The sequence below is a fragment of the Triturus cristatus genome, chromosome 7 (genome assembly GCF_964204655.1).
Source record: "Triturus cristatus chromosome 7, aTriCri1.1, whole genome shotgun sequence".
Lineage (NCBI taxonomy): Eukaryota > Metazoa > Chordata > Amphibia > Caudata > Salamandridae > Triturus > Triturus cristatus.
In genome coordinates this window covers 1,400,600,459-1,400,672,547 of record NC_140590.1, presented here as the reverse complement: position 1 = coordinate 1,400,672,547, position 72,089 = coordinate 1,400,600,459, and positions in this window count along the sequence as shown.

The following is a 72,089-nucleotide window of genomic DNA, read 5'->3' as shown; positions in this document are numbered from 1 at the left end:
TGCAATAGTCATTTACAGTCAAAAAATTAACTATTAAAAAATTACTATTTTTGACCATCTGGAGAAAGTTCGACAGGTCACGGGACATCGTTTTTCATCAGAAAATTTTTTTTATGGACTATAGAAAAATTGATTCAAAATGTCATTTGGATTGTGCCTCATGTTGAATAACTACTTGTTAAAGCCTCAATGTGACCAAAATTGCCATTTTTACAGACTTTTTCTCCTACTCAGAAGCTTCTATTTCGTCCAATTTCAGGCATTAAAGTGACTCTAAACACACTTATTTTTTTTCCAAAAGTGATAATTCACATGCAATAGTCATTTACAGTCAAAAAAGTTAAATATTAAAAAATTACCATTTTTGACCATCTGGAGAAATTTCGACAGGTCACGGGTCATCATTTTTCATCAGAAAATTGATTTTTTGGACTGTAGAAAAATTGATTCAAAATGTCATTTGGATTGTGCCTCATGTTGAATAATCACTTTTTAAAGCCTCAATGTGACAAAATTTACATTTTTACAGACTTTTTCTCCTACTCAGAAGCTTTTATTTTGACCAATTTTAGGCATTAAAATGACTCTAAACACACCTATTTTAGTTCCAAAACTGATAATTCACATGCAATAGTCATTTACAGTCAAAAAAAGAAATATTAAAAAATTACCATTTTTGACCAACTGGAGATAATTCAACAGGTCACGGGTCATCGTTTTTCATCAGAAAATAGATTTTTTGGACTTTAGAAAAATTGATTCAAAATGTCATTTGGATTGTGCCTCATGTTGAATAATCACTTTTTAAAGCCTCAATGTGACCAAAATTGCCATTTTTACAGACTTTTTCTCCTACTCAGAAGCTTCTATTTCGACCAATTTCAGGCATTAAAGTGACTCTAAACACACTTATTTTTGTTCCAAAAGTGATAATTAACATGCAATAGTCATTTACAGTCAAAAAAGTTAAATATTAAAAAATTACCATTTTTGACCATCTGGAGAAATTTCGACAGGTCACGGGTCATCATTTTTCATCAGAAAATTGATTTTTTGGACTGTAGAAAAATTGATTCAAAATATCATTTGGATTGTGCCTCATGTTGAATAATCACTTTTTAAAGCCTCAATGTGACCAAAATTGACATTTTTACAGACTTTTTCTCCTACTCAGAAGCTTTTATTTTGACCAATTTTAGGCATTAAAATGACTCTAAACACACCTATTTTAGTTCCAAAACTGATAATTCACATGCAATAGTCATTTACAGTCAAAAAATTAAATATTAAAAAATTACCATTTTTGATCAACTGGAGAAAATTCAACAGGTCACGGGTCATCGTTTTTCATCAGAAAATAGATTTTTTGGACTTTAGAAAAATTGATTCAAAATGTCATTTGGATTGTGCCTCATGTTGAATAATCACTTTTTAAAGCCTCAATGTGACCAAAATTGAAATTTTTACAGACTTTTTCTCCTACTCAGAGGCTTCTATTTTGACCAATTACAGGCATTAAAATGACTCTGAACACACTTATTTTAGTTCCAAAAGTGATAATTCACATGCAATAGTCATTTACAGTCAAAAAATGAACTATTAAAAAATTACTATTTTTGACCATCTGGAGAAAGTTCGACAGGTCACGGGACATCGTTTTTCATCAGAAAATGTATTTTATGGACTATAGAAAAATTGATTCAAAATGTCATTTGGATTGTGCCTCATGTTGAATAACTACTTGTTAAAGCCTCAATGTGACCAAAATTGCCATTTTTACAGACTTTTTCTCCTACTCAGAAGCTTCTATTTCGACCAATTTCAGGCATTAAAGTGACTCTAAACACACTTATTTTTGTTCCAAAAGTGATAATTCACATGCAATAGTCATTTACAGTCAAAAAAGTTAAATATTAAAAAATTACCATTTTTGACCATCTGGAGAAATTTCGACAGGTCACGGGTCATCATTTTTCATCAGAAAATTGATTTTTTGGACTGTAGAAAAATTGATTCAAAATGTCATTTGGATTGTGCCTCATGTTGAATAATCACTTTTTAAAGCCTCAATGTGACAAAATTTACATTTTTACAGACTTTTTCTCCTACTCAGAAGCTTTTATTTTGACCAATTTTAGGCATTAAAATGACTCTAAACACACCTATTTTAGTTCCAAAACTGATAATTCACATGCAATAGTCATTTACAGTCAAAAAAAGAAATATTAAAAAATTACCATTTTTGACCAACTGGAGATAATTCAACAGGTCACGGGTCATCGTTTTTCATCAGAAAATAGATTTTTTGGACTTTAGAAAAATTGATTCAAAATGTCATTTGGATTGTGCCTCATGTTGAATAATCACTTTTTAAAGCCTCAATGTGACCAAAATTGAAATTTTTACAGACTTTTTCTCCTACTCAGAGGCTTCTATTTTGACCAATTTCAGGCATTAAAATGACTCTAAACACACTTATTTTAGTTCCAAAAGTGATAATTCACATGCAATAGTCATTTACAGTCAAAAAATTAACTATTAAAAAATTACTATTTTTGACCATCTGGAGAAAGTTCGACAGGTCACGGGACATCGTTTTTCATCAGAAAATTTATTTTATGGACTATAGAAAAATTGATTCAAAATGTCATTTGGATTGTGCCTCATGTTGAATAACTACTTGTTAAAGCCTTAATGTGACCAAAATTGCCATTTTTACAGACTTTTTCTCCTACTCAGAAGCTTCTATTTCGACCAATTTCAGGCATTAAAGTGACTCTAAACACACTTATTTTTGTTCCAAAAGTGATAATTCACATGCAATAGTCATTTACAGTCAAAAAAGTTAAATATTAAAAAATTACCATTTTTGACCATCTGGAGAAATTTCGACAGGTCACGGGTCATCATTTTTCATCAGAAAATTGATTTTTTGACTGTAGAAAAATTGATTCAAAATATCATTTGGATTGTGCCTCATGTTGAATAATCACTTTTTAAAGCCTCAATGTGACCAAAATTGACATTTTTACAGACTTTTTCTCCTACTCAGAAGCTTTTATTTTGACCAATTTTAGGCATTAAAATGACTCTAAACACACCTATTTTAGTTCCAAAACTGATAATTCACATGCAATAGTCATTTACAGTCAAAAAATTAAATATTAAAAAATTACCATTTTTGATCAACTGGAGAAAATTCAACAGGTCACGGGTCATCGTTTTTCATCAGAAAATAGATTTTTTGGACTTTAGAAAAATTGATTCAAAATGTCATTTGGATTGTGCCTCATGTTGAATAATCACTTTTTAAAGCCTCAATGTGACCAAAATTGAAATTTTTACAGACTTTTTCTCCTACTCAGAGGCTTCTATTTTGACCAATTACAGGCATTAAAATGACTCTGAACACACTTATTTTAGTTCCAAAAGTGATAATTCACATGCAATAGTCATTTACAGTCAAAAAATTAACTATTAAAAAATTACTATTTTTGACCATCTGGAGAAAGTTCGACAGGTCACGGGACATCGTTTTTCATCAGAAAATTTATTTTATGGACTATAGAAAAATTGATTCAAAATGTCATTTGGATTGTGCCTCATGTTGAATAACTACTTGTTAAAGCCTCAATGTGACCAAAATTGCCATTTTTACAGACTTTTTCTCCTACTCAGAAGCTTCTATTTCGACCAATTTCAGGCATTAAAGTGACTCTAAACACACTTATTTTTTTTCCAAAAGCGATAATTCACATGCAATAGTCATTTACAGTCAAAAAAGTTAAATATTAAAAAATTACCATTTTTGACCATCTGGAGAAATTTCGACAGGTCACGGGTCATCATTTTTCATCAGAAAATTGATTTTTTGGACTGTAGAAAAATTGATTCAAAATGTCATTTGGATTGTGCCTCATGTTGAATAATCACTTTTTAAAGCCTCAATGTGACAAAATTTACATTTTTACAGACTTTTTCTCCTACTCAGAAGCTTTTATTTTGACCAATTTTAGGCATTAAAATGACTCTAAACACACCTATTTTAGTTCCAAAACTGATAATTCACATGCAATAGTCATTTACAGTCAAAAAAAGAAATATTAAAAAATTACCATTTTTGACCAACTGGAGATAATTCAACAGGTCACGGGTCATCGTTTTTCATCAGAAAATAGATTTTTTGGACTTTAGAAAAATTGATTCAAAATGTCATTTGGATTGTGCCTCATGTTGAATAATCACTTTTTAAAGCCTCAATGTGACCAAAATTGCCATTTTTACAGACTTTTTCTCCTACTCAGAAGCTTCTATTTCGACCAATTTCAGGCATTAAAGTGACTCTAAACACACCTATTTTAGTTCCAAAACTGATAATTCACATGCAATAGTCATTTACAGTCAAAAAATTAAATATTAAAAAATTACCATTTTTGATCAACTGGAGAAAATTCAACAGGTCACGGGTCATCGTTTTTCATCAGAAAATAGATTTTTTGGACTTTAGAAAAATTGATTCAAAATGTCATTTGGATTGTGCCTCATGTTGAATAATCACTTTTTAAAGCCTCAATGTGACCAAAATTGAAATTTTTACAGACTTTTTCTCCTACTCAGAGGCTTCTATTTTGACCAATTACAGGCATTAAAATGACTCTGAACACACTTATTTTAGTTCCAAAAGTGATAATTCACATGCAATAGTAATTTACAGTCAAAAAATTAACTATTAAAAAATTACTATTTTTGACCATCTGGAGAAATTTCGACAGGTCACGGGTCATCGTTTTTCATCAGAAAATGTATTTTATGGACTATAGAAAAATTGATTCAAAATGTCATTTGGATTGTGCCTCATGTTGAATAACTACTTGTTAAAGCCTCAATGTGACCAAAATTGCCATTTTTACAGACTTTTTCTCCTACTCAGAAGCTTCTATTTCGACCAATTTCAGGCATTAAAGTGACTCTAAACACACTTATTTTTGTTCCAAAAGTGATAATTCACATGCAATAGTCATTTACAGTCAAAAAAGTTAAATATTAAAAAATTACCATTTTTGACCATCTGGAGAAATTTCGACAGGTCACGGGTCATCATTTTTCATCAGAAAATTGATTTTTTGGACTGTAGAAAAATTGATTCAAAATATCATTTGGATTGTGCCTCATGTTGAATAATCACTTTTTAAAGCCTCAATGTGACCAAAATTGACATTTTTACAGACTTTTTCTCCTACTCAGAAGCTTTTATTTTGACCAATTTTAGGCATTAAAATGACTCTAAACACACCTATTTTAGTTCCAAAACTGATAATTCACATGCAATAGTCATTTACAGTCAAAAAATTAAATATTAAAAAATTACCATTTTTGATCAACTGGAGAAAATTCAACAGGTCACGGGTCATCGTTTTTCATCAGAAAATAGATTTTTTTGACTTTAGAAAAATTGATTCAAAATGTCATTTGGATTGTGCCTCATGTTGAATAATCACTTTTTAAAGCCTCAATGTGACCAAAATTGAAATTTTTACAGACTTTTTCTCCTACTCATAGGCTTCTATTTTGACCAATTACAGGCATTAAAATGACTCTGAACACACTTATTTTAGTTCCAAAAGTGATCATTCACATGCAATAGTCATTTACAGTCAAAAAATTAACTATTAAAAAATTACTATTTTTGACCATCTGGAGAAAGTTCGACAGGTCACGGGACATCGTTTTTCATCAGAAAATTTATTTTATGGACTATAGAAAAATTGATTCAAAATGTCATTTGGATTGTGCCTCATGTTGAATAACTACTTGTTAAAGCCTCAATGTGACCAAAATTGCCATTTTTACAGACTTTTTCTCCTACTCAGAAGCTTCTATTTCGACCAATTTCAGGCATTAAAGTGACTCTAAACACACTTATTTTTTTTCCAAAAGTGATAATTCACATGCAATAGTCATTTACAGTCAAAAAAGTTAAATATTAAAAAATTACCATTTTTGACCATCTGGAGAAATTTCGACAGGTCACGGGTCATCATTTTTCATCAGAAAATTGATTTTTTGGACTGTAGAAAAATTGATTCAAAATGTCATTTGGATTGTGCCTCATGTTGAATAATCACTTTTTAAAGCCTCAATGTGACAAAATTTACATTTTTACAGACTTTTTCTCCTACTCAGAAGCTTTTATTTTGACCAATTTTAGGCATTAAAATGACTCTAAACACACCTATTTTAGTTCCAAAACTGATAATTCACATGCAATAGTCATTTACAGTCAAAAAAAGAAATATTAAAAAATTACCATTTTTGACCAACTGGAGATAATTCAACAGGTCACGGGTCATCGTTTTTCATCAGAAAATAGATTTTTTGGACTTTAGAAAAATTGATTCAAAATGTCATTTGGATTGTGCCTCATGTTGAATAATCACTTTTTAAAGCCTCAATGTGACCAAAATTGCCATTTTTACAGACTTTTTCTCCTACTCAGAAGCTTCTATTTCGACCAATTTCAGGCATTAAAGTGACTCTAAACACACTTATTTTTGTTCCAAAAGTGATAATTCACATGCAATAGTCATTTACAGTCAAAAAAGTTAAATATTAAAAAATTACCATTTTTGACCATCTGGAGAAATTTCGACAGGTCACGGGTCATCATTTTTCATCAGAAAATTGATTTTTTGGACTGTAGAAAAATTGATTCAAAATATCATTTGGATTGTGCCTCATGTTGAATAATCACTTTTTAAAGCCTCAATGTGACCAAAATTGACATTTTTACAGACTTTTTCTCCTACTCAGAAGCTTTTATTTTGACCAATTTTAGGCATTAAAATGACTCTAAACACACCTATTTTAGTTCCAAAACTGATAATTCACATGCAATAGTCATTTACAGTCAAAAAATTAAATATTAAAAAATTACCATTTTTGATCAACTGGAGAAAATTCAACAGGTCACGGGTCATCGTTTTTCATCAGAAAATAGATTTTTTGGACTTTAGAAAAATTGATTCAAAATGTCATTTGGATTGTGCCTCATGTTGAATAATCACTTTTTAAAGCCTCAATGTGACCAAAATTGAAATTTTTACAGACTTTTTCTCCTACTCAGAGGCTTCTATTTTGACCAATTACAGGCATTAAAATGACTCTGAACACACTTATTTTAGTTCCAAAAGTGATAATTCACATGCAATAGTCATTTACAGTCAAAAAATTAACTATTAAAAAATTACTATTTTTGACCATCTGGAGAAAGTTCGACAGGTCACGGGACATCGTTTTTCATCAGAAAATTTATTTTATGGACTATAGAAAAATTGATTCAAAATGTCATTTGGATTGTGCCTCATGTTGAATAACTACTTGTTAAAGCCTCAATGTGACCAAAATTGCCATTTTTACAGACTTTTTCTCCTACTCAGAAGCTCCTATTTCGACCAATTTCAGGCATTAAAGTGACTCTAAACACACTTATTTTTGTTCCAAAAGTGATAATTCACATGCAATAGTCATTTACAGTCAAAAAAGTTAAATATTAAAAAATTACCATTTTTGACCATCTGGAGAAATTTCGACAGGTCACGGGTCATCATTTTTCATCAGAAAATTGATTTTTTGGACTGTAGAAAAATTGATTCAAAATGTCATTTGGATTGTGCCTCATGTTGAATAATCACTTTTTAAAGCCTCAATGTGACAAAATTTACATTTTTACAGACTTTTTCTCCTACTCAGAAGCTTTTATTTTGACCAATTTTAGGCATTAAAATGACTCTAAACACACCTATTTTAGTTCCAAAACTGATAATTCACATGCAATAGTCATTTACAGTCAAAAAAAGAAATATTAAAAAATTACCATTTTTGACCAACTGGAGATAATTCAACAGGTCACGGGTCATCGTTTTTCATCAGAAAATAGATTTTTTGGACTTTAGAAAAATTGATTCAAAATGTCATTTGGATTGTGCCTCATGTTGAATAATCACTTTTTAAAGCCTCAATGTGACCAAAATTGAAATTTTTACAGACTTTTTCTCCTACTCAGAGGCTTCTATTTTGACCAATTTCAGGCATTAAAATGACTCTAAACACACTTATTTTAGTTCCAAAAGTGATAATTCACATGCAATAGTCATTTACAGTCAAAAAATTAACTATTAAAAAATTACTATTTTTGACCATCTGGAGAAAGTTCGACAGGTCACGGGACATCGTTTTTCATCAGAAAATTTATTTTATGGACTATAGAAAAATTGATTCAAAATGTCATTTGGATTGTGCCTCATGTTGAATAACTACTTGTTAAAGCCTTAATGTGACCAAAATTGCCATTTTTACAGACTTTTTCTCCTACTCAGAAGCTTCTATTTCGACCAATTTCAGGCATTAAAGTGACTCTAAACACACTTATTTTTGTTCCAAAAGTGATAATTCACATGCAATAGTCATTTACAGTCAAAAAAGTTAAATATTAAAAAATTACCATTTTTGACCATCTGGAGAAATTTCGACAGGTCACGGGTCATCATTTTTCATCAGAAAATTGATTTTTTGGACTGTAGAAAAATTGATTCAAAATATCATTTGGATTGTGCCTCATGTTGAATAATCACTTTTTAAAGCCTCAATGTGACCAAAATTGACATTTTTACAGACTTTTTCTCCTACTCAGAAGCTTTTATTTTGACCAATTTTAGGCATTAAAATGACTCTAAACACACCTATTTTAGTTCCAAAACTGATAATTCACATGCAATAGTCATTTACAGTCAAAAAATTAAATATTAAAAAATTACCATTTTTGATCAACTGGAGAAAATTCAACAGGTCACGGGTCATCGTTTTTCATCAGAAAATAGATTTTTTGGACTTTAGAAAAATTGATTCAAAATGTCATTTGGATTGTGCCTCATGTTGAATAATCACTTTTTAAAGCCTCAATGTGACCAAAATTTACATTTTTACAGACTTTTTCTCCTACTCAGAGGCTTCTATTTTGACCAATTACAGGCATTAAAATGACTCTGAACACACTTATTTTAGTTCCAAAAGTGATAATTCACATGCAATAGTCATTTACAGTCAAAAAATTAACTATTAAAAAATTACTATTTTTGACCATCTGGAGAAAGTTCGACAGGTCACGGGACATCGTTTTTCATCAGAAAATTTATTTTATGGACTATAGAAAAATTGATTCAAAATGTCATTTGGATTGTGCCTCATGTTGAATAACTACTTGTTAAAGCCTCAATGTGACCAAAATTGCCATTTTTACAGACTTTTTCTCCTACTCAGAAGCTTCTATTTCGACCAATTTCAGGCATTAAAGTGACTCTAAACACACTTATTTTTTTTCCAAAAGTGATAATTCACATGCAATAGTCATTTACAGTCAAAAAAGTTAAATATTAAAAAATTACCATTTTTGACCATCTGGAGAAATTTCGACAGGTCACGGGTCATCATTTTTCATCAGAAAATTGATTTTTTGGACTGTAGAAAAATTGATTCAAAATGTCATTTGGATTGTGCCTCATGTTGAATAATCACTTTTTAAAGCCTCAATGTGACAAAATTTACATTTTTACAGACTTTTTCTCCTACTCAGAGGCATCTATTTTGACCAATTTCAGGCATTAAAATGACTCTAAACACACTTATTTTAGTTCCAAAAGTGATAATTCACATGCAATAGTCATTTACAGTCAAAAAATTAACTATTAAAAAATTACTATTTTTGACCATCTGGAGAAAGTTCGACAGGTCACGGGACATCGTTTTTCATCAGAAAATTTATTTTATGGACTATAGAAAAATTGATTCAAAATGTCATTTGGATTGTGCCTCATGTTGAATAACTACTTGTTAAAGCCTTAATGTGACCAAAATTGCCATTTTTACAGACTTTTTCTCCTACTCAGAAGCTTCTATTTCGACCAATTTCAGGCATTAAAGTGACTCTAAACACACTTATTTTTGTTCCAAAAGTGATAATTCACATGCAATAGTCATTTACAGTCAAAAAAGTTAAATATTAAAAAATTACCATTTTTGACCATCTGGAGAAATTTCGACAGGTCACGGGTCATCATTTTTCATCAGAAAATTGATTTTTTGGACTGTAGAAAAATTGATTCAAAATGTCATTTGGATTGTGCCTCATGTTGAATAATCACTTTTTAAAGCCTCAATGTGACCAAAATTGACATTTTTACAGACTTTTTCTCCTACTCAGAAGCTTTTATTTTGACCAATTTTAGGCATTAAAATGACTCTAAACACACCTATTTTAGTTCCAAAACTGATAATTCACATGCAATAGTCATTTACAGTCAAAAAATTAAATATTAAAAAATTACCATTTTTGACCAACTGGAGAAAATTCAACAGGTCACAAGTCATCGTTTTTCATCAGAAAATAGATTTTTTGGACTTTAGAAAAATTGATTCAAAATGTCATTTGGATTGTGCCTCATGTTGAATAATCACTTTTTAAAGCCTCAATGTGACCAAAATTGAAATTTTTACAGACTTTTTCTCCTACTCAGAGGCTTCTATTTTGACCAATTACAGGCATTAAAATGACTCTGAACACACTTATTTTAGTTCCAAAAGTGATAATTCACATGCAATAGTCATTTACAGTCAAAAAATTAACTATTACAAAATTACTATTTTTGACCATCTGGAGAAAGTTCGACAGGTCACGGGACATCGTTTTTCATCAGAAAATTTATTTTATGGACTATAGAAAAATTGATTCAAAATGTCATTTGGATTGTGCCTCATGTTGAATAACTACTTGTTAAAGCCTCAATGTGACCAAAATTGCCATTTTTACAGACTTTTTCTCCTACTCAGAAGCTTCTATTTCGACCAATTTCAGGCATTAAAGTGACTCTAAACACACTTATTTTTGTTCCAAAAGTGATCATTCATATGCAATAATCATTTACAGTCAAAAAATTAAATATTAAAAAATTACCATTTTTGACCATCTGGAGAAAATTCGACAGGTCAGGGATCATCGTTTTTCATCAGAAAATAGATTTTATGGACTGTAGAAAAATTGATTCAAAATGTCATTTGGATTGTGCCTCATGTTGAATAATCACTTTTTAAAGCCTCAATGTGACAAAATTTACATTTTTACAGACTTTTTCTCCTACTCAGAAGCTTTTATTTTGACCAATTTTAGGCATTAAAATGACTCTAAACACACCTATTTTAGTTCCAAAACTGATAATTCACATGCAATAGTCATTTACAGTCAAAAAAAGAAATATTAAAAAATTACCATTTTTGACCAACTGGAGATAATTCAACAGGTCACGGGTCATCGTTTTTCATCAGAAAATAGATTTTTTGGACTTTAGAAAAATTGATTCAAAATGTCATTTGGATTGTGCCTCATGTTGAATAATCACTTTTTAAAGCCTCAATGTGACCAAAATTGAAATTTTTACAGACTTTTTCTCCTACTCAGAGGCTTCTATTTTGACCAATTTCAGGCATTAAAATGACTCTAAACACACTTATTTTAGTTCCAAAAGTGATAATTCACATGCAATAGTCATTTACAGTCAAAAAATTAACTATTAAAAAATTACTATTTTTGACCATCTGGAGAAAGTTCGACAGGTCACGGGACATCGTTTTTCATCAGAAAATTTATTTTATGGACTATAGAAAAATTGATTCAAAATGTCATTTGGATTGTGCCTCATGTTGAATAACTACTTGTTAAAGCCTTAATGTGACCAAAATTGCCATTTTTACAGACTTTTTCTCCTACTCAGAAGCTTCTATTTCGACCAATTTCAGGCATTAAAGTGACTCTAAACACACTTATTTTTGTTCCAAAAGTGATAATTCACATGCAATAGTCATTTACAGTCAAAAAAGTTAAATATTAAAAAATTACCATTTTTGACCATCTGGAGAAATTTCGACAGGTCACGGGTCATCATTTTTCATCAGAAAATTGATTTTTTGGACTGTAGAAAAATTGATTCAAAATATCATTTGGATTGTGCCTCATGTTGAATAATCACTTTTTAAAGCCTCAATGTGACCAAAATTGACATTTTTACAGACTTTTTCTCCTACTCAGAAGCTTTTATTTTGACCAATTTTAGGCATTAAAATGACTCTAAACACACCTATTTTAGTTCCAAAACTGATAATTCACATGCAATAGTCATTTACAGTCAAAAAATTAAATATTAAAAAATTACCATTTTTGATCAACTGGAGAAAATTCAACAGGTCACGGGTCATCGTTTTTCATCAGAAAATAGATTTTTTGGACTTTAGAAAAATTGATTCAAAATGTCATTTGGATTGTGCCTCATGTTGAATAATCACTTTTTAAAGCCTCAATGTGACCAAAATTTACATTTTTACAGACTTTTTCTCCTACTCAGAGGCTTCTATTTTGACCAATTACAGGCATTAAAATGACTCTGAACACACTTATTTTAGTTCCAAAAGTGATAATTCACATGCAATAGTCATTTACAGTCAAAAAATTAACTATTAAAAAATTACTATTTTTGACCATCTGGAGAAAGTTCGACAGGTCACGGGACATCGTTTTTCATCAGAAAATTTATTTTATGGACTATAGAAAAATTGATTCAAAATGTCATTTGGATTGTGCCTCATGTTGAATAACTACTTGTTAAAGCCTCAATGTGACCAAAATTGCCATTTTTACAGACTTTTTCTCCTACTCAGAAGCTTCTATTTCGACCAATTTCAGGCATTAAAGTGACTCTAAACACACTTATTTTTTTTCCAAAAGTGATAATTCACATGCAATAGTCATTTACAGTCAAAAAAGTTAAATATTAAAAAATTACCATTTTTGACCATCTGGAGAAATTTCGACAGGTCACGGGTCATCATTTTTCATCAGAAAATTGATTTTTTGGACTGTAGAAAAATTGATTCAAAATGTCATTTGGATTGTGCCTCATGTTGAATAATCACTTTTTAAAGCCTCAATGTGACAAAATTTACATTTTTACAGACTTTTTCTCCTACTCAGAGGCATCTATTTTGACCAATTTCAGGCATTAAAATGACTCTAAACACACTTATTTTAGTTCCAAAAGTGATAATTCACATGCAATAGTCATTTACAGTCAAAAAATTAACTATTAAAAAATTACTATTTTTGACCATCTGGAGAAAGTTCGACAGGTCACGGGACATCGTTTTTCATCAGAAAATTTATTTTATGGACTATAGAAAAATTGATTCAAAATGTCATTTGGATTGTGCCTCATGTTGAATAACTACTTGTTAAAGCCTTAATGTGACCAAAATTGCCATTTTTACAGACTTTTTCTCCTACTCAGAAGCTTCTATTTCGACCAATTTCAGGCATTAAAGTGACTCTAAACACACTTATTTTTGTTCCAAAAGTGATAATTCACATGCAATAGTCATTTACAGTCAAAAAAGTTAAATATTAAAAAATTACCATTTTTGACCATCTGGAGAAATTTCGACAGGTCACGGGTCATCATTTTTCATCAGAAAATTGATTTTTTGGACTGTAGAAAAATTGATTCAAAATGTCATTTGGATTGTGCCTCATGTTGAATAATCACTTTTTAAAGCCTCAATGTGACCAAAATTGACATTTTTACAGACTTTTTCTCCTACTCAGAAGCTTTTATTTTGACCAATTTTAGGCATTAAAATGACTCTAAACACACCTATTTTAGTTCCAAAACTGATAATTCACATGCAATAGTCATTTACAGTCAAAAAATTAAATATTAAAAAATTACCATTTTTGACCAACTGGAGAAAATTCAACAGGTCACAAGTCATCGTTTTTCATCAGAAAATAGATTTTTTGGACTTTAGAAAAATTGATTCAAAATGTCATTTGGATTGTGCCTCATGTTGAATAATCACTTTTTAAAGCCTCAATGTGACCAAAATTGAAATTTTTACAGACTTTTTCTCCTACTCAGAGGCTTCTATTTTGACCAATTACAGGCATTAAAATGACTCTGAACACACTTATTTTAGTTCCAAAAGTGATAATTCACATGCAATAGTCATTTACAGTCAAAAAATTAACTATTACAAAATTACTATTTTTGACCATCTGGAGAAAGTTCGACAGGTCACGGGACATCGTTTTTCATCAGAAAATTTATTTTATGGACTATAGAAAAATTGATTCAAAATGTCATTTGGATTGTGCCTCATGTTGAATAACTACTTGTTAAAGCCTCAATGTGACCAAAATTGCCATTTTTACAGACTTTTTCTCCTACTCAGAAGCTTCTATTTCGACCAATTTCAGGCATTAAAGTGACTCTAAACACACTTATTTTTGTTCCAAAAGTGATCATTCATATGCAATAATCATTTACAGTCAAAAAATTAAATATTAAAAAATTACCATTTTTGACCATCTGGAGAAAATTCGACAGGTCAGGGATCATCGTTTTTCATCAGAAAATAGATTTTATGGACTGTAGAAAAATTGATTCAAAATGTCATTTGGATTGTGCCTCATGTTGAATAATCACTTTTTAAAGCCTCAATGTGACCAAAATTGACATTTTTACAGACTTTTTCTCCTACTCAGAAGCTTTTATTTTGACCAATTTTAGGCATTAAAATGACTCTAAACACACCTATTTTAGTTCCAAAACTGATAATTCACATGCAATAGTCATTTACAGTCAAAAAATTAAATATTAAAAAATTACCATTTTTGACCAACTGGAGAAAATTCAACAGGTCACGGGTCATCGTTTTTCATCAGAAAATAGATTTTTTGGACTTTAGAAAAATTGATTCAAAATGTCATTTGGATTGTGCCTCATGTTGAATAATCACTTTTTAAAGCCTCAATGTGACCAAAATTGAAATTTTTACAGACTTTTTCTCCTACTCAGAGGCTTCTATTTTGACCAAATACAGGCATTAAAATGACTCTGAACACACTTATTTTAGTTCCAAAAGTGATAATTCACATGCAATAGTCATTTACAGTCAAAAAATTAACTATTACAAAATTACTATTTTTGACCATCTGGAGAAAGTTCGACAGGTCACGGGACATCGTTTTTCATCAGAAAAGTTATTTCATGGACTATAGAAAAATTGATTCAAAATGTCATTTGGATTGTGCCTCATGTTGAATAACTACTTGTTAAAGCCTCAATGTGACCACAATTGCCATTTTTACAGACTTTTTCTCCTACTCAGAAGCTTCTATTTCGACCAATTTCAGGCATTAAAGTGACTCTAAACACACCTATTTTAGTTCCAAAACTGATAATTCACATGCAATAGTCATTTACAGTCAAAAAATTAAATATTAAAAAATTACCATTTTTGATCAACTGGAGAAAATTCAACAGGTCACGGGTCATCGTTTTTCATCAGAAAATAGATTTTTTGGACTTTAGAAAAATTGATTCAAAATGTCATTTGGATTGTGCCTCATGTTGAATAATCACTTTTTAAAGCCTCAATGTGACCAAAATTGAAATTTTTACAGACTTTTTCTCCTACTCAGAGGCTTCTATTTTGACCAATTACAGGCATTAAAATGACTCTGAACACACTTATTTTAGTTCCAAAAGTGATAATTCACATGCAATAGTAATTTACAGTCAAAAAATTAACTATTAAAAAATTACTATTTTTGACCATCTGGAGAAATTTCGACAGGTCACGGGTCATCGTTTTTCATCAGAAAATGTATTTTATGGACTATAGAAAAATTGATTCAAAATGTCATTTGGATTGTGCCTCATGTTGAATAACTACTTGTTAAAGCCTCAATGTGACCAAAATTGCCATTTTTACAGACTTTTTCTCCTACTCAGAAGCTTCTATTTCGACCAATTTCAGGCATTAAAGTGACTCTAAACACACTTATTTTTGTTCCAAAAGTGATAATTCACATGCAATAGTCATTTACAGTCAAAAAAGTTAAATATTAAAAAATTACCATTTTTGACCATCTGGAGAAATTTCGACAGGTCACGGGTCATCATTTTTCATCAGAAAATTGATTTTTTGGACTTTAGAAAAATTGATTCAAAATGTCATTTGGATTGTGCCTCATGTTGAATAATCACTTTTTAAAGCCTCAATGTGACCAAAATTGAAATTTTTACAGACTTTTTCTCCTACTCAGAGGCTTCTATTTTGACCAATTACAGGCATTAAAATGACTCTGAACACACTTATTTTAGTTCCAAAAGTGATAATTCACATGCAATAGTCATTTACAGTCAAAAAATTAACTATTAAAAAATTACTATTTTTTGACCATCTGGAGAAAGTTCGACAGGTCACGGGACATCGTTTTTCATCAGAAAATTTCTTTTATGGACTATAGAAAAATTGATTCAAAATGTCATTTGGATTGTGCCTCATGTTGAATAACTACTTGTTAAAGCCTCAATGTGACCAAAATTGCCATTTTTACAGACTTTTTCTCCTACTCAGAAGCTTCTATTTCGACCAATTTCAGGCATCAAAGTGACTCTAAACACACTTATTTTTGTTCCAAAAGTGATAATTCACATGCAATAGTTATTTACAGTCAAAAAAGTTAAATATTAAAAAATTACCATTTTTGACCATCTGGAGAAATTTCGACAGGTCACGGGTCATCATTTTTCATCAGAAAATGGATTTTTTGGACTGTAGAAAAATTGATTCAAAATGTCATTTGGATTGTGCCTCATGTTGAATAATCACTTTTTAAAGCCTCGATGTGACCAAAATTGACATTTTTACAGACTTTTTCTCCTACTCAGAAGCTTTTATTTTGACCAATTTTAGGCATTAAAATGACTCTAAACACACCTATTTTAGTTCCAAAACTGATAATTCACATGCAATAGTCATTTACAGTCAAAAAATTAAATATTAAAAAATTACCATTTTTGACCAACTGGAGAAAATTCAACAGGTCACGGGTCATCGTTTTTCATCAGAAAATAGATTTTTTGGACTTTAGAAAAATTGATTCAAAATGTCATTTGGATTGTGCCTCATGTTGAATAATCCCTTTTTAAAGCCTCAATGTGACCAAAATTGCCATTTTTACAGACTTTTTCTCCTACTCAGAAGCTTCTATTTCGACCAATTTCAGGCATCAAAGTGACTCTAAACACACTTATTTTTGTTCCAAAAGTGATAATTCACATGCAATAGTCATTTACAGTCAAAAAAGTTAAATATTAAAAAATTACCATTTTTGACCATCTGGAGAAATTTTGACAGGTCACGGGTCATCATTTTTCATCAGAAAATTGATTTTTTGGACTGTAGAAAAATTGATTCAAAATGTCATTTGGATTGTGCCTCATGTTGAATAATCACTTTTTAAAGCCTCAATGTGACCAAAATTGACATTTTTACAGACCTTTTCTCCTACTCAGAAGCTTTTATTTTGACCAATTTTAGGCATTAAAATGACTCTAAACACACCTATTTTAGTTCCAAAACTGATAATTCACATGCAATAGTCATTTACAGTCAAAAAATTAAATATTAAAAAATTACCATTTTTGACCAACTGGAGAAAATTCAACAGGTCACGGGTCATCGTTTTTCATCAGAAAATAGATTTTTTGGACTTTAGAAAAATTGATTCAAAATTTCATTTGGATTGTGCCTCATGTTGAATAATCACTTTTTAAAGCCTCAATGTGACCAAAATTGACATTTTTACAGACTTTTTCTCCTACTCAGAAGCTTTTATTTTGACCAATTTTAGGCATTAAAATGACTCTAAACACACCTATTTTAGTTCCAAAACTGATAATTCACATGCAATAGTCATTTACAGTCAAAAAATTAAATATTAAAAAATTACCATTTTTGATCAACTGGAGAAAATTCAACAGGTCACGGGTCATCGTTTTTCATCAGAAAATAGATTTTTTGGACTTTAGAAAAATTGATTCAAAATGTCATTTGGATTGTGCCTCATGTTGAATAATCACTTTTTAAAGCCTCAATGTGACCAAAATTGAAATTTTTACAGACTTTTTCTCCTACTCAGAGGCTTCTATTTTGACCAATTACAGGCATTAAAATGACTCTGAACACACCTATTTTAGTTCCAAAAGTGATAATTCACATGCAATAGTCATTTACAGTCAAAAAATGAACTATTAAAAAATTACTATTTTTGACCATCTGGAGAAAGTTCGACAGGTCACGGGACATCGTTTTTCATCAGAAAATTTATTTTATGGACTATAGAAAAATTGATTCAAAATGTCATTTGGATTGTGCCTCATGTTGAATAACTACTTGTTAAAGCCTCAATGTGACCAAAATTGCCATTTTTACAGACTTTTTCTCCTACTCAGAAGCTTCTATTTCGACCAATTTCAGGCATTAAAGTGACTCTAAACACACTTATTTTTGTTCCAAAAGTGATAATTCACATGCAATAGTCATTTACAGTCAAAAAAGTTAAATATTAAAAAATTACCATTTTTGACCATCTGGAGAAATTTCGACAGGTCACGGGTCATCATTTTTCATCAGAAAATTGATTTTTTGGACTGTAGAAAAATTGATTCAAAATGTCATTTGGATTGTGCCTCATGTTGAATAATCACTTTTTAAAGCCTCAATGTGACAAAATTTACATTTTTACAGACTTTTTCTCCTACTCAGAAGCTTTTATTTTGACCAATTTTAGGCATTAAAATGACTCTAAACACACCTATTTTAGTTCCAAAACTGATAATTCACATGCAATAGTCATTTACAGTCAAAAAAAGATATATTAAAAAATTACCATTTTTGACCAACTGGAGATAATTCAACAGGTCACGGGTCATCGTTTTTCATCAGAAAATAGATTTTTTGGACTTTAGAAAAATTGATTCAAAATGTCATTTGGATTGTGCCTCATGTTGAATAATCACTTTTTAAAGCCTCAATGTGACCAAAATTGAAATTTTTACAGACTTTTTCTCCTACTCAGAGGCTTCTATTTTGACCAATTTCAGGCATTAAAATGACTCTAAACACACTTATTTTAGTTCCAAAAGTGATAATTCACATGCAATAGTCATTTACAGTCAAAAAATTAACTATTAAAAAATTACTATTTTTGACCATCTGGAGAAAGTTCGACAGGTCACGGGACATCGTTTTTCATCAGAAAATTTATTTTATGGACTATAGAAAAATTGATTCAAAATGTCATTTGGATTGTGCCTCATGTTGAATAACTACTTGTTAAAGCCTTAATGTGACCAAAATTGCCATTTTTACAGACTTTTTCTCCTACTCAGAAGCTTCTATTTCGACCAATTTCAGGCATTAAAGTGACTCTAAACACACTTATTTTTGTTCCAAAAGTGATAATTCACATGCAATAGTCATTTACAGTCAAAAAAGTTAAATATTAAAAAATTACCATTTTTGACCATCTGGAGAAATTTCGACAGGTCACGGGTCATCATTTTTCATCAGAAAATTGATTTTTTGGACTGTAGAAAAATTGATTCAAAATATCATTTGGATTGTGCCTCATGTTGAATAATCACTTTTTAAAGCCTCAATGTGACCAAAATTGACATTTTTACAGACTTTTTCTCCTACTCAGAAGCTTTTATTTTGACCAATTTTAGGCATTAAAATGACTCTAAACCCACCTATTTTAGTTCCAAAACTGATAATTCACATGCAATAGTCATTTACAGTCAAAAAATTAAATATTAAAAAATTACCATTTTTGATCAACTGGAGAAAATTCAACAGGTCACGGGTCATCGTTTTTCATCAGAAAATAGATTTTTTGGACTTTAGAAAAATTGATTCAAAATGTCATTTGGATTGTGCCTCATGTTGAATAATCACTTTTTAAAGCCTCAATGTGACCAAAATTGAAATTTTTACAGACTTTTTCTCCTACTCAGAGGCTTCTATTTTGACCAATTACAGGCATTAAAATGACTCTGAACACACTTATTTTAGTTCCAAAAGTGATAATTCACATGCAATAGTCATTTACAGTCAAAAAATTAACTATTAAAAAATTACTATTTTTGACCATCTGGAGAAAGTTCGACAGGTCACGGGACATCGTTTTTCATCAGAAAATTTATTTTATGGACTATAGAAAAATTGATTCAAAATGTCATTTGGATTGTGCCTCATGTTGAATAACTACTTGTTAAAGCCTCAATGTGACCAAAATTGCCATTTTTACAGACTTTTTCTCCTACTCAGAAGCTTCTATTTCGACCAATTTCAGGCATTAAAGTGACTCTAAACACACTTATTTTTTTTCCAAAAGTGATAATTCACATGCAATAGTCATTTACAGTCAAAAAAGTTAAATATTAAAAAATTACCATTTTTGACCATCTGGAGAAATTTCGACAGGTCACGGGTCATCATTTTTCATCAGAAAATTGATTTTTTGGACTGTAGAAAAATTGATTCAAAATGTCATTTGGATTGTGCCTCATGTTGAATAATCACTTTTTAAAGCCTCAATGTGACAAAATTTACATTTTTACAGACTTTTTCTCCTACTCAGAAGCTTTTATTTTGACCAATTTTAGGCATTAAAATGACTCTAAACACACCTATTTTAGTTCCAAAACTGATAATTCACATGCAATAGTCATTTACAGTCAAAAAAAGAAATATTAAAAAATTACCATTTTTGACCAACTGGAGATAATTCAACAGGTCACGGGTCATCGTTTTTCATCAGAAAATAGATTTTTTGGACTTTAGAAAAATTGATTCAAAATGTCATTTGGATTGTGCCTCATGTTGAATAATCACTTTTTAAAGCCTCAATGTGACCAAAATTGCCATTTTTACAGACTTTTTCTCCTACTCAGAAGCTTCTATTTCGACCAATTTCAGGCATTAAAGTGACTCTAAACACACTTATTTTTGTTCCAAAAGTGATAATTAACATGCAATAGTCATTTACAGTCAAAAAAGTTAAATATTAAAAAATTACCATTTTTGACCATCTGGAGAAATTTCGACAGGTCACGGGTCATCATTTTTCATCAGAAAATTGATTTTTTGGACTGTAGAAAAATTGATTCAAAATATCATTTGGATTGTGCCTCATGTTGAATAATCACTTTTTAAAGCCTCAATGTGACCAAAATTGACATTTTTACAGACTTTTTCTCCTACTCAGAAGCTTTTATTTTGACCAATTTTAGGCATTAAAATGACTCTAAACACACCTATTTTAGTTCCAAAACTGATAATTCACATGCAATAGTCATTTACAGTCAAAAAATTAAATATTAAAAAATTACCATTTTTGATCAACTGGAGAAAATTCAACAGGTCACGGGTCATCGTTTTTCATCAGAAAATAGATTTTTTGGACTTTAGAAAAATTGATTCAAAATGTCATTTGGATTGTGCCTCATGTTGAATAATCACTTTTTAAAGCCTCAATGTGACCAAAATTGAAATTTTTACAGACTTTTTCTCCTACTCAGAGGCTTCTATTTTGACCAATTACAGGCATTAAAATGACTCTGAACACACTTATTTTAGTTCCAAAAGTGATAATTCACATGCAATAGTCATTTACAGTCAAAAAATGAACTATTAAAAAATTACTATTTTTGACCATCTGGAGAAAGTTCGACAGGTCACGGGACATCGTTTTTCATCAGAAAATTTATTTTATGGACTATAGAAAAATTGATTCAAAATGTCATTTGGATTGTGCCTCATGTTGAATAACTACTTGTTAAAGCCTCAATGTGACCAAAATTGCCATTTTTACAGACTTTTTCTCCTACTCAGAAGCTTCTATTTCGACCAATTTCAGGCATTAAAGTGACTCTAAACACACTTATTTTTGTTCCAAAAGTGATAATTCACATGCAATAGTCATTTACAGTCAAAAAAGTTAAATATTAAAAAATTACCATTTTTGACCATCTGGAGAAATTTCGACAGGTCACGGGTCATCATTTTTCATCAGAAAATTGATTTTTTGGACTGTAGAAAAATTGATTCAAAATGTCATTTGGATTGTGCCTCATGTTGAATAATCACTTTTTAAAGCCTCAATGTGACAAAATTTACATTTTTACAGACTTTTTCTCCTACTCAGAAGCTTTTATTTTGACCAATTTTAGGCATTAAAATGACTCTAAACACACCTATTTTAGTTCCAAAACTGATAATTCACATGCAATAGTCATTTACAGTCAAAAAAAGAAATATTAAAAAATTACCATTTTTGACCAACTGGAGATAATTCAACAGGTCACGGGTCATCGTTTTTCATCAGAAAATAGATTTTTTGGACTTTAGAAAAATTGATTCAAAATGTCATTTGGATTGTGCCTCATGTTGAATAATCACTTTTTAAAGCCTCAATGTGACCAAAATTGAAATTTTTACAGACTTTTTCTCCTACTCAGAGGCTTCTATTTTGACCAATTTCAGGCATTAAAATGACTCTAAACACACTTATTTTAGTTCCAAAAGTGATAATTCACATGCAATAGTCATTTACAGTCAAAAAATTAACTATTAAAAAATTACTATTTTTGACCATCTGGAGAAAGTTCGACAGGTCACGGGACATCGTTTTTCATCAGAAAATTTATTTTATGGACTATAGAAAAATTGATTCAAAATGTCATTTGGATTGTGCCTCATGTTGAATAACTACTTGTTAAAGCCTTAATGTGACCAAAATTGCCATTTTTACAGACTTTTTCTCCTACTCAGAAGCTTCTATTTCGACCAATTTCAGGCATTAAAGTGACTCTAAACACACTTATTTTTGTTCCAAAAGTGATAATTCACATGCAATAGTCATTTACAGTCAAAAAAGTTAAATATTAAAAAATTACCATTTTTGACCATCTGGAGAAATTTCGACAGGTCACGGGTCATCATTTTTCATCAGAAAATTGATTTTTTGGACTGTAGAAAAATTGATTCAAAATATCATTTGGATTGTGCCTCATGTTGAATAATCACTTTTTAAAGCCTCAATGTGACCAAAATTGACATTTTTACAGACTTTTTCTCCTACTCAGAAGCTTTTATTTTGACCAATTTTAGGCATTAAAATGACTCTAAACACACCTATTTTAGTTCCAAAACTGATAATTCACATGCAATAGTCATTTACAGTCAAAAAATTAAATATTAAAAAATTACCATTTTTGATCAACTGGAGAAAATTCAACAGGTCACGGGTCATCGTTTTTCATCAGAAAATAGATTTTTTGGACTTTAGAAAAATTGATTCAAAATGTCATTTGGATTGTGCCTCATGTTGAATAATCACTTTTTAAAGCCTCAATGTGACCAAAATTGAAATTTTTACAGACTTTTTCTCCTACTCAGAGGCTTCTATTTTGACCAATTACAGGCATTAAAATGACTCTGAACACACTTATTTTAGTTCCAAAAGTGATAATTCACATGCAATAGTCATTTACAGTCAAAAAATTAACTATTAAAAAATTACTATTTTTGACCATCTGGAGAAAGTTCGACAGGTCACGGGACATCGTTTTTCATCAGAAAATTTATTTTATGGACTATAGAAAAATTGATTCAAAATGTCATTTGGATTGTGCCTCATGTTGAATAACTACTTGTTAAAGCCTCAATGTGACCAAAATTGCCATTTTTACAGACTTTTTCTCCTACTCAGAAGCTTCTATTTCGACCAATTTCAGGCATTAAAGTGACTCTAAACACACTTATTTTTTTTCCAAAAGTGATAATTCACATGCAATAGTCATTTACAGTCAAAAAAGTTAAATATTAAAAAATTACCATTTTTGACCATCTGGAGAAATTTCGACAGGTCACGGGTCATCATTTTTCATCAGAAAATTGATTTTTTGGACTGTAGAAAAATTGATTCAAAATGTCATTTGGATTGTGCCTCATGTTGAATAATCACTTTTTAAAGCCTCAATGTGACAAAATTTACATTTTTACAGACTTTTTCTCCTACTCAGAAGCTTTTATTTTGACCAATTTTAGGCATTAAAATGACTCTAAACACACCTATTTTAGTTCCAAAACTGATAATTCACATGCAATAGTCATTTACAGTCAAAAAATTAACTATTAAAAAATTACCATTTTTGACCATCTGGAGAAATTTCGACAGGTCACGGGTCATCATTTTTCATCAGAAAATTGATTTTTTGGACTGTAGAAAAATTGATTCAAAATATCATTTGGATTGTGCCTCATGTTGAATAATCACTTTTTAAAGCCTCAATGTGACCAAAATTGACATTTTTACAGACTTTTTCTCCTACTCAGAAGCTTTTATTTTGACCAATTTTAGGCATTAAAATGACTCTAAACACACCTATTTTAGTTCCAAAACTGATAATTCACATGCAATAGTCATTTACAGTCAAAAAATTAAATATTAAAAAATTACCATTTTTGATCAACTGGAGAAAATTCAACAGGTCACGGGTCATCGTTTTTCATCAGAAAATAGATTTTTTGGACTTTAGAAAAATTGATTCAAAATGTCATTTGGATTGTGCCTCATGTTGAATAATCACTTTTTAAAGCCTCAATGTGACCAAAATTGAAATTTTTACAGACTTTTTCTCCTACTCAGAGGCTTCTATTTTGACCAATTACAGGCATTAAAATGACTCTGAACACACTTATTTTAGTTCCAAAAGTGATAATTCACATGCAATAGTCATTTACAGTCAAAAAATGAACTATTAAAAAATTACTATTTTTGACCATCTGGAGAAAGTTCGACAGGTCACGGGACATCGTTTTTCATCAGAAAATTTATTTTATGGACTATAGAAAAATTGATTCAAAATGTCATTTGGATTGTGCCTCATGTTGAATAACTACTTGTTAAAGCCTCAATGTGACCAAAATTGCCATTTTTACAGACTTTTTCTCCTACTCAGAAGCTTCTATTTCGACCAATTTCAGGCATTAAAGTGACTCTAAACACACTTATTTTTGTTCCAAAAGTGATAATTCACATGCAATAGTCATTTACAGTCAAAAAAGTTAAATATTAAAAAATTACCATTTTTGACCATCTGGAGAAATTTCGACAGGTCACGGGTCATCATTTTTCATCAGAAAATTGATTTTTTGGACTGTAGAAAAATTGATTCAAAATGTCATTTGGATTGTGCCTCATGTTGAATAATCACTTTTTAAAGCCTCAATGTGACAAAATTTACATTTTTACAGACTTTTTCTCCTACTCAGAAGCTTTTATTTTGACCAATTTTAGGCATTAAAATGACTCTAAACACACCTATTTTAGTTCCAAAACTGATAATTCACATGCAATAGTCATTTACAGTCAAAAAAAGAAATATTAAAAAATTACCATTTTTGACCAACTGGAGATAATTCAACAGGTCACGGGTCATCGTTTTTCATCAGAAAATAGATTTTTTGGACTTTAGAAAAATTGATTCAAAATGTCATTTGGATTGTGCCTCATGTTGAATAATCACTTTTTAAAGCCTCAATGTGACCAAAATTGAAATTTTTACAGACTTTTTCTCCTACTCAGAGGCTTCTATTTTGACCAATTTCAGGCATTAAAATGACTCTAAACACACTTATTTTAGTTCCAAAAGTGATAATTCACATGCAATAGTCATTTACAGTCAAAAAATTAACTATTAAAAAATTACTATTTTTGACCATCTGGAGAAAGTTCGACAGGTCACGGGACATCGTTTTTCATCAGAAAATTTATTTTATGGACTATAGAAAAATTGATTCAAAATGTCATTTGGATTGTGCCTCATGTTGAATAACTACTTGTTAAAGCCTCAATGTGACCAAAATTGCCATTTTTACAGACTTTTTCTCCTACTCAGAAGCTTCTATTTCGTCCAATTTCAGGCATTAAAGTGACTCTAAACACACTTATTTTTTTTCCAAAAGTGATAATTCACATGCAATAGTCATTTACAGTCAAAAAAGTTAAATATTAAAAAATTACCATTTTTGACCATCTGGAGAAATTTCGACAGGTCACGGGTCATCATTTTTCATCAGAAAATTGATTTTTTGGACTGTAGAAAAATTGATTCAAAATGTCATTTGGATTGTGCCTCATGTTGAATAATCACTTTTTAAAGCCTCAATGTGACAAAATTTACATTTTTACAGACTTTTTCTCCTACTCAGAAGCTTTTATTTTGACCAATTTTAGGCATTAAAATGACTCTAAACACACCTATTTTAGTTCCAAAACTGATAATTCACATGCAATAGTCATTTACAGTCAAAAAAAGAAATATTAAAAAATTACCATTTTTGACCAACTGGAGATAATTCAACAGGTCACGGGTCATCGTTTTTCATCAGAAAATAGATTTTTTGGACTTTAGAAAAATTGATTCAAAATGTCATTTGGATTGTGCCTCATGTTGAATAATCACTTTTTAAAGCCTCAATGTGACCAAAATTGCCATTTTTACAGACTTTTTCTCCTACTCAGAAGCTTCTATTTCGACCAATTTCAGGCATTAAAGTGACTCTAAACACACTTATTTTTGTTCCAAAAGTGATAATTAACATGCAATAGTCATTTACAGTCAAAAAAGTTAAATATTAAAAAATTACCATTTTTGACCATCTGGAGAAATTTCGACAGGTCACGGGTCATCATTTTTCATCAGAAAATTGATTTTTTGGACTGTAGAAAAATTGATTCAAAATATCATTTGGATTGTGCCTCATGTTGAATAATCACTTTTTAAAGCCTCAATGTGACCAAAATTGACATTTTTACAGACTTTTTCTCCTACTCAGAAGCTTTTATTTTGACCAATTTTAGGCATTAAAATGACTCTAAACACACCTATTTTAGTTCCAAAACTGATAATTCACATGCAATAGTCATTTACAGTCAAAAAATTAAATATTAAAAAATTACCATTTTTGATCAACTGGAGAAAATTCAACAGGTCACGGGTCATCGTTTTTCATCAGAAAATAGATTTTTTGGACTTTAGAAAAATTGATTCAAAATGTCATTTGGATTGTGCCTCATGTTGAATAATCACTTTTTAAAGCCTCAATGTGACCAAAATTGAAATTTTTACAGACTTTTTCTCCTACTCAGAAGCTTCTATTTTGACCAATTACAGGCATTAAAATGACTCTGAACACACTTATTTTAGTTCCAAAAGTGATAATTCACATGCAATAGTCATTTACAGTCAAAAAATGAACTATTAAAAAATTACTATTTTTGACCATCTGGAGAAAGTTCGACAGGTCACGGGACATCGTTTTTCATCAGAAAATTTATTTTATGGACTATAGAAAAATTGATTCAAAATGTCATTTGGATTGTGCCTCATGTTGAATAACTACTTGTTAAAGCCTCAATGTGACCAAAATTGCCATTTTTACAGACTTTTTCTCCTACTCAGAAGCTTCTATTTCGACCAATTTCAGGCATTAAAGTGACTCTAAACACACTTATTTTTGTTCCAAAAGTGATAATTCACATGCAATAGTCATTTACAGTCAAAAAAGTTAAATATTAAAAAATTACCATTTTTGACCATCTGGAGAAATTTCGACAGGTCACGGGTCATCATTTTTCATCAGAAAATTGATTTTTTGGACTGTAGAAAAATTGATTCAAAATGTCATTTGGATTGTGCCTCATGTTGAATAATCACTTTTTAAAGCCTCAATGTGACAAAATTTACATTTTTACAGACTTTTTCTCCTACTCAGAAGCTTTTATTTTGACCAATTTTAGGCATTAAAATGACTCTAAACACACCTATTTTAGTTCCAAAACTGATAATTCACATGCAATAGTCATTTACAGTCAAAAAAAGAAATATTAAAAAATTACCATTTTTGACCAACTGGAGATAATTCAACAGGTCACGGGTCATCGTTTTTCATCAGAAAATAGATTTTTTGGACTTTAGAAAAATTGATTCAAAATGTCATTTGGATTGTGCCTCATGTTGAATAATCACTTTTTAAAGCCTCAATGTGACCAAAATTGAAATTTTTACAGACTTTTTCTCCTACTCAGAGGCTTCTATTTTGACCAATTTCAGGCATTAAAATGACTCTAAACACACTTATTTTAGTTCCAAAAGTGATAATTCACATGCAATAGTCATTTACAGTCAAAAAATTAACTATTAAAAAATTACTATTTTTGACCATCTGGAGAAAGTTCGACAGGTCACGGGACATCGTTTTTCATCAGAAAATTTATTTTATGGACTATAGAAAAATTGATTCAAAATGTCATTTGGATTGTGCCTCATGTTGAATAACTACTTGTTAAAGCCTTAATGTGACCAAAATTGCCATTTTTACAGACTTTTTCTCCTACTCAGAAGCTTCTATTTCGACCAATTTCAGGCATTAAAGTGACTCTAAACACACTTATTTTTGTTCCAAAAGTGATAATTCACATGCAATAGTCATTTACAGTCAAAAAAGTTAAATATTAAAAATTTACCATTTTTGACCATCTGGAGAAATTTCGACAGGTCACGGGTCATCATTTTTCATCAGAAAATTGATTTTTTGGACTGTAGAAAAATTGATTCAAAATATCATTTGGATTGTGCCTCATGTTGAATAATCACTTTTTAAAGCCTCAATGTGACCAAAATTGACATTTTTACAGACTTTTTCTCCTACTCAGAAGCTTTTATTTTGACCAATTTTAGGCATTAAAATGACTCTAAACACACCTATTTTAGTTCCAAAACTGATAATTCACATGCAATAGTCATTTACAGTCAAAAAATTAAATATTAAAAAATTACCATTTTTGATCAACTGGAGAAAATTCAACAGGTCACGGGTCATCGTTTTTCATCAGAAAATAGATTTTTTGGACTTTAGAAAAATTGATTCAAAATGTCATTTGGATTGTGCCTCATGTTGAATAATCACTTTTTAAAGCCTCAATGTGACCAAAATTGAAATTTTTACAGACTTTTTCTCCTACTCAGAGGCTTCTATTTTGACCAATTACAGGCATTAAAATGACTCTGAACACACTTATTTTAGTTCCAAAAGTGATAATTCACATGCAATAGTAATTTACAGTCAAAAAATTAACTATTAAAAAATTACTATTTTTGACCATCTGGAGAAAGTTCGACAGGTCACGGGACATCGTTTTTCATCAGAAAATTTATTTTATGGACTATAGAAAAATTGATTCAAAATGTCATTTGGATTGTGCCTCATGTTGAATAACTACTTGTTAAAGCCTCAATGTGACCAAAATTGCCATTTTTACAGACTTTTTCTCCTACTCAGAAGCTTCTATTTCGACCAATTTCAGGCATTAAAGTGACTCTAAACACACTTATTTTTTTTCCAAAAGTGATAATTCACATGCAATAGTCATTTACAGTCAAAAAATTAACTATTAAAAAATTACCATTTTTGACCATCTGGAGAAATTTCGACAGGTCACGGGTCATCATTTTTCATCAGAAAATTGATTTTTTGGACTGTAGAAAAATTGATTCAAAATATCATTTGGATTGTGCCTCATGTTGAATAATCACTTTTTAAAGCCTCAATGTGACCAAAATTGACATTTTTACAGACTTTTTCTCCTACTCAGAAGCTTTTATTTTGACCAATTTTAGGCATTAAAATGACTCTAAACACACCTATTTTAGTTCCAAAACTGATAATTCACATGCAATAGTCATTTACAGTCAAAAAATTAAATATTAAAAAATTACCATTTTTGATCAACTGGAGAAAATTCAACAGGTCACGGGTCATCGTTTTTCATCAGAAAATAGATTTTTTGGACTTTAGAAAAATTGATTCAAAATGTCATTTGGATTGTGCCTCATGTTGAATAATCACTTTTTAAAGCCTCAATGTGACCAAAATTGAAATTTTTACAGACTTTTTCTCCTACTCAGAGGCTTCTATTTTGACCAATTACAGGCATTAAAATGACTCTGAACACACTTATTTTAGTTCCAAAAGTGATCATTCACATGCAATAGTCATTTACAGTCAAAAAATTAACTATTAAAAAATTACTATTTTTGACCATCTGGAGAAAGTTCGACAGGTCACGGGACATCGTTTTTCATCAGAAAATTTATTTTATGGACTATAGAAAAATTGATTCAAAATGTCATTTGGATTGTGCCTCATGTTGAATAACTACTTGTTAAAGCCTCAATGTGACCAAAATTGCCATTTTTACAGACTTTTTCTCCTACTCAGAAGCTTCTATTTCGACCAATTTCAGGCATTAAAGTGACTCTAAACACACTTATTTTTTTTCCAAAAGTGATAATTCACATGCAATAGTCATTTACAGTCAAAAAAGTTAAATATTAAAAAATTACCATTTTTGACCATCTGGAGAAATTTCGACAGGTCACGGGTCATCATTTTTCATCAGAAAATTGATTTTTTGGACTGTAGAAAAATTGATTCAAAATGTCATTTGGATTGTGCCTCATGTTGAATAATCACTTTTTAAAGCCTCAATGTGACAAAATTTACATTTTTACAGACTTTTTCTCCTACTCAGAAGCTTTTATTTTGACCAATTTTAGGCATTAAAATGACTCTAAACACACCTATTTTAGTTCCAAAACTGATAATTCACATGCAATAGTCATTTACAGTCAAAAAAAGAAATATTAAAAAATTACCATTTTTGACCAACTGGAGATAATTCAACAGGTCACGGGTCATCGTTTTTCATCAGAAAATAGATTTTTTGGACTTTAGAAAAATTGATTCAAAATGTCATTTGGATTGTGCCTCATGTTGAATAATCACTTTTTAAAGCCTCAATGTGACCAAAATTGCCATTTTTACAGACTTTTTCTCCTACTCAGAAGCTTCTATTTCGACCAATTTCAGGCATTAAAGTGACTCTAAACACACTTATTTTTGTTCCAAAAGGGATAATTCACATGCAATAGTCATTTACAGTCAAAAAAGTTAAATATTAAAAAATTACCATTTTTGACCATCTGGAGAAATTTCGACAGGTCACGGGTCATCATTTTTCATCAGAAAATTGATTTTTTGGACTGTAGAAAAATTGATTCAAAATATCATTTGGATTGTGCCTCATGTTGAATAATCACTTTTTAAAGCCTCAATGTGACCAAAATTGACATTTTTACAGACTTTTTCTCCTACTCAGAAGCTTTTATTTTGACCAATTTTAGGCATTAAAATGACTCTAAACACACCTATTTTAGTTCCAAAACTGATAATTCACATGCAATAGTCATTTACAGTCAAAAAATTAACTATTAAAAAATTACTATTTTTGACCATCTGGAGAAAGTTCGACAGGTCACGGGACATCGTTTTTCATCAGAAAATTTATTTTATGGACTATAGAAAAATTGATTCAAAATGTCATTTGGATTGTGCCTCATGTTGAATAACTACTTGTTAAAGCCTCAATGTGACCAAAATTGCCATTTTTACAGACTTTTTCTCCTACTCAGAAGCTCCTATTTCGACCAATTTCAGGCATTAAAGTGACTCTAAACACACTTATTTTTGTTCCAAAAGTGATAATTCACATGCAATAGTCATTTACAGTCAAAAAAGTTAAATATTAAAAAATTACCATTTTTGACCATCTGGAGAAATTTCGACAGGTCACGGGTCATCATTTTTCATCAGAAAATTGATTTTTTGGACTGTAGAAAAATTGATTCAAAATGTCATTTGGATTGTGCCTCATGTTGAATAATCACTTTTTAAAGCCTCAATGTGACAAAATTTACATTTTTACAGACTTTTTCTCCTACTCAGAAGCTTTTATTTTGACCAATTTTAGGCATTAAAATGACTCTAAACACACCTATTTTAGTTCCAAAACTGATAATTCACATGCAATAGTCATTTACAGTCAAAAAAAGAAATATTAAAAAATTACCATTTTTGACCAACTGGAGATAATTCAACAGGTCACGGGTCATCGTTTTTCATCAGAAAATAGATTTTTTGGACTTTAGAAAAATTGATTCAAAATGTCATTTGGATTGTGCCTCATGTTGAATAATCACTTTTTAAAGCCTCAATGTGACCAAAATTGAAATTTTTACAGACTTTTTCTCCTACTCAGAGGCTTCTATTTTGACCAATTTCAGGCATTAAAATGACTCTAAACACACTTATTTTAGTTCCAAAAGTGATAATTCACATGCAATAGTCATTTACAGTCAAAAAATTAACTATTAAAAAATTACTATTTTTGACCATCTGGAGAAAGTTCGACAGGTCACGGGACATCGTTTTTCATCAGAAAATTTATTTTATGGACTATAGAAAAATTGATTCAAAATGTCATTTGGATTGTGCCTCATGTTGAATAACTACTTGTTAAAGCCTCAATGTGACCAAAATTGCCATTTTTACAGACTTTTTCTCCTACTCAGAAGCTTCTATTTCGTCCAATTTCAGGCATTAAAGTGACTCTAAACACACTTATTTTTTTTCCAAAAGTGATAATTCACATGCAATAGTCATTTACAGTCAAAAAAGTTAAATATTAAAAAATTACCATTTTTGACCATCTGGAGAAATTTCGACAGGTCACGGGTCATCATTTTTCATCAGAAAATTGATTTTTTGGACTGTAGAAAAATTGATTCAAAATGTCATTTGGATTGTGCCTCATGTTGAATAATCACTTTTTAAAGCCTCAATGTGACAAAATTTACATTTTTACAGACTTTTTCTCCTACTCAGAAGCTTTTATTTTGACCAATTTTAGGCATTAAAATGACTCTAAACACACCTATTTTAGTTCCAAAACTGATAATTCACATGCAATAGTCATTTACAGTCAAAAAAAGAAATATTAAAAAATTACCATTTTTGACCAACTGGAGATAATTCAACAGGTCACGGGTCATCGTTTTTCATCAGAAAATAGATTTTTTGGACTTTAGAAAAATTGATTCAAAATGTCATTTGGATTGTGCCTCATGTTGAATAATCACTTTTTAAAGCCTCAATGTGACCAAAATTGCCATTTTTACAGACTTTTTCTCCTACTCAGAAGCTTCTATTTCGACCAATTTCAGGCATTAAAGTGACTCTAAACACACTTATTTTTGTTCCAAAAGTGATAATTAACATGCAATAGTCATTTACAGTCAAAAAAGTTAAATATTAAAAAATTACCATTTTTGACCATCTGGAGAAATTTCGACAGGTCACGGGTCATCATTTTTCATCAGAAAATTGATTTTTTGGACTGTAGAAAAATTGATTCAAAATATCATTTGGATTGTGCCTCATGTTGAATAATCACTTTTTAAAGCCTCAATGTGACCAAAATTGACATTTTTACAGACTTTTTCTCCTACTCAGAAGCTTCTATTTTGACCAATTACAGGCATTAAAATGACTCTGAACACACTTATTTTAGTTCCAAAAGTGATAATTCACATGCAATAGTCATTTACAGTCAAAAAATGAACTATTAAAAAATTACTATTTTTGACCATCTGGAGAAAGTTCGACAGGTCACGGGACATCGTTTTTCATCAGAAAATTTATTTTATGGACTATAGAAAAATTGATTCAAAATGTCATTTGGATTGTGCCTCATGTTGAATAACTACTTGTTAAAGCCTCAATGTGACCAAAATTGCCATTTTTACAGACTTTTTCTCCTACTCAGAAGCTTCTATTTCGACCAATTTCAGGCATTAAAGTGACTCTAAACACACTTATTTTTGTTCCAAAAGTGATAATTCACATGCAATAGTCATTTACAGTCAAAAAAGTTAAATATTAAAAAATTACCATTTTTGACCATCTGGAGAAATTTCGACAGGTCACGGGTCATCATTTTTCATCAGAAAATTGATTTTTTGGACTGTAGAAAAATTGATTCAAAATGTCATTTGGATTGTGCCTCATGTTGAATAATCACTTTTTAAAGCCTCAATGTGACAAAATTTACATTTTTACAGACTTTTTCTCCTACTCAGAAGCTTTTATTTTGACCAATTTTAGGCATTAAAATGACTCTAAACACACCTATTTTAGTTCCAAAACTGATAATTCACATGCAATAGTCATTTACAGTCAAAAAAAGAAATATTAAAAAATTACCATTTTTGACCAACTGGAGATAATTCAACAGGTCACGGGTCATCGTTTTTCATCAGAAAATAGATTTTTTGGACTTTAGAAAAATTGATTCAAAATGTCATTTGGATTGTGCCTCATGTTGAATAATCACTTTTTAAAGCCTCAATGTGACCAAAATTGAAATTTTTACAGACTTTTTCTCCTACTCAGAGGCTTCTATTTTGACCAATTTCAGGCATTAAAATGACTCTAAACACACTTATTTTAGTTCCAAAAGTGATAATTCACATGCAATAGTCATTTACAGTCAAAAAATTAACTATTAAAAAATTACTATTTTTGACCATCTGGAGAAAGTTCGACAGGTCACGGGACATCGTTTTTCATCAGAAAATTTATTTTATGGACTATAGAAAAATTGATTCAAAATGTCATTTGGATTGTGCCTCATGTTGAATAACTACTTGTTAAAGCCTTAATGTGACCAAAATTGCCATTTTTACAGACTTTTTCTCCTACTCAGAAGCTTCTATTTCGACCAATTTCAGGCATTAAAGTGACTCTAAACACACTTATTTTTGTTCCAAAAGTGATAATTCACATGCAATAGTCATTTACAGTCAAAAAAGTTAAATATTAAAAATTTACCATTTTTGACCATCTGGAGAAATTTCGACAGGTCACGGGTCATCATTTTTCATCAGAAAATTGATTTTTTGGACTGTAGAAAAATTGATTCAAAATATCATTTGGATTGTGCCTCATGTTGAATAATCACTTTTTAAAGCCTCAATGTGACCAAAATTGACATTTTTACAGACTTTTTCTCCTACTCAGAAGCTTTTATTTTGACCAATTTTAGGCATTAAAATGACTCTAAACACACCTATTTTAGTTCCAAAACTGATAATTCACATGCAATAGTCATTTACAGTCAAAAAATTAAATATTAAAAAATTACCATTTTTGATCAACTGGAGAAAATTCAACAGGTCACGGGTCATCGTTTTTCATCAGAAAATAGATTTTTTGGACTTTAGAAAAATTGATTCAAAATGTCATTTGGATTGTGCCTCATGTTGAATAATCACTTTTTAAAGCCTCAATGTGACCAAAATTGAAATTTTTACAGACTTTTTCTCCTACTCAGAGGCTTCTATTTTGACCAATTACAGGCATTAAAATGACTCTGAACACACTTATTTTAGTTCCAAAAGTGATAATTCACATGCAATAGTAATTTACAGTCAAAAAATTAACTATTAAAAAATTACTATTTTTGACCATCTGGAGAAAGTTCGACAGGTCACGGGACATCGTTTTTCATCAGAAAATTTATTTTATGGACTATAGAAAAATTGATTCAAAATGTCATTTGGATTGTGCCTCATGTTGAATAACTACTTGTTAAAGCCTCAATGTGACCAAAATTGCCATTTTTACAGACTTTTTCTCCTACTCAGAAGCTTCTATTTCGACCAATTTCAGGCATTAAAGTGACTCTAAACACACTTATTTTTTTTCCAAAAGTGATAATTCACATGCAATAGTCATTTACAGTCAAAAAATTAACTATTAAAAAATTACCATTTTTGACCATCTGGAGAAATTTCGACAGGTCACGGGTCATCATTTTTCATCAGAAAATTGATTTTTTGGACTGTAGAAAAATTGATTCAAAATATCATTTGGATTGTGCCTCATGTTGAATAATCACTTTTTAAAGCCTCAATGTGACCAAAATTGACATTTTTACAGACTTTTTCTCCTACTCAGAAGCTTTTATTTTGACCAATTTTAGGCATTAAAATGACTCTAAACACACCTATTTTAGTTCCAAAACTGATAATTCACATGCAATAGTCATTTACAGTCAAAAAATTAAATATTAAAAAATTACCATTTTTGATCAACTGGAGAAAATTCAACAGGTCACGGGTCATCGTTTTTCATCAGAAAATAGATTTTTTGGACTTTAGAAAAATTGATTCAAAATGTCATTTGGATTGTGCCTCATGTTGAATAATCACTTTTTAAAGCCTCAATGTGACCAAAATTGAAATTTTTACAGACTTTTTCTCCTACTCAGAGGCTTCTATTTTGACCAATTACAGGCATTAAAATGACTCTGAACACACTTATTTTAGTTCCAAAAGTGATCATTCACATGCAATAGTCATTTACAGTCAAAAAATTAACTATTAAAAAATTACTATTTTTGACCATCTGGAGAAAGTTCGACAGGTCACGGGACATCGTTTTTCATCAGAAAATTTATTTTATGGACTATAGAAAAATTGATTCAAAATGTCATTTGGATTGTGCCTCATGTTGAATAACTACTTGTTAAAGCCTCAATGTGACCAAAATTGCCATTTTTACAGACTTTTTCTCCTACTCAGAAGCTTCTATTTCGACCAATTTCAGGCATTAAAGTGACTCTAAACACACTTATTTTTTTTCCAAAAGTGATAATTCACATGCAATAGTCATTTACAGTCAAAAAAGTTAAATATTAAAAAATTACCATTTTTGACCATCTGGAGAAATTTCGACAGGTCACGGGTCATCATTTTTCATCAGAAAATTGATTTTTTGGACTGTAGAAAAATTGATTCAAAATGTCATTTGGATTGTGCCTCATGTTGAATAATCACTTTTTAAAGCCTCAATGTGACAAAATTTACATTTTTACAGACTTTTTCTCCTACTCAGAAGCTTTTATTTTGACCAATTTTAGGCATTAAAATGACTCTAAACACACCTATTTTAGTTCCAAAACTGATAATTCACATGCAATAGTCATTTACAGTCAAAAAAAGAAATATTAAAAAATTACCATTTTTGACCAACTGGAGATAATTCAACAGGTCACGGGTCATCGTTTTTCATCAGAAAATAGATTTTTTGGACTTTAGAAAAATTGATTCAAAATGTCATTTGGATTGTGCCTCATGTTGAATAATCACTTTTTAAAGCCTCAATGTGACCAAAATTGCCATTTTTACAGACTTTTTCTCCTACTCAGAAGCTTCTATTTCGACCAATTTCAGGCATTAAAGTGACTCTAAACACACTTATTTTTGTTCCAAAAGGGATAATTCACATGCAATAGTCATTTACAGTCAAAAAAGTTAAATATTAAAAAATTACCATTTTTGACCATCTGGAGAAATTTCGACAGGTCACGGGTCATCATTTTTCATCAGAAAATTGATTTTTTGGACTGTAGAAAAATTGATTCAAAATATCATTTGGATTGTGCCTCATGTTGAATAATCACTTTTTAAAGCCTCAATGTGACCAAAATTGACATTTTTACAGACTTTTTCTCCTACTCAGAAGCTTTTATTTTGACCAATTTTAGGCATTAAAATGACTCTAAACACACCTATTTTAGTTCCAAAACTGATAATTCACATGCAATAGTCATTTACAGTCAAAAAATTAACTATTAAAAAATTACTATTTTTGACCATCTGGAGAAAGTTCGACAGGTCACGGGACATCGTTTTTCATCAGAAAATTTATTTTATGGACTATAGAAAAATTGATTCAAAATGTCATTTGGATTGTGCCTCATGTTGAATAACTACTTGTTAAAGCCTCAATGTGACCAAAATTGCCATTTTTACAGACTTTTTCTCCTACTCAGAAGCTCCTATTTCGACCAATTTCAGGCATTAAAGTGACTCTAAACACACTTATTTTTGTTCCAAAAGTGATAATTCACATGCAATAGTCATTTACAGTCAAAAAAGTTAAATATTAAAAAATTACCATTTTTGACCATCTGGAGAAATTTCGACAGGTCACGGGTCATCATTTTTCATCAGAAAATTGATTTTTTGGACTGTAGAAAAATTGATTCAAAATGTCATTTGGATTGTGCCTCATGTTGAATAATCACTTTTTAAAGCCTCAATGTGACAAAATTTACATTTTTACAGACTTTTTCTCCTACTCAGAAGCTTTTATTTTGACCAATTTTAGGCATTAAAATGACTCTAAACACACCTATTTTAGTTCCAAAACTGATAATTCACATGCAATAGTCATTTACAGTCAAAAAAAGAAATATTAAAAAATTACCATTTTTGACCAACTGGAGATAATTCAACAGGTCACGGGTCATCGTTTTTCATCAGAAAATAGATTTTTTGGACTTTAGAAAAATTGATTCAAAATGTCATTTGGATTGTGCCTCATGTTGAATAATCACCTTTTAAAGCCTCAATGTGACCAAAATTGAAATTTTTACAGACTTTTTCTCCTACTCAGAGGCTTCTATTTTGACCAATTTCAGGCATTAAAATGACTCTAAACACACTTATTTTAGTTCCAAAAGTGATAATTCACATGCAATAGTCATTTACAGTCAAAAAATGAACTATTAAAAAATTACTATTTTTGACCATCTGGAGAAAGTTCGACAGGTCACGGGACATCGTTTTTCATCAGAAAATTTATTTTATGGACTATAGAAAAATTGATTCAAAATGTCATTTGGATTGTGCCTCATGTTGAATAACTACTTGTTAAAGCCTCAATGTGACCAAAATTGCCATTTTTACAGACTTTTTCTCCTACTCAGAAGCTTCTATTTCGACCAATTTCAGGCATTAAAGTGACTCTAAACACACTTATTTTTGTTCCAAAAGTGATAATTCACATGCAATAGTCATTTACAGTCAAAAAAGTTAAATATTAAAAAATTACCATTTTTGACCATCTGGAGAAATTTCGACAGGTCACGGGTCATCATTTTTCATCAGAAAATTGATTTTTTGCACTGTAGAAAAATTGATTCAAAATGTCATTTGGATTGTGCCTCATGTTGAATAATCACTTTTTAAAGCCTCAATGTGACAAAATTTACATTTTTACAGACTTTTTCTCCTACTCAGAAGCTTTTATTTTGACCAATTTTAGGCATTAAAATGACTCTAAACACACCTATTTTAGTTCCAAAACTGATAATTCACATGCAATAGTCATTTACAGTCAAAAAAAGAAATATTAAAAAATTACCATTTTTGACCAACTGGAGATAATTCAACAGGTCACGGGTCATCGTTTTTCATCAGAAAATAGATTTTTTGGACTTTAGAAAAATTGATTCAAAATGTCATTTGGATTGTGCCTCATGTTGAATAATCACTTTTTAAAGCCTCAATGTGACCAAAATTGAAATTTTTACAGACTTTTTCTCCTACTCAGAGGCTTCTATTTTGACCAATTTCAGGCATTAAAATGACTCTAAACACACTTATTTTAGTTCCAAAAGTGATAATTCACATGCAATAGTCATTTACAGTCAAAAAATTAACTATTAAAAAATTACTATTTTTGACCATCTGGAGAAAGTTCGACAGGTCACGGGACATCGTTTTTCATCAGAAAATTTATTTTATGGACTATAGAAAAATTGATTCAAAATGTCATTTGGATTGTGCCTCATGTTGAATAACTACTTGTTAAAGCCTTAATGTGACCAAAATTGCCATTTTTACAGACTTTTTCTCCTACTCAGAAGCTTCTATTTCGACCAATTTCAGGCATTAAAGTGACTCTAAACACACTTATTTTTGTTCCAAAAGTGATAATTCACATGCAATAGTCATTTACAGTCAAAAAAGTTAAATATTAAAAAATTACCATTTTTGACCATCTGGAGAAATTTCGACAGGTCACGGGTCATCATTTTTCATCAGAAAATTGATTTTTTGGACTGTAGAAAAATTGATTCAAAATATCATTTGGATTGTGCCTCATGTTGAATAATCACTTTTTAAAGCCTCAATGTGACCAAAATTGACATTTTTACAGACTTTTTCTCCTACTCAGAAGCTTTTATTTTGACCAATTTTAGGCATTAAAATGACTCTAAACACACCTATTTTAGTTCCAAAACTGATAATTCACATGCAATAGTCATTTACAGTCAAAAAATTAAATATTAAAAAATTACCATTTTTGATCAACTGGAGAAAATTCAACAGGTCACGGGTCATCGTTTTTCATCAGAAAATAGATTTTTTGGACTTTAGAAAAATTGATTCAAAATGTCATTTGGATTGTGCCTCATGTTGAATAATCACTTTTTAAAGCCTCAATGTGACCAAAATTGAAATTTTTACAGACTTTTTCTCCTACTCAGAGGCTTCTATTTTGACCAATTACAGGCATTAAAATGACTCTGAACACACTTATTTTAGTTCCAAAAGTGATAATTCACATGCAATAGTCATTTACAGTCAAAAAATTAACTATTAAAAAATTACTATTTTTGACCATCTGGAGAAAGTTCGACAGGTCACGGGACATCGTTTTTCATCAGAAAATTTATTTTATGGACTATAGAAAAATTGATTCAAAATGTCATTTGGATTGTGCCTCATGTTGAATAACTACTTGTTAAAGCCTCAATGTGACCAAAATTGCCATTTTTACAGACTTTTTCTCCTACTCAGAAGCTTCTATTTCGACCAATTTCAGGCATTAAAGTGACTCTAAACACACTTATTTTTTTTCCAAAAGTGATAATTCACATGCAATAGTCATTTACAGTCAAAAAATTAACTATTAAAAAATTACCATTTTTGACCATCTGGAGAAATTTCGACAGGTCACGGGTCATCATTTTTCATCAGAAAATTGATTTTTTGGACTGTAGAAAAATTGATTCAAAATATCATTTGGATTGTGCCTCATGTTGAATAATCACTTTTTAAAGCCTCAATGTGACCAAAATTGACATTTTTACAGACTTTTTCTCCTACTCAGAAGCTTTTATTTTGACCAATTTTAGGCATTAAAATGACTCTAAACACACCTATTTTAGTTCCAAAACTGATAATTCACATGCAATAGTCATTTACAGTCAAAAAATTAAATATTAAAAAATTACCATTTTTGATCAACTGGAGAAAATTCAACAGGTCACGGGTCATCGTTTTTCATCAGAAAATAGATTTTTTGGACTTTAGAAAAATTGATTCAAAATGTCATTTGGATTGTGCCTCATGTTGAATAATCACTTTTTAAAGCCTCAATGTGACCAAAATTGAAATTTTTACAGACTTTTTCTCCTACTCAGAGGCTTCTATTTTGACCAATTACAGGCATTAAAATGACTCTGAACACACTTATTTTAGTTCCAAAAGTGATCATTCACATGCAATAGTCATTTACAGTCAAAAAATTAACTATTAAAAAATTACTATTTTTGACCATCTGGAGAAAGTTCGACAGGTCACGGGACATCGTTTTTCATCAGAAAATTTATTTTATGGACTATAGAAAAATTGATTCAAAATGTCATTTGGATTGTGCCTCATGTTGAATAACTACTTGTTAAAGCCTCAATGTGACCAAAATTGCCATTTTTACAGACTTTTTCTCCTACTCAGAAGCTTCTATTTCGACCAATTTCAGGCATTAAAGTGACTCTAAACACACTTATTTTTTTTCCAAAAGTGATAATTCACATGCAATAGTCATTTACAGTCAAAAAAGTTAAATATTAAAAAATTACCATTTTTGACCATCTGGAGAAATTTCGACAGGTCACGGGTCATCATTTTTCATCAGAAAATTGATTTTTTGGACTGTAGAAAAATTGATTCAAAATGTCATTTGGATTGTGCCTCATGTTGAATAATCACTTTTTAAAGCCTCAATGTGACAAAATTTACATTTTTACAGACTTTTTCTCCTACTCAGAAGCTTTTATTTTGACCAATTTTAGGCATTAAAATGACTCTAAACACACCTATTTTAGTTCCAAAACTGATAATTCACATGCAATAGTCATTTACAGTCAAAAAAAGAAATATTAAAAAATTACCATTTTTGACCAACTGGAGATAATTCAACAGGTCACGGGTCATCGTTTTTCATCAGAAAATAGATTTTTTGGACTTTAGAAAAATTGATTCAAAATGTCATTTGGATTGTGCCTCATGTTGAATAATCACTTTTTAAAGCCTCAATGTGACCAAAATTGCCATTTTTACAGACTTTTTCTCCTACTCAGAAGCTTCTATTTCGACCAATTTCAGGCATTAAAGTGACTCTAAACACACTTATTTTTGTTCCAAAAGGGATAATTCACATGCAATAGTCATTTACAGTCAAAAAAGTTAAATATTAAAAAATTACCATTTTTGACCATCTGGAGAAATTTCGACAGGTCACGGGTCATCATTTTTCATCAGAAAATTGATTTTTTGGACTGTAGAAAAATTGATTCAAAATATCATTTGGATTGTGCCTCATGTTGAATAATCACTTTTTAAAGCCTCAATGTGACCAAAATTGACATTTTTACAGACTTTTTCTCCTACTCAGAAGCTTTTATTTTGACCAATTTTAGGCATTAAAATGACTCTAAACACACCTATTTTAGTTCCAAAACTGATAATTCACATGCAATAGTCATTTACAGTCAAAAAATTAACTATTAAAAAATTACTATTTTTGACCATCTGGAGAAAGTTCGACAGGTCACGGGACATCGTTTTTCATCAGAAAATTTATTTTATGGACTATAGAAAAATTGATTCAAAATGTCATTTGGATTGTGCCTCATGTTGAATAACTACTTGTTAAAGCCTCAATGTGACCAAAATTGCCATTTTTACAGACTTTTTCTCCTACTCAGAAGCTCCTATTTCGACCAATTTCAGGCATTAAAGTGACTCTAAACACACTTATTTTTGTTCCAAAAGTGATAATTCACATGCAATAGTCATTTACAGTCAAAAAAGTTAAATATTAAAAAATTACCATTTTTGACCATCTGGAGAAATTTCGACAGGTCACGGGTCATCATTTTTCATCAGAAAATTGATTTTTTGGACTGTAGAAAAATTGATTCAAAATGTCATTTGGATTGTGCCTCATGTTGAATAATCACTTTTTAAAGCCTCAATGTGACAAAATTTACATTTTTACAGACTTTTTCTCCTACTCAGAAGCTTTTATTTTGACCAATTTTAGGCATTAAAATGACTCTAAACACACCTATTTTAGTTCCAAAACTGATAATTCACATGCAATAGTCATTTACAGTCAAAAAAAGAAATATTAAAAAATTACCATTTTTGACCAACTGGAGATAATTCAACAGGTCACGGGTCATCGTTTTTCATCAGAAAATAGATTTTTTGGACTTTAGAAAAATTGATTCAAAATGTCATTTGGATTGTGCCTCATGTTGAATAATCACCTTTTAAAGCCTCAATGTGACCAAAATTGAAATTTTTACAGACTTTTTCTCCTACTCAGAGGCTTCTATTTTGACCAATTTCAGGCATTAAAATGACTCTAAACACACTTATTTTAGTTCCAAAAGTGATAATTCACATGCAATAGTCATTTACAGTCAAAAAATGAACTATTAAAAAATTACTATTTTTGACCATCTGGAGAAAGTTCGACAGGTCACGGGACATCGTTTTTCATCAGAAAATTTATTTTATGGACTATAGAAAAATTGATTCAAAATGTCATTTGGATTGTGCCTCATGTTGAATAACTACTTGTTAAAGCCTCAATGTGACCAAAATTGCCATTTTTACAGACTTTTTCTCCTACTCAGAAGCTTCTATTTCGACCAATTTCAGGCATTAAAGTGACTCTAAACACACTTATTTTTGTTCCAAAAGTGATAATTCACATGCAATAGTCATTTACAGTCAAAAAAGTTAAATATTAAAAAATTACCATTTTTGACCATCTGGAGAAATTTCGACAGGTCACGGGTCATCATTTTTCATCAGAAAATTGATTTTTTGCACTGTAGAAAAATTGATTCAAAATGTCATTTGGATTGTGCCTCATGTTGAATAATCACTTTTTAAAGCCTCAATGTGACAAAATTTACATTTTTACAGACTTTTTCTCCTACTCAGAAGCTTTTATTTTGACCAATTTTAGGCATTAAAATGACTCTAAACACACCTATTTTAGTTCCAAAACTGATAATTCACATGCAATAGTCATTTACAGTCAAAAAAAGAAATATTAAAAAATTACCATTTTTGACCAACTGGAGATAATTCAACAGGTCACGGGTCATCGTTTTTCATCAGAAAATAGATTTTTTGGACTTTAGAAAAATTGATTCAAAATGTCATTTGGATTGTGCCTCATGTTGAATAATCACTTTTTAAAGCCTCAATGTGACCAAAATTGAAATTTTTACAGACTTTTTCTCCTACTCAGAGGCTTCTATTTTGACCAATTTCAGGCATTAAAATGACTCTAAACACACTTATTTTAGTTCCAAAAGTGATAATTCACATGCAATAGTCATTTACAGTCAAAAAATTAACTATTAAAAAATTACTATTTTTGACCATCTGGAGAAAGTTCGACAGGTCACGGGACATCGTTTTTCATCAGAAAATTTATTTTATGGACTATAGAAAAATTGATTCAAAATGTCATTTGGATTGTGCCTCATGTTGAATAACTACTTGTTAAAGCCTTAATGTGACCAAAATTGCCATTTTTACAGACTTTTTCTCCTACTCAGAAGCTTCTATTTCGACCAATTTCAGGCATTAAAGTGACTCTAAACACACTTATTTTTGTTCCAAAAGTGATAATTCACATGCAATAGTCATTTACAGTCAAAAAAGTTAAATATTAAAAAATTACCATTTTTGACCATCTGGAGAAATTTCGACAGGTCACGGGTCATCATTTTTCATCAGAAAATTGATTTTTTGGACTGTAGAAAAATTGATTCAAAATATCATTTGGATTGTGCCTCATGTTGAATAATCACTTTTTAAAGCCTCAATGTGACCAAAATTGACATTTTTACAGACTTTTTCTCCTACTCAGAAGCTTTTATTTTGACCAATTTTAGGCATTAAAATGACTCTAAACACACCTATTTTAGTTCCAAAACTGATAATTCACATGCAATAGTCATTTACAGTCAAAAAATTAAATATTAAAAAATTACCATTTTTGATCAACTGGAGAAAATTCAACAGGTCACGGGTCATCGTTTTTCATCAGAAAATAGATTTTTTGGACTTTAGAAAAATTGATTCAAAATGTCATTTGGATTGTGCCTCATGTTGAATAATCACTTTTTAAAGCCTCAATGTGACCAAAATTGAAATTTTTACAGACTTTTTCTCCTACTCAGAGGCTTCTATTTTGACCAATTACAGGCATTAAAATGACTCTGAACACACTTATTTTAGTTCCAAAAGTGATAATTCACATGCAATAGTCATTTACAGTCAAAAAATTAACTATTAAAAAATTACTATTTTTGACCATCTGGAGAAAGTTCGACAGGTCACGGGACATCGTTTTTCATCAGAAAATTTATTTTATGGACTATAGAAAAATTGATTCAAAATGTCATTTGGATTGTGCCTCATGTTGAATAACTACTTGTTAAAGCCTCAATGTGACCAAAATTGCCATTTTTACAGACTTTTTCTCCTACTCAGAAGCTTCTATTTCGACCAATTTCAGGCATTAAAGTGACTCTAAACACACTTATTTTTTTTCCAAAAGTGATAATTCACATGCAATAGTCATTTACAGTCAAAAAAGTTAAATATTAAAAAATTACCATTTTTGACCATCTGGAGAAATTTCGACAGGTCACGGGTCATCATTTTTCATCAGAAAATTGATTTTTTGGACTGTAGAAAAATTGATTCAAAATGTCATTTGGATTGTGCCTCATGTTGAATAATCACTTTTTAAAGCCTCAATGTGACAAAATTTACATTTTTACAGACTTTTTCTCCTACTCAGAAGCTTTTATTTTGACCAATTTTAGGCATTAAAATGACTCTAAACACACCTATTTTAGTTCCAAAACTGATAATTCACATGCAATAGTCATTTACAGTCAAAAAAAGAAATATTAAAAAATTACCATTTTTGACCAACTGGAGATAATTCAACAGGTCACGGGTCATCGTTTTTCATCAGAAAATAGATTTTTTGGACTTTAGAAAAATTGATTCAAAATGTCATTTGGATTGTGCCTCATGTTGAATAATCACTTTTTAAAGCCTCAATGTGACCAAAATTGCCATTTTTACAGACTTTTTCTCCTACTCAGAAGCTTCTATTTCGACCAATTTCAGGCATTAAAGTGACTCTAAACACACCTATTTTAGTTCCAAAACTGATAATTCACATGCAATAGTCATTTACAGTCAAAAAATTAAATATTAAAAAATTACCATTTTTGATCAACTGGAGAAAATTCAACAGGTCACGGGTCATCGTTTTTCATCAGAAAATAGATTTTTTGGACTTTAGAAAAATTGATTCAAAATGTCATTTGGATTGTGCCTCATGTTGAATAATCACTTTTTAAAGCCTCAATGTGACCAAAATTGAAATTTTTACAGACTTTTTCTCCTACTCAGAGGCTTCTATTTTGACCAATTACAGGCATTAAAATGACTCTGAACACACTTATTTTAGTTCCAAAAGTGATAATTCACATGCAATAGTAATTTACAGTCAAAAAATTAACTATTAAAAAATTACTATTTTTGACCATCTGGAGAAATTTCGACAGGTCACGGGTCATCGTTTTTCATCAGAAAATGTATTTTATGGACTATAGAAAAATTGATTCAAAATGTCATTTGGATTGTGCCTCATGTTGAATAACTACTTGTTAAAGCCTCAATGTGACCAAAATTGCCATTTTTACAGACTTTTTCTCCTACTCAGAAGCTTCTATTTCGACCAATTTCAGGCATTAAAGTGACTCTAAACACACTTATTTTTGTTCCAAAAGTGATAATTCACATGCAATAGTCATTTACAGTCAAAAAAGTTAAATATTAAAAAATTACCATTTTTGACCATCTGGAGAAATTTCGACAGGTCACGGGTCATCATTTTTCATCAGAAAATTGATTTTTTGGACTGTAGAAAAATTGATTCAAAATATCATTTGGATTGTGCCTCATGTTGAATAATCACTTTTTAAAGCCTCAATGTGACCAAAATTGACATTTTTACAGACTTTTTCTCCTACTCAGAAGCTTTTATTTTGACCAATTTTAGGCATTAAAATGACTCTAAACACACCTATTTTAGTTCCAAAACTGATAATTCACATGCAATAGTCATTTACAGTCAAAAAATTAAATATTAAAAAATTACCATTTTTGATCAACTGGAGAAAATTCAACAGGTCACGGGTCATCGTTTTTCATCAGAAAATAGATTTTTTGGACTTTAGAAAAATTGATTCAAAATGTCATTTGGATTGTGCCTCATGTTGAATAATCACTTTTTAAAGCCTCAATGTGACCAAAATTGAAATTTTTACAGACTTTTTCTCCTACTCAGAGGCTTCTATTTTGACCAATTACAGGCATTAAAATGACTCTGAACACACTTATTTTAGTTCCAAAAGTGATAATTCACATGCAATAGTCATTTACAGTCAAAAAATTAACTATTAAAAAATTACTATTTTTGACCATCTGGAGAAAGTTCGACAGGTCACGGGACATCGTTTTTCATCAGAAAATTTATTTTATGGACTATAGAAAAATTGATTCAAAATGTCATTTGGATTGTGCCTCATGTTGAATAACTACTTGTTAAAGCCTCAATGTGACCAAAATTGCCATTTTTACAGACTTTTTCTCCTACTCAGAAGCTTCTATTTCGACCAATTTCAGGCATTAAAGTGACTCTAAACACACTTATTTTTTTTCCAAAAGTGATAATTCACATGCAATAGTCATTTACAGTCAAAAAAGTTAAATATTAAAAAATTACCATTTTTGACCATCTGGAGAAATTTCGACAGGTCACGGGTCATCATTTTTCATCAGAAAATTGATTTTTTGGACTGTAGAAAAATTGATTCAAAATGTCATTTGGATTGTGCCTCATGTTGAATAATCACTTTTTAAAGCCTCAATGTGACAAAATTTACATTTTTACAGACTTTTTCTCCTACTCAGAAGCTTTTATTTTGACCAATTTTAGGCATTAAAATGACTCTAAACACACCTATTTTAGTTCCAAAACTGATAATTCACATGCAATAGTCATTTACAGTCAAAAAAAGAAATATTAAAAAATTACCATTTTTGACCAACTGGAGATAATTCAACAGGTCACGGGTCATCGTTTTTCATCAGAAAATAGATTTTTTGGACTTTAGAAAAATTGATTCAAAATGTCATTTGGATTGTGCCTCATGTTGAATAATCACTTTTTAAAGCCTCAATGTGACCAAAATTGCCATTTTTACAGACTTTTTCTCCTACTCAGAAGCTTCTATTTCGACCAATTTCAGGCATTAAAGTGACTCTAAACACACTTATTTTTGTTCCAAAAGTGATAATTCACATGCAATAGTCATTTACAGTCAAAAAAGTTAAATATTAAAAAATTACCATTTTTGACCATCTGGAGAAATTTCGACAGGTCACGGGTCATCATTTTTCATCAGAAAATTGATTTTTTGGACTGTAGAAAAATTGATTCAAAATATCATTTGGATTGTGCCTCATGTTGAATAATCACTTTTTAAAGCCTCAATGTGACCAAAATTGACATTTTTACAGACTTTTTCTCCTACTCAGAAGCTTTTATTTTGACCAATTTTAGGCATTAAAATGACTCTAAACACACCTATTTTAGTTCCAAAACTGATAATTCACATGCAATAGTCATTTACAGTCAAAAAATTAAATATTAAAAAATTACCATTTTTGATCAACTGGAGAAAATTCAACAGGTCACGGGTCATCGTTTTTCATCAGAAAATAGATTTTTTGGACTTTAGAAAAATTGATTCAAAATGTCATTTGGATTGTGCCTCATGTTGAATAATCACTTTTTAAAGCCTCAATGTGACCAAAATTGAAATTTTTACAGACTTTTTCTCCTACTCAGAGGCTTCTATTTTGACCAATTACAGGCATTAAAATGACTCTGAACACACTTATTTTAGTTCCAAAAGTGATAATTCACATGCAATAGTCATTTACAGTCAAAAAATTAACTATTAAAAAATTACTATTTTTGACCATCTGGAGAAAGTTCGACAGGTCACGGGACATCGTTTTTCATCAGAAAATTTATTTTATGGACTATAGAAAAATTGATTCAAAATGTCATTTGGATTGTGCTTCATGTTGAATAACTACTTGTTAAAGCCTCAATGTGACCAAAATTGCCATTTTTACAGACTTTTCCTCCTACTCAGAAGCTCCTATTTCGACCAATTTCAGGCATTAAAGTGACTCTAAACACACTTATTTTTGTTCCAAAAGTGATAATTCACATGCAATAGTCATTTACAGTCAAAAAAGTTAAATATTAAAAAATTACCATTTTTGACCATCTGGAGAAATTTCGACAGGTCACGGGTCATCATTTTTCATCAGAAAATTGATTTTTTGGACTGTAGAAAAATTGATTCAAAATGTCATTTGGATTGTGCCTCATGTTGAATAATCACTTTTTAAAGCCTCAATGTGACAAAATTTACATTTTTACAGACTTTTTCTCCTACTCAGAAGCTTTTATTTTGACCAATTTTAGGCATTAAAATGACTCTAAACACACCTATTTTAGTTCCAAAACTGATAATTCACATGCAATAGTCATTTACAGTCAAAAAAAGAAATATTAAAAAATTACCATTTTTGACCAACTGGAGATAATTCAACAGGTCACGGGTCATCGTTTTTCATCAGAAAATAGATTTTTTGGACTTTAGAAAAATTGATTCAAAATGTCATTTGGATTGTGCCTCATGTTGAATAATCACCTTTTAAAGCCTCAATGTGACCAAAATTGAAATTTTTACAGACTTTTTCTCCTACTCAGAGGCTTCTATTTTGACCAATTTCAGGCATTAAAATGACTCTAAACACACTTATTTTAGTTCCAAAAGTGATAATTCACATGCAATAGTCATTTACAGTCAAAAAATGAACTATTAAAAAATTACTATTTTTGACCATCTGGAGAAAGTTCGACAGGTCACGGGACATCGTTTTTCATCAGAAAATTTATTTTATGGACTATAGAAAAATTGATTCAAAATGTCATTTGGATTGTGCCTCATGTTGAATAACTACTTGTTAAAGCCTCAATGTGACCAAAATTGCCATTTTTACAGACTTTTTCTCCTACTCAGAAGCTTCTATTTCGACCAATTTCAGGCATTAAAGTGACTCTAAACACACTTATTTTTGTTCCAAAAGTGATAATTCACATGCAATAGTCATTTACAGTCAAAAAAGTTAAATATTAAAAAATTACCATTTTTGACCATCTGGAGAAATTTCGACAGGTCACGGGTCATCATTTTTCATCAGAAAATTGATTTTTTGCACTGTAGAAAAATTGATTCAAAATGTCATTTGGATTGTGCCTCATGTTGAATAATCACTTTTTAAAGCCTCAATGTGACAAAATTTACATTTTTACAGACTTTTTCTCCTACTCAGAAGCTTTTATTTTGACCAATTTTAGGCATTAAAATGACTCTAAACACACCTATTTTAGTTCCAAAACTGATAATTCACATGCAATAGTCATTTACAGTCAAAAAAAGAAATATTAAAAAATTACCATTTTTGACCAACTGGAGATAATTCAACAGGTCACGGGTCATCGTTTTTCATCAGAAAATAGATTTTTTGGACTTTAGAAAAATTGATTCAAAATGTCATTTGGATTGTGCCTCATGTTGAATAATCACTTTTTAAAGCCTCAATGTGACCAAAATTGAAATTTTTACAGACTTTTTCTCCTACTCAGAGGCTTCTATTTTGACCAATTTCAGGCATTAAAATGACTCTAAACACACTTATTTTAGTTCCAAAAGTGATAATTCACATGCAATAGTCATTTACAGTCAAAAAATTAACTATTAAAAAATTACTATTTTTGACCATCTGGAGAAAGTTCGACAGGTCACGGGACATCGTTTTTCATCAGAAAATTTATTTTATGGACTATAGAAAAATTGATTCAAAATGTCATTTGGATTGTGCCTCATGTTGAATAACTACTTGTTAAAGCCTTAATGTGACCAAAATTGCCATTTTTACAGACTTTTTCTCCTACTCAGAAGCTTCTATTTCGACCAATTTCAGGCATTAAAGTGACTCTAAACACACTTATTTTTGTTCCAAAAGTGATAATTCACATGCAATAGTCATTTACAGTCAAAAAAGTTAAATATTAAAAAATTACCATTTTTGACCATCTGGAGAAATTTCGACAGGTCACGGGTCATCATTTTTCATCAGAAAATTGATTTTTTGGACTGTAGAAAAATTGATTCAAAATATCATTTGGATTGTGCCTCATGTTGAATAATCACTTTTTAAAGCCTCAATGTGACCAAAATTGACATTTTTACAGACTTTTTCTCCTACTCAGAAGCTTTTATTTTGACCAATTTTAGGCATTAAAATGACTCTAAACACACCTATTTTAGTTCCAAAACTGATAATTCACATGCAATAGTCATTTACAGTCAAAAAATTAAATATTAAAAAATTACCATTTTTGATCAACTGGAGAAAATTCAACAGGTCACGGGTCATCGTTTTTCATCAGAAAATAGATTTTTTGGACTTTAGAAAAATTGATTCAAAATGTCATTTGGATTGTGCCTCATGTTGAATAATCACTTTTTAAAGCCTCAATGTGACCAAAATTGAAATTTTTACAGACTTTTTCTCCTACTCAGAGGCTTCTATTTTGACCAATTACAGGCATTAAAATGACTCTGAACACACTTATTTTAGTTCCAAAAGTGATAATTCACATGCAATAGTCATTTACAGTCAAAAAATTAACTATTAAAAAATTACTATTTTTGACCATCTGGAGAAAGTTCGACAGGTCACGGGACATCGTTTTTCATCAGAAAATTTATTTTATGGACTATAGAAAAATTGATTCAAAATGTCATTTGGATTGTGCCTCATGTTGAATAACTACTTGTTAAAGCCTCAATGTGACCAAAATTGCCATTTTTACAGACTTTTTCTCCTACTCAGAAGCTTCTATTTCGACCAATTTCAGGCATTAAAGTGACTCTAAACACACTTATTTTTTTTCCAAAAGTGATAATTCACATGCAATAGTCATTTACAGTCAAAAAAGTTAAATATTAAAAAATTACCATTTTTGACCATCTGGAGAAATTTCGACAGGTCACGGGTCATCATTTTTCATCAGAAAATTGATTTTTTGGACTGTAGAAAAATTGATTCAAAATGTCATTTGGATTGTGCCTCATGTTGAATAATCACTTTTTAAAGCCTCAATGTGACAAAATTTACATTTTTACAGACTTTTTCTCCTACTCAGAAGCTTTTATTTTGACCAATTTTAGGCATTAAAATGACTCTAAACACACCTATTTTAGTTCCAAAACTGATAATTCACATGCAATAGTCATTTACAGTCAAAAAAAGAAATATTAAAAAATTACCATTTTTGACCAACTGGAGATAATTCAACAGGTCACGGGTCATCGTTTTTCATCAGAAAATAGATTTTTTGGACTTTAGAAAAATTGATTCAAAATGTCATTTGGATTGTGCCTCATGTTGAATAATCACTTTTTAAAGCCTCAATGTGACCAAAATTGCCATTTTTACAGACTTTTTCTCCTACTCAGAAGCTTCTATTTCGACCAATTTCAGGCATTAAAGTGACTCTAAACACACCTATTTTAGTTCCAAAACTGATAATTCACATGCAATAGTCATTTACAGTCAAAAAATTAAATATTAAAAAATTACCATTTTTGATCAACTGGAGAAAATTCAACAGGTCACGGGTCATCGTTTTTCATCAGAAAATAGATTTTTTGGACTTTAGAAAAATTGATTCAAAATGTCATTTGGATTGTGCCTCATGTTGAATAATCACTTTTTAAAGCCTCAATGTGACCAAAATTGAAATTTTTACAGACTTTTTCTCCTACTCAGAGGCTTCTATTTTGACCAATTACAGGCATTAAAATGACTCTGAACACACTTATTTTAGTTCCAAAAGTGATAATTCACATGCAATAGTAATTTACAGTCAAAAAATTAACTATTAAAAAATTACTATTTTTGACCATCTGGAGAAATTTCGACAGGTCACGGGTCATCGTTTTTCATCAGAAAATGTATTTTATGGACTATAGAAAAATTGATTCAAAATGTCATTTGGATTGTGCCTCATGTTGAATAACTACTTGTTAAAGCCTCAATGTGACCAAAATTGCCATTTTTACAGACTTTTTCTCCTACTCAGAAGCTTCTATTTCGACCAATTTCAGGCATTAAAGTGACTCTAAACACACTTATTTTTGTTCCAAAAGTGATAATTCACATGCAATAGTCATTTACAGTCAAAAAAGTTAAATATTAAAAAATTACCATTTTTGACCATCTGGAGAAATTTCGACAGGTCACGGGTCATCATTTTTCATCAGAAAATTGATTTTTTGGACTGTAGAAAAATTGATTCAAAATATCATTTGGATTGTGCCTCATGTTGAATAATCACTTTTTAAAGCCTCAATGTGACCAAAATTGACATTTTTACAGACTTTTTCTCCTACTCAGAAGCTTTTATTTTGACCAATTTTAGGCATTAAAATGACTCTAAACACACCTATTTTAGTTCCAAAACTGATAATTCACATGCAATAGTCATTTACAGTCAAAAAATTAAATATTAAAAAATTACCATTTTTGATCAACTGGAGAAAATTCAACAGGTCACGGGTCATCGTTTTTCATCAGAAAATAGATTTTTTGGACTTTAGAAAAATTGATTCAAAATGTCATTTGGATTGTGCCTCATGTTGAATAATCACTTTTTAAAGCCTCAATGTGACCAAAATTGAAATTTTTACAGACTTTTTCTCCTACTCAGAGGCTTCTATTTTGACCAATTACAGGCATTAAAATGACTCTGAACACACTTATTTTAGTTCCAAAAGTGATAATTCACATGCAATAGTCATTTACAGTCAAAAAATTAACTATTAAAAAATTACTATTTTTGACCATCTGGAGAAAGTTCGACAGGTCACGGGACATCGTTTTTCATCAGAAAATTTATTTTATGGACTATAGAAAAATTGATTCAAAATGTCATTTGGATTGTGCCTCATGTTGAATAACTACTTGTTAAAGCCTCAATGTGACCAAAATTGCCATTTTTACAGACTTTTTCTCCTACTCAGAAGCTTCTATTTCGACCAATTTCAGGCATTAAAGTGACTCTAAACACACTTATTTTTTTTCCAAAAGTGATAATTCACATGCAATAGTCATTTACAGTCAAAAAAGTTAAATATTAAAAAATTACCATTTTTGACCATCTGGAGAAATTTCGACAGGTCACGGGTCATCATTTTTCATCAGAAAATTGATTTTTTGGACTGTAGAAAAATTGATTCAAAATGTCATTTGGATTGTGCCTCATGTTGAATAATCACTTTTTAAAGCCTCAATGTGACAAAATTTACATTTTTACAGACTTTTTCTCCTACTCAGAAGCTTTTATTTTGACCAATTTTAGGCATTAAAATGACTCTAAACACACCTATTTTAGTTCCAAAACTGATAATTCACATGCAATAGTCATTTACAGTCAAAAAAAGAAATATTAAAAAATTACCATTTTTGACCAACTGGAGATAATTCAACAGGTCACGGGTCATCGTTTTTCATCAGAAAATAGATTTTTTGGACTTTAGAAAAATTGATTCAAAATGTCATTTGGATTGTGCCTCATGTTGAATAATCACTTTTTAAAGCCTCAATGTGACCAAAATTGCCATTTTTACAGACTTTTTCTCCTACTCAGAAGCTTCTATTTCGACCAATTTCAGGCATTAAAGTGACTCTAAACACACTTATTTTTGTTCCAAAAGTGATAATTCACATGCAATAGTCATTTACAGTCAAAAAAGTTAAATATTAAAAAATTACCATTTTTGACCATCTGGAGAAATTTCGACAGGTCACGGGTCATCATTTTTCATCAGAAAATTGATTTTTTGGACTGTAGAAAAATTGATTCAAAATATCATTTGGATTGTGCCTCATGTTGAATAATCACTTTTTAAAGCCTCAATGTGACCAAAATTGACATTTTTACAGACTTTTTCTCCTACTCAGAAGCTTTTATTTTGACCAATTTTAGGCATTAAAATGACTCTAAACACACCTATTTTAGTTCCAAAACTGATAATTCACATGCAATAGTCATTTACAGTCAAAAAATTAAATATTAAAAAATTACCATTTTTGATCAACTGGAGAAAATTCAACAGGTCACGGGTCATCGTTTTTCATCAGAAAATAGATTTTTTGGACTTTAGAAAAATTGATTCAAAATGTCATTTGGATTGTGCCTCATGTTGAATAATCACTTTTTAAAGCCTCAATGTGACCAAAATTGAAATTTTTACAGACTTTTTCTCCTACTCAGAGGCTTCTATTTTGACCAATTACAGGCATTAAAATGACTCTGAACACACTTATTTTAGTTCCAAAAGTGATAATTCACATGCAATAGTCATTTACAGTCAAAAAATTAACTATTAAAAAATTACTATTTTTGACCATCTGGAGAAAGTTCGACAGGTCACGGGACATCGTTTTTCATCAGAAAATTTATTTTATGGACTATAGAAAAATTGATTCAAAATGTCATTTGGATTGTGCTTCATGTTGAATAACTACTTGTTAAAGCCTCAATGTGACCAAAATTGCCATTTTTACAGACTTTTCCTCCTACTCAGAAGCTCCTATTTCGACCAATTTCAGGCATTAAAGTGACTCTAAACACACTTATTTTTGTTCCAAAAGTGATAATTCACATGCAATAGTCATTTACAGTCAAAAAAGTTAAATATTAAAAAATTACCATTTTTGACCATCTGGAGAAATTTCGACAGGTCACGGGTCATCATTTTTCATCAGAAAATTGATTTTTTGGACTGTAGAAAAATTGATTCAAAATGTCATTTGGATTGTGCCTCATGTTGAATAATCACTTTTTAAAGCCTCAATGTGACAAAATTTACATTTTTACAGACTTTTTCTCCTACTCAGAAGCTTTTATTTTGACCAATTTTAGGCATTAAAATGACTCTAAACACACCTATTTTAGTTCCAAAACTGATAATTCACATGCAATAGTCATTTACAGTCAAAAAAAGAAATATTAAAAAATTACCATTTTTGACCAACTGGAGATAATTCAACAGGTCACGGGTCATCGTTTTTCATCAGAAAATAGATTTTTGGGACTTTAGAAAAATTGATTCAAAATGTCATTTGGATTGTGCCTCATGTTGAATAATCACTTTTTAAAGCCTCAATGTGACCAAAATTGAAATTTTTACAGACTTTTTCTCCTACTCAGAGGCTTCTATTTTGACCAATTTCAGGCATTAAAATGACTCTAAACACACTTATTTTAGTTCCAAAAGTGATAATTCACATGCAATAGTCATTTACAGTCAAAAAATTAACTATTAAAAAATTACTATTTTTGACCATCTGGAGAAAGTTCGACAGGTCACGGGACATCGTTTTTCATCAGAAAATTTATTTTATGGACTATAGAAAAATTGATTCAAAATGTCATTTGGATTGTGCCTCATGTTGAATAACTACTTGTTAAAGCCTCAATGTGACCAAAATTGCCATTTTTACAGACTTTTTCTCCTACTCAGAAGCTTCTATTTCGTCCAATTTCAGGCATTAAAGTGACTCTAAACACACTTATTTTTTTTCCAAAAGTGATAATTCACATGCAATAGTCATTTACAGTCAAAAAAGTTAAATATTAAAAAATTACCATTTTTGACCATCTGGAGAAATTTCGACAGGTCACGGGTCATCATTTTTCATCAGAAAATTGATTTTTTGGACTGTAGAAAAATTGATTCAAAATGTCATTTGGATTGTGCCTCATGTTGAATAATCACTTTTTAAAGCCTCAATGTGACAAAATTTACATTTTTACAGACTTTTTCTCCTACTCAGAAGCTTTTATTTTGACCAATTTTAGGCATTAAAATGACTCTAAACACACCTATTTTAGTTCCAAAACTGATAATTCACATGCAATAGTCATTTACAGTCAAAAAAAGAAATATTAAAAAATTACCATTTTTGACCAACTGGAGATAATTCAACAGGTCACGGGTCATCGTTTTTCATCAGAAAATAGATTTTTTGGACTTTAGAAAAATTGATTCAAAATGTCATTTGGATTGTGCCTCATGTTGAATAATCACTTTTTAAAGCCTCAATGTGACCAAAATTGCCATTTTTACAGACTTTTTCTCCTACTCAGAAGCTTCTATTTCGACCAATTTCAGGCATTAAAGTGACTCTAAACACACTTATTTTTGTTCCAAAAGTGATAATTAACATGCAATAGTCATTTACAGTCAAAAAAGTTAAATATTAAAAAATTACCATTTTTGACCATCTGGAGAAATTTCGACAGGTCACGGGTCATCATTTTTCATCAGAAAATTGATTTTTTGGACTGTAGAAAAATTGATTCAAAATATCATTTGGATTGTGCCTCATGTTGAATAATCACTTTTTAAAGCCTCAATGTGACCAAAATTGACCTTTTTACAGACTTTTTCTCCTACTCAGAAGCTTTTATTTTGACCAATTTTAGGCATTAAAATGACTCTAAACACACCTATTTTAGTTCCAAAACTGATAATTCACATGCAATAGTCATTTACAGTCAAAAAATTAAATATTAAAAAATTACCATTTTTGATCAACTGGAGAAAATTCAACAGGTCACGGGTCATCGTTTTTCATCAGAAAATAGATTTTTTGGACTTTAGAAAAATTGATTCAAAATGTCATTTGGATTGTGCCTCATGTTGAATAATCACTTTTTAAAGCCTCAATGTGACCAAAATTGAAATTTTTACAGACTTTTTCTCCTACTCAGAAGCTTCTATTTTGACCAATTACAGGCATTAAAATGACTCTGAACACACTTATTTTAGTTCCAAAAGTGATAATTCACATGCAATAGTCATTTACAGTCAAAAAATGAACTATTAAAAAATTACTATTTTTGACCATCTGGAGAAAGTTCGACAGGTCACGGGACATCGTTTTTCATCAGAAAATTTATTTTATGGACTATAGAAAAATTGATTCAAAATGTCATTTGGATTGTGCCTCATGTTGAATAACTACTTGTTAAAGCCTCAATGTGACCAAAATTGCCATTTTTACAGACTTTTTCTCCTACTCAGAAGCTTCTATTTCGACCAATTTCAGGCATTAAAGTGACTCTAAACACACTTATTTTTGTTCCAAAAGTGATAATTCACATGCAATAGTCATTTACAGTCAAAAAAGTTAAATATTAAAAAATTACCATTTTTGACCATCTGGAGAAATTTCGACAGGTCACGGGTCATCATTTTTCATCAGAAAATTGATTTTTTGGACTGTAGAAAAATTGATTCAAAATGTCATTTGGATTGTGCCTCATGTTGAATAATCACTTTTTAAAGCCTCAATGTGACAAAATTTACATTTTTACAGACTTTTTCTCCTACTCAGAAGCTTTTATTTTGACCAATTTTAGGCATTAAAATGACTCTAAACACACCTATTTTAGTTCCAAAACTGATAATTCACATGCAATAGTCATTTACAGTCAAAAAAAGAAATATTAAAAAATTACCATTTTTGACCAACTGGAGATAATTCAACAGGTCACGGGTCATCGTTTTTCATCAGAAAATAGATTTTTTGGACTTTAGAAAAATTGATTCAAAATGTCATTTGGATTGTGCCTCATGTTGAATAATCACTTTTTAAAGCCTCAATGTGACCAAAATTGAAATTTTTACAGACTTTTTCTCCTACTCAGAGGCTTCTATTTTGACCAATTTCAGGCATTAAAATGACTCTAAACACACTTATTTTAGTTCCAAAAGTGATAATTCACATGCAATAGTCATTTACAGTCAAAAAATTAACTATTAAAAAATTACTATTTTTGACCATCTGGAGAAAGTTCGACAGGTCACGGGACATCGTTTTTCATCAGAAAATTTATTTTATGGACTATAGAAAAATTGATTCAAAATGTCATTTGGATTGTGCCTCATGTTGAATAACTACTTGTTAAAGCCTTAATGTGACCAAAATTGCCATTTTTACAGACTTTTTCTCCTACTCAGAAGCTTCTATTTCGACCAATTTCAGGCATTAAAGTGACTCTAAACACACTTATTTTTGTTCCAAAAGTGATAATTCACATGCAATAGTCATTTACAGTCAAAAAAGTTAAATATTAAAAAATTACCATTTTTGACCATCTGGAGAAATTTCGACAGGTCACGGGTCATCATTTTTCATCAGAAAATTGATTTTTTGGACTGTAGAAAAATTGATTCAAAATGTCATTTGGATTGTGCCTCATGTTGAATAATCACTTTTTAAAGCCTCAATGTGACCAAAATTGACATTTTTACAGACTTTTTCTCCTACTCAGAAGCTTTTATTTTGACCAATTTTAGGCATTAAAATGACTCTAAACACACCTATTTTAGTTCCAAAACTGATAATTCACATGCAATAGTCATTTACAGTCAAAAAATTAAATATTAAAAAATTACCATTTTTGACCAACTGGAGAAAATTCAACAGGTCACAAGTCATCGTTTTTCATCAGAAAATAGATTTTTTGGACTTTAGAAAAATTGATTCAAAATGTCATTTGGATTGTGCCTCATGTTGAATAATCACTTTTTAAAGCCTCAATGTGACCAAAATTGAAATTTTTACAGACTTTTTCTCCTACTCAGAGGCTTCTATTTTGACCAATTACAGGCATTAAAATGACTCTGAACACACTTATTTTAGTTCCAAAAGTGATAATTCACATGCAATAGTCATTTACAGTCAAAAAATTAACTATTACAAAATTACTATTTTTGACCATCTGGAGAAAGTTCGACAGGTCACGGGACATCGTTTTTCATCAGAAAATTTATTTTATGGACTATAGAAAAATTGATTCAAAATGTCATTTGGATTGTGCCTCATGTTGAATAACTACTTGTTAAAGCCTCAATGTGACCAAAATTGCCATTTTTACAGACTTTTTCTCCTACTCAGAAGCTTCTATTTCGACCAATTTCAGGCATTAAAGTGACTCTAAACACACTTATTTTTGTTCCAAAAGTGATCATTCATATGCAATAATCATTTACAGTCAAAAAATTAAATATTAAAAAATTACCATTTTTGACCATCTGGAGAAAATTCGACAGGTCAGGGATCATCGTTTTTCATCAGAAAATAGATTTTATGGACTGTAGAAAAATTGATTCAAAATGTCATTTGGATTGTGCCTCATGTTGAATAATCACTTTTTAAAGCCTCAATGTGACCAAAATTGACATTTTTACAGACTTTTTCTCCTACTCAGAAGCTTTTATTTTGACCAATTTTAGGCATTAAAATGACTCTAAACACACCTATTTTAGTTCCAAAACTGATAATTCACATGCAATAGTCATTTACAGTCAAAAAATTAAATATTAAAAAATTACCATTTTTGACCAACTGGAGAAAATTCAACAGGTCACGGGTCATCGTTTTTCATCAGAAAATAGATTTTTTGGACTTTAGAAAAATTGATTCAAAATGTCATTTGGATTGTGCCTCATGTTGAATAATCACTTTTTAAAGCCTCAATGTGACCAAAATTGAAATTTTTACAGACTTTTTCTCCTACTCAGAGGCTTCTATTTTGACCAAATACAGGCATTAAAATGACTCTGAACACACTTATTTTAGTTCCAAAAGTGATAATTCACATGCAATAGTCATTTACAGTCAAAAAATTAACTATTACAAAATTACTATTTTTGACCATCTGGAGAAAGTTCGACAGGTCACGGGACATCGTTTTTCATCAGAAAAGTTATTTCATGGACTATAGAAAAATTGATTCAAAATGTCATTTGGATTGTGCCTCATGTTGAATAACTACTTGTTAAAGCCTCAATGTGACCACAATTGCCATTTTTACAGACTTTTTCTCCTACTCAGAAGCTTCTATTTCGACCAATTTCAGGCATTAAAGTGACTCTAAACACACCTATTTTAGTTCCAAAACTGATAATTCACATGCAATAGTCATTTACAGTCAAAAAATTAAATATTAAAAAATTACCATTTTTGATCAACTGGAGAAAATTCAACAGGTCACGGGTCATCGTTTTTCATCAGAAAATAGATTTTTTGGACTTTAGAAAAATTGATTCAAAATGTCATTTGGATTGTGCCTCATGTTGAATAATCACTTTTTAAAGCCTCAATGTGACCAAAATCGAAATTTTTACAGACTTTTTCTCCTACTCAGAGGCTTCTATTTTGACCAATTACAGGCATTAAAATGACTCTGAACACACTTATTTTAGTTCCAAAAGTGATAATTCACATGCAATAGTAATTTACAGTCAAAAAATTAACTATTAAAAAATTACTATTTTTGACCATCTGGAGAAATTTCGACAGGTCACGGGTCATCGTTTTTCATCAGAAAATGTATTTTATGGACTATAGAAAAATTGATTCAAAATGTCATTTGGATTGTGCCTCATGTTGAATAACTACTTGTTAAAGCCTCAATGTGACCAAAATTGCCATTTTTACAGACTTTTTCTCCTACTCAGAAGCTTCTATTTCGACCAATTTCAGGCATTAAAGTGACTCTAAACACACTTATTTTTGTTCCAAAAGTGATAATTCACATGCAATAGTCATTTACAGTCAAAAAAGTTAAATATTAAAAAATTACCATTTTTGACCATCTGGAGAAATTTCGACAGGTCACGGGTCATCATTTTTCATCAGAAAATTGATTTTTTGGACTTTAGAAAAATTGATTCAAAATGTCATTTGGATTGTGCCTCATGTTGAATAATCACTTTTTAAAGCCTCAATGTGACCAAAATTGAAATTTTTACAGACTTTTTCTCCTACTCAGAGGCTTCTATTTTGACCAATTACAGGCATTAAAATGACTCTGAACACACTTATTTTAGTTCCAAAAGTGATAATTCACATGCAATAGTCATTTACAGTCAAAAAATTAACTATTAAAAAATTACTATTTTTTGACCATCTGGAGAAAGTTCGACAGGTCACGGGACATCGTTTTTCATCAGAAAATTTCTTTTATGGACTATAGAAAAATTGATTCAAAATGTCATTTGGATTGTGCCTCATGTTGAATAACTACTTGTTAAAGCCTCAATGTGACCAAAATTGCCATTTTTACAGACTTTTTCTCCTACTCAGAAGCTTCTATTTCGACCAATTTCAGGCATCAAAGTGACTCTAAACACACTTATTTTTGTTCCAAAAGTGATAATTCACATGCAATAGTCATTTACAGTCAAAAAAGTTAAATATTAAAAAATTACCATTTTTGACCATCTGGAGAAATTTCGACAGGTCACGGGTCATCATTTTTCATCAGAAAATGGATTTTTTGGACTGTAGAAAAATTGATTCAAAATGTCATTTGGATTGTGCCTCATGTTGAATAATCACTTTTTAAAGCCTCGATGTGACCAAAATTGACATTTTTACAGACTTTTTCTCCTACTCAGAAGCTTTTATTTTGACCAATTTTAGGCATTAAAATGACTCTAAACACACCTATTTTAGTTCCAAAACTGATAATTCACATGCAATAGTCATTTACAGTCAAAAAATTAAATATTAAAAAATTACCATTTTTGACCAACTGGAGAAAATTCAACAGGTCACGGGTCATCGTTTTTCATCAGAAAATAGATTTTTTGGACTTTAGAAAAATTGATTCAAAATGTCATTTGGATTGTGCCTCATGTTGAATAATCACTTTTTAAAGCCTCAATGTGACCAAAATTGCCATTTTTACAGACTTTTTCTCCTACTCAGAAGCTTCTATTTCGACCAATTTCAGGCATCAAAGTGACTCTAAACACACTTATTTTTGTTCCAAAAGTGATAATTCACATGCAATAGTCATTTACAGTCAAAAAAGTTAAATATTAAAAAATTACCATTTTTGACCATCTGGAGAAATTTTGACAGGTCACGGGTCATCATTTTTCATCAGAAAATTGATTTTTTGGACTGTAGAAAAATTGATTCAAAATGTCATTTGGATTGTGCCTCATGTTGAATAATCACTTTTTAAAGCCTCAATGTGACCAAAATTGACATTTTTACAGACCTTTTCTCCTACTCAGAAGCTTTTATTTTGACCAATTTTAGGCATTAAAATGACTCTAAACACACCTATTTTAGTTCCAAAACTGATAATTCACATGCAATAGTCATTTACAGTCAAAAAATTAAATATTAAAAAATTACCATTTTTGACCAACTGGAGAAAATTCAACAGGTCACGGGTCATCGTTTTTCATCAGAAAATAGATTTTTTGGACTTTAGAAAAATTGATTCAAAATTTCATTTGGATTGTGCCTCATGTTGAATAATCACTTTTTAAAGCCTCAATGTGACCAAAATTGACATTTTTACAGACTTTTTCTCCTACTCAGAAGCTTTTATTTTGACCAATTTTAGGCATTAAAATGACTCTAAACACACCTATTTTAGTTCCAAAACTGATAATTCACATGCAATAGTCATTTACAGTCAAAAAATTAAATATTAAAAAATTACCATTTTTGATCAACTGGAGAAAATTCAACAGGTCACGGGTCATCGTTTTTCATCAGAAAATAGATTTTTTGGACTTTAGAAAAATTGATTCAAAATGTCATTTGGATTGTGCCTCATGTTGAATAATCACTTTTTAAAGCCTCAATGTGACCAAAATTGAAATTTTTACAGACTTTTTCTCCTACTCAGAGGCTTCTATTTTGACCAATTACAGGCATTAAAATGACTCTGAACACACTTATTTTAGTTCCAAAAGTGATAATTCACATGCAATAGTCATTTACAGTCAAAAAATTAACTATTAAAAAATTACTATTTTTGACCATCTGGAGAAAGTTCGACAGGTCACGGGACATCGTTTTTCATCAGAAAATTTATTTTATGGACTATAGAAAAATTGATTCAAAATGTCATTTGGATTGTGCCTCATGTTGAATAACTACTTGTTAAAGCCTCAATGTGACCAAAATTGCCATTTTTACAGACTTTTTCTCCTACTCAGAAGCTTCTATTTCGACCAATTTCAGGCATTAAAGTGACTCTAAACACACTTATTTTTTTTCCAAAAGTGATAATTCACATGCAATAGTCATTTACAGTCAAAAAAGTTAAATATTAAAAAATTACCATTTTTGACCATCTGGAGAAATTTCGACAGGTCACGGGTCATCATTTTTCATCAGAAAATTGATTTTTTGGACTGTAGAAAAATTGATTCAAAATGTCATTTGGATTGTGCCTCATGTTGAATAATCACTTTTTAAAGCCTCAATGTGACAAAATTTACATTTTTACAGACTTTTTCTCCTACTCAGAAGCTTTTATTTTGACCAATTTTAGGCATTAAAATGACTCTAAACACACCTATTTTAGTTCCAAAACTGATAATTCACATGCAATAGTCATTTACAGTCAAAAAAAGAAATATTAAAAAATTACCATTTTTGACCAACTGGAGATAATTCAACAGGTCACGGGTCATCGTTTTTCATCAGAAAATAGATTTTTTGGACTTTAGAAAAATTGATTCAAAATGTCATTTGGATTGTGCCTCATGTTGAATAATCACTTTTTAAAGCCTCAATGTGACCAAAATTGAAATTTTTACAGACTTTTTCTCCTACTCAGAGGCTTCTATTTTGACCAAATACAGGCATTAAAATGACTCTGAACACACTTATTTTAGTTCCAAAAGTGATAATTCACATGCAATAGTCATTTACAGTCAAAAAATTAACTATTAAACAATTACTATTTTTGACCATCTGGAGAAAGTTCGACAGGTCACGGGACATCGTTTTTCATCAGAAAATTTATTTCATGGACTATAGAAAAATTGATTCAAAATGTCATTTGGATTGTGCCTCATGTTGAATAACTACTTGTTAAAGCTTCAATGTGACCAAAATTGCCATTTTTACAGACTTTTTCTCCTACTCAGAAGCTTCTATTTCGACCAATTTCAGGCATTAAAGTGACTCTAAACACACCTATTTTAGTTCCAAAACTGATAATTCACATGCAATAGTCATTTACAGTCAAAAAATTAAATATTAAAAAATTACCATTTTTGATCAACTGGAGAAAATTCAACAGGTCACGGGTCATCGTTTTTCATCAGAAAATAGATTTTTTGGACTTTAGAAAAATTGATTCAAAATGTCATTTGGATTGTGCCTCATGTTGAATAATCACTTTTTAAAGCCTCAATGTGACCAAAATTGAAATTTTTACAGACTTTTTCTCATACTCAGAGGCTTCTATTTTGACCAATTACAGGCATTAAAATGACTCTGAACACACTTATTTTAGTTCCAAAAGTGATAATTCACATGCAATAGTAATTTACAGTCAAAAAATTAACTATTAAAAAATTACTATTTTTGACCATCTGGAGAAATTTCGACAGGTCACGGGTCATCGTTTTTCATCAGAAAATGTATTTTATGGACTATAGAAAAATTGATTCAAAATGTCATTTGGATTGTGCCTCATGTTGAATAACTACTTGTTAAAGCCTCAATGTGACCAAAATTGCCATTTTTACAGACTTTTTCTCCTACTCAGAAGCTTCTATTTCGACCAATTTCAGGCATTAAAGTGACTCTAAACACACTTATTTTTGTTCCAAAAGTGATAATTCACATGCAATAGTCATTTACAGTCAAAAAAGTTAAATATTAAAAAATTACCATTTTTGACCATCTGGAGAAATTTCGACAGGTCACGGGTCATCATTTTTCATCAGAAAATTGATTTTTTGGACTGTAGAAAAATTGATTCAAAATATCATTTGGATTGTGCCTCATGTTGAATAATCACTTTTTAAAGCCTCAATGTGACCAAAATTGACATTTTTACAGACTTTTTCTCCTACTCAGAAGCTTTTATTTTGACCAATTTTAGGCATTAAAATGACTCTAAACACACCTATTTTAGTTCCAAAACTGATAATTCACATGCAATAGTCATTTACAGTCAAAAAATTAAATATTAAAAAATTACCATTTTTGATCAACTGGAGAAAATTCAACAGGTCACGGGTCATCGTTTTTCATCAGAAAATAGATTTTTTGGACTTTAGAAAAATTGATTCAAAATGTCATTTGGATTGTGCCTCATGTTGAATAATCACTTTTTAAAGCCTCAATGTGACCAAAATTGAAATTTTTACAGACTTTTTCTCCTACTCAGAGGCTTCTATTTTGACCAATTACAGGCATTAAAATGACTCTGAACACACTTATTTTAGTTCCAAAAGTGATAATTCACATGCAATAGTCATTTACAGTCAAAAAATTAACTATTAAAAAATTACTATTTTTGACCATCTGGAGAAAGTTCGACAGGTCACGGGACATCGTTTTTCATCAGAAAATTTATTTTATGGACTATAGAAAAATTGATTCAAAATGTCATTTGGATTGTGCCTCATGTTGAATAACTACTTGTTAAAGCCTCAATGTGACCAAAATTGACATTTTTACAGACTTTTTCTCCTACTCAGAAGCTTCTATTTCGACCAATTTCAGGCATTAAAGTGACTCTAAACACACTTATTTTTGTTCCAAAAGTGATAATTCACACGCAATAGTCATTTACAGTCAAAAAAGTTAAATATTACAAAATTACCATTTTTGACCATCTGGAGAAATTTCGACAGGTCACGGGTCATCATTTTTCATCAGAAAATTGATTTTTTGGACTGTAGAAAAATTGATTCAAAATGTCATTTGGATTGTGCCTCATGTTGAATAATCACTTTTTAAAGCCTCAATGTGACCAAAATTGACATTTTTACAGACTTTTTCTCCTACTCAGAAGCTTTTATTTTGACCAATTTTAGGCATTAAAATGACTCTAAACACACCTATTTTAGTTCCAAAACTGATAATTCACATGCAATAGTCATTTACAGTCAAAAAATTAAATATTAAAAAATTACCATTTTTGACCAACTGGAGAAAATTCAACAGGTCACGGGTCATCGTTTTTCATCAGAAAATAGATTTTTTGGACTTTAGAAAAATTGATTCAAAATGTCATTTGGATTGTGCCTCATGTTGAATAATCACTTTTTAAAGCCTCAATGTGACCAAAATTGAAATTTTTACAGACTTTTTCTCCTACTCAGAGGCTTCTATTTTGACCAATTACAGGCATTAAAATGACTCTGAACACACTTATTTTAGTTCCAAAAGTGATAATTCACATGCAATAGTCATTTACAGTCAAAAAATTAACTATTAAAAAATTACTATTTTTTGACCATCTGGAGAAAGTTCAACAGGTCACGGGACATCGTTTTTCATCAGAAAATTTTTTTCATGGACTATAGAAAAATTGATTCAAAATGTCATTTGGATTGTGCCTCATGTTGAATAACTACTTGTTAAAGCCTCAATGTGACCAAAATTGCCATTTTTACAGACTTTTTCTCCTACTCAGAAGCTTCTATTTCGACCAATTTCAGGCATTAAAGTGACTCTAAACACACTTATTTTTGTTCCAAAAGTGATAATTCACATGCAATAGTCATTTACAGTCAAAAAAGTTAAATATTAAAAAATTACCATTTTTGACCATCTGGAGAAATTTCGACAGGTCACGGGTCATCATTTTTCATCAGAAAATTGATTTTTTGGACTGTAGAAAAATTGATTCAAAATGTCATTTGGATTGTGCCTCATGTTGAATAATCACTTTTTAAAGCCTCAATGTGACCAAAATTAACATTTTTACAGACTTTTTCTCCTACTCAGAAGCTTTTATTTTGACCAATTTTAGGCATTAAAATGACTCTAAACACACCTATTTTAGTTCCAAAACTGATAATTCACATGCAATAGTCATTTACAGTCAAAAAATTAAATATTAAAAAATTACCATTTTTGACCAACTGGAGAAAATTCAACAGGTCACGGGTCATCGTTTTTCATCAGAAAATAGATTTTTGGGACTTTAGAAAAATTGATTCAAAATGTCATTTGGATTGTGCCTCATGTTGAATAATCACTTTTTAAAGCCTCAATGTGACCAAAATTGAAATTTTTACAGACTTTTTCTCCTACTCAGAGGCTTCTATTTTGACCAATTTCAGGCATTAAAATGACTCTAAACACACTTATTTTAGTTCCAAAAGTGATAATTCACATGCAATAGTCATTTACAGTCAAAAAATTAACTATTAAAAAATTACTATTTTTGACCATCTGGAGAAAGTTCGACAGGTCACGGGACATCGTTTTTCATCAGAAAATTTCTTTTATGGACTATAGAAAAATTGATTCAAAATGTCATTTGGATTGTGCCTCATGTTGAACAACTACTTGTTAAAGCCTCAATGTGACCAAAATTGCCATTTTTACAGACTTTTTCTCCTACTCAGAATCTTCTATTTCGACCAATTTCAGGCATCAAAGTGACTCTAAACACACTTATTTTTGTTCCAAAAGTGATAATTCACATGCAATAGTCATTTACAGTCAAAAAAGTTAAATATTAAAAAATTACCATTTTTGACCATCTGGAGAAATTTCGACAGGTCACGGGTCATCATTTTTCATCAGAAAATGGATTTTTTGGACTGTAGAAAAATTTATTCAAAATGTCATTTGGATTGTGCCTCATGTTGAATAATCACTTTTTAAAACCTCGATGTGACCAAAATTGACATTTTTACAGACTTTTTCTCCTACTCAGAAGCTTTTATTTTGACCAATTTTAGGCATTAAAATGACTCTAAACACACCTATTTTAGTTCCAAAACTGATAATTCACATGCAATAGTCATTTACAGTCAAAAAATTAAATATTAAAAAATTACCATTTTTGACCAACTGGAGAAAATTCAACAGGTCACGGGTCATCGTTTTTCATCAGAAAATAGATTTTTTGGACTTTAGAAAAATTGATTCAAAATGTCATTTGGATTGTGCCTCATGTTGAATAATCACTTTTTAAAGCCTCAATGTGACCAAAATTGAAATTTTTACAGACTTTTTCTCCTACTCAGAGGCTTCTATTTTGAACAATTACAGGCATTAAAATGACTCTGAACACACTTATTTTAGTTCCAAAAGTGATAATTCACATGCAATAGTCATTTACAGTCAAAAAATTAACTATTAAAAAATTACTATTTTTGACCATCTGGAGAAAGTTCGACAGGTCACGGGACATCGTTTTTCATCAGAAAATGTATTTTATGGACTATAGAAAAATTGATTCAAAATGTCATTTGGATTGTGCCTCATGTTGAATAACTACTTGTTAAAGCCTCAATGTGACCAAAATTGCCATTTTTACAGACTTTTTCTCCTACTCAGAAGCTTCTATTTCGACCAATTTCAGGCATTAAAGTGACTCTAAACACACTTATTTTTGTTCCAAAAGTGATAATTCACATGCAATAGTCATTTACAGTCAAAAAAGTTAAATATTAAAAAATTACCATTTTTGACCATCTGGAGAAATTTTGACAGGTCACGGGTCATCATTTTTCATCAGAAAATTGATTTTTTGGACTGTAGAAAAATTGATTCAAAATGTCATTTGGATTGTGCCTCATGTTGAATAATCACTTTTTAAAGCCTCAATGTGACCAAAATTGACATTTTTACAGACTTTTTCTCCTACTCAGAAGCTTTTATTTTGACCAATTTTAGGCATTAAAATGACTCTAAACACACCTATTTTAGTTCCAAAACTGATAATTCACATGCAATAGTCATTTACAGTCAAAAAATTAAATATTAAAAAATTACCATTCTTGACCAACTGGAGAAAATTCAACAGGTCACGGGTCATCGTTTTTCATCAGAAAATAGATTTTTTGGACTTTAGAAAAATTGATTCAAAATGTCATTTGGATTGTGCCTCATGTTGAATAATCACTTTTTAAAGCCTCAATGTGACCAAAATTGAAATTTTTACAGACTTTTTCTCCTACTCAGAGGCTTCTATTTTGACCAATTACAGGCATTAAAATGACTCTGAACACACTTATTTTAGTTCCAAAAGTGATAATTCACATGCAATAGTCATTTACAGTCAAAAAAGTTAAATATTAAAAAATTACCATTTTTGACCATCTGGAGAAATTTCGACAGGTCACGGGTCATCATTTTTCATCAGAAAATTGATTTTTTGGACTGTAGAAAAATTGATTCAAAATGTCATTTGGATTGTGCCTCATGTTGAATAATCACTTTTTAAAGCCTCAATGTGACCAAAATTGACATTTTTACAGACTTTTTCTCCTACTCAGAAGCTTTTATTTTGACCAATTTTAGGCATTAAAATGACTCTAAACACACCTATTTTAGTTCCAAAACTGATAATTAACATGCAATAGTCATTTACAGTCAAAAAATTAACTATTAAAAAATTACTATTTTTGACCATCTGGAGAAAGTTCGACAGGTCACGGGACATTGTTTTTCATCAGAAAATTTATTTTATGGACTATAGAAAAATTGATTCAAAATGTCATTTGGATTGTGCCTCATGTTGAATAACTACTTGTTAAAGCCTCAATGTGACCAAAATTGCCATTTTTACAGACTTTTTCTCCTACTCAGAAGCATCTATTTCGATCAATTTCAGGCATTAAAGTGACTCTAAACACACTTATTTTTGTTCCAAAAGTGATAATTCACATGCAATAGTCATTTACAGTCAAAAAAGTTAAATATTAAAAAATTACCATTTTTGACCATCTGGAGAAATTTCGACAGGTCACGGGTCATCATTTAACATCAGAAAATTGATTTTTTGGACTGTAGAAAAATTGATTCAAAATGTCATTTGGATTGTGCCTCATGTTGAATAATCACTTTTTAAAGCCTCAATGTGACAAAATTGACATTTTTACAGACTTTTTCTCCTACTCAGAAGCTTTTATTTTGACCAATTTTAGGCATTAAAATGACTCTAAACACACCTATTTTAGTTCCAAAACTGATAATTCACATGCAATAGTCATTTACAGTCAAAAAATTAAATATTAAAAAATTACCATTTTTGACCAACTGGAGATAATTCAACAGGTCACGGGTCATCGTTTTTCATCAGAAAATAGATTTTTTGGACTTTAGAAAAATTGATTCAAAATGTCATTTGGATTGTGCCTCATGTTGAACAATCACTTTTTAAAGCCTCAATGTGACCAAAATTGACATTTTTATAGACTTTTTCTCCTACTCAGAGGCTTCTATTTTGACCAATTTCAGGCATTAAAATGACTCTAAACACACTTATTTTAGTTCCAAAAGTGATAATTCACATGCAATAGTAATTTACAGTCAAAAAATTAACTATTAAAAAATTACTATTTTTAACCATCTGGAGAAATTTCGACAGGTCACGGGTCATCGTTTTTCATCAGAAAATGTATTTTATGGACTATAGAAAAATTGATTCAAAATGTCATTTGGATTGTGCCTCATGTTGAATAACTACTTGTTAAAGCCTCAATGTGACCAAAATTGCCAATTTACAGACTTTTTCTCCTACTCAGAAGCTTCTATTTCGATCAATTTCAGGCATTAAAGTGACTCTAAACACACTTATTTTAGTTCCAAAAGTGATAATTCACATGGAATAGTCATATACAGTCAAAAAGTTAAATATTAAAAAATTACCATTTTTGACCATCT